General features: G+C 38.4%; 1 protein-coding gene across 1 annotated transcript; it reads left to right on the top strand.

Moving 5' to 3' along the window:
• Positions 1-24,404: 24,404 nt before the first annotated feature.
• On the top strand, positions 24,405-63,570 carry LOC124170848 (solute carrier family 41 member 1). The gene is made up of 9 exons (XM_046549846.1): positions 24,405-24,464; positions 53,022-53,308; positions 54,231-54,410; positions 55,060-55,204; positions 55,372-55,518; positions 55,701-55,848; positions 59,440-59,642; positions 60,236-60,384; positions 60,483-63,570. Exons 2-9 carry the CDS (start codon positions 53,024-53,026, stop codon positions 60,654-60,656), a joined length of 1,431 nt encoding a protein of 476 aa, XP_046405802.1. The 5' UTR covers positions 24,405-24,464; positions 53,022-53,023; the 3' UTR covers positions 60,657-63,570.
• Positions 63,571-72,089: the final 8,519 nt, after the last annotated feature.

Below are 72,089 nucleotides of genomic sequence, written 5' to 3'. Positions count from 1 at the left end.
TATCCATTCCATTTCTTCTCTGCCGTACACATCTGTCCGCTGCTATGACTGAGTAGCCACTGAACGACTGATATTCCTCCACCGAGGCAGTTCCAGAATGATTTCAACCCCTAGGGTCAACATATTATGCGTACTTCCTGCAGCCTAATACACCATTCGCTCGAATTATCTGCTCGCTCTGAAATGTGAGACTTTCACATTAAAATAAATGATGCGCGAAATTTAATCTTAGAGTTTTGGGAAATAACTTTTCTTTACGAATTTATTTGATGCTACAGGGAGAATAATAAGTATCTATTCGCAGAGCTCTCCCTCACGGTCAGACCCCGTAAACATTTGTCCCTTTGGACTCGGGTCATACTCTCTACCATTGCAAGCGCAGCACATTTCTCGTCGTCTTTATAGTTTTTCCTCTGCGTCAATGCATAATTTCACCCCATTGTATTTTAACATTATCTTTTTTGTTAGAGCGTAGGTTTCCGCGGCGATGGTTTGATCTCTGCATTTCTCCAGGGTTTTCTTCCGCGTCAGATTGTTGGTTGACAACAGTTTCGCTGGCTATCCTGCCAGCGTCTTCAGGTCGAAGGTGTCGGCTGTTGGTTTCTGCCTCGCTTATATACTGTAGGCTGGATGGGAGCTGCACTGTGATTGGCTGTCTGACTGGGTGCTTCTCTCTGGTTGGCTCTCACTTTGATCACTCTTTTCCAGGCGCTGTGAAGGAAGTATCCATCTTCTCTATTGAAATTCAAAGGTGTTTTTTGAATTTCTATTGCTTCCCTGATTTGTCTAGGGCGACCAAGAACAAGCAGTTTCAACTCTCTGCCATCGCCGAACATGCATGGTCGGAACCCGGCCATGACATTAAATTTGACGAGAAGAAACTATTAGTTAAGGAGTGCCGATATTTCCCTAGACAAATCAGGGAAGCAATAGAAATTCAAAAAACACCTTTGAATTTCAATAGAGAAGATGGATACTTCCTTCACAGCGCCTGGAAAAGAGTGATCAAAGAGAGAGCCAACCAGAGAGAAGCACCCAGTCAGACAGCCAATCACAGTGCAGCTCCCATCCAGCCTACAGTATATAAGCGAGGCAGAAACCAACAGCCGACACCTTCGACCTGAAGACGCTGGCAGGATAGCCAGCGAAACTGTTGTCAACCAACAATCTGACGCGGAAGAAAACCCTGGAGAAATGCAGAGATTATCTTTTTTGTATTTTTTCAATTTAATCAACTCGTTTTCCATGGGTACAGAGCATTGTTTTATTCGTAGATAGAATGCTATGTTTCCAACCCTGGGTCCCGGGCTCAAATCCAAGCGCTGATGGAGATTTTTCCGAGACATGCCCGACACCTCCTCCAAATTCCTTCCTGCCTAATACCTGCATTGTTTTCACGGCAATAAACTTTCTTCATGTGCATGCCGTCGCTCCATCAAGAATACTGGCCATTCATAATTATTCAAAGTACTAGATTGAAATAAACATCATTTATTTTCCAAGTTTTCCATTTTTCCCATAATGGGCGCAATTGGATTCTCCATCAATTCTAATTCAGACAACAGCCCTTAGTCAGTTCAGGTGAATAGTACTGATGGTGAGTTTTTATTTTTATAAATATTAAATTTGCAACTCCCGCTTGAAGAATTATTTATAAATTTAATTCAACAGATATTGATCGACTGTTGAAGAATTAGCTTAGCAGAAATTCATCTTAAATGATGATCATCATCATTGGTCAACAATCCTAGGATTGGTTTATAGAGACAAAAATTGTGATTTTCCACCAATTTTTATTTTTTTTCCTCGACCGATTCAACGTACTCAAAATCTAACAATAAGTATTTATTCAATTAGTTAATTTCTATGTTATTACTTTTTTCCCCATAAATTGCAGTAATTTTGTATTACCTTATCGAATGTATTGCAGACATTCTTGCAGATATATAGCGCCTGTGTGTTTTCTCCACCTAGATGCCACACTCAGCCTGATATATGTCCGTAGATACGATTTCCTCAATCTTTTCCTCTTCAGTCCTCACCTTTAAAATGTCTTCGTCGATCGCTAGACATTGTTCAATGTCGCTGCTCTCCTTCTCTAAGCTATAAATCCTCTCGAATAGCAAACAGAAACCTTTGTTCTTATTTGTTATTCTGGAGATACTACCTTCTATTTCACTTGATTTCACTTCCCGGCTATTTCACTTGATATGAATTTGCATATTAAGTGAAATAGCCGGTATGGATACTCCAATAATGTTTCGGGACGCTCAATAAGCGAGCCTAGTTCACTAGATCTAGATTCTTGTTTTGGTGAAAGGTGCGATGCTAAAAACTAAATGTTTACCCAGCCTATTATTTTATTTTTTCTCTGTTTAATTTTTGTCATTTTCTGGGGAATTATAATCATTGTAAATGTGAGGTGCCCATACAGATGGTCGATGTTTTCCCTAACTTTTTGCAGCCAAATACGACTGGTATAATTTTCAGGTATTCTGAGAAAATTTCATGATGTCCAGTTCCAGGTTACACCCAATATGTTTTTAAATTCGACCGATTCTAGCGCGATGTAGTGGAAGTTCAAAATATTAAAATGCAATGTAATTGCAGCACTGTTCCGCAATTATTTTATTGCGTATGACGCGATTCGGCTCACTGAGTCATTATCTGGAACAAGACTGAAATACAAGAGGGAGTTGCACCAGATGGTTGCTCTGTGAAGCCGAAACGCCTAATACGCAATACATTATTGTGGAAAAGTACAATTAAATTGTATTTTTAAATATCAATGTGCGTTTTGTTATGCAATGAGATACTGTCCGATAAATTTGGTTGGTTTTATATGATAGGGGTGTAATATTTATGTAGCTGCTCTTCTTCTAGTCTAGCAAGTGACTTAGTTCATGAATAGAATGTTGTCGAATTTGATTTATGGAAATTAAGAAATGCCTTTTACATATGATAAGTGCCGTAGCCCTAAATATAAATTAAACTGATTCGCAGAACCGTAAATTGTGAAATAACTACGGGAAAATATCATAAAATCGAATAGAAATTCTATTTCAAAGATTGGTGGATGCATAAAGGTTTAATTGCAATGTAAAAGCAGTCATGTAAACGTGGTTGAATTATGCAGAATCCTTCGTTTACAGTTTAATTAATGCAAGAACATAATATCGACGAAATCGTCTCGTGTTTTCAATAATCAATGAAAACTTAACGGTTTGTCGTAGACGCCTAATTGAAAAAAATCGCCTCCTTGATATAGTTACGAGTCCCTCCGATATTGATTGGCTGACAATGTAACGATCAATTGATCTAATATAATAGCAGAATATCGTCATCCCCACCTGGAGGTGTCTCCTAGGGTATTGCGTAGATGTATATATGAGGTAGAAGCAAGGTGTAGCTTACAAGGTGGTAGCTTGGTGCTGGTGCACGTTGGGTACGAATGCCCACCCTCACGGTGTCTCGAAGGGTATCATGTCGGGGCGGAGGATAGCTTGCGAAAGAAATGGGCGGCCATCTGGGCACCCTGGCATTTCCCCCCCCCCCCCCTCCCCGCCGCTCTCTCGTGAAACGGGATACATTTTTTGGCCACCCCCCGTGGCATCAGACTGCCTGTCCCTTTCCGCTCCTTCGCGTCGCCGGCGGTCGGACAAGCGAATTCTTTCGTGGGCGCCCCTCCGCACAGACAGTGAGCCGCCACCGACCGTAGACGTGGCCACCACCTGCCCTCGACCGCCTTGTGCGGAGTGAGCGGAAGAGCCAGGGACGTCCCAAACACACCGATCTCACGGTGCGCCAAGTTTCAAATCGCCGCACGGTGCGGTGGGCTGGAATCCAAAAAAGGGGCAAAATGATGTTTTTCGGGGTTGGAACTGGAAACTTTGAACAAATACTCGAAAGTTGACGATCTAAAATTGGGATACCAATTGCCATTTATATTCGCCACTGTCTAAGTGAATGCAGACATGGCTGAGGGACGGCAGTTTTCAGTTCTCTTATGAAATTAAGCTGAAGATAATGTTATTCGAATATTTTATGGCATCAAAAATAATGTCATCTATTAATATGACATTTTTTTCCATCATTTTAAATGGAGTTGAGGGATTTGAAACTGAGTTTGGTAGCTTATACGCTCACTATAGTTGACTCGTTGGAAAAATGGATATTGTAACTTAGTGTACCCGAGAACTTGCGGACAAACACAGTCACCGAGAGAGCTTGAAATCTTAAATCAATCCTAAGGCTGGTTTGATCCTATGAAAGTCCGTCCGTCCGACCAGGGAGTTACGATGACCTCGAACCACTCGTGAGGAACACATGCGATGAATATTTCTGGCATAGCCCTGAAGAAATTAGGATTCGTCAAGCGTATTGTGGGAAGATTTTCGGATGAGAAAGTAAAAGAAAGGTGCTATTTTGCACTCGTCCGACCACACCTTGAATACGCAGCGAGCACATGAAATCCGGTGCAGAAAGACTTAAACTGCGAAGTGAATAAAATACAAAGAAAGGCTGCGCGGTTCGTCAAAAACTGCTACGGATAGCGTACAGACAGCGTTACTCAGATGTTGAGCGAATTACAAAATCATGTAGGCTGGGAACCGCATGAAAGGAGGAGAGCCCTTGGAGGCTGCGCGCAAGGCTTAAATTTCTTGAACAATTGAGAATAGATATATTCACGAGCTGCACCGTCAACTTCCTTTTAGAGTCCCACTATACTTCCAGGTCCGGCAGAAGCGATAAATTAAGAGATATATTTTTCCGAGCAGATAGATATGAGAATTCGTTTTTCCCCCGAGGCGTAAAGGACTTTAATAAAGACAAATCGTAATCTTTTTGGGGCATTTTCTTTTTATATGTAGTCGGCTAATGTCCTAACACCTCCTACCACACGTATTTTTAGGCGGGGTAGTATGTAGATGTAGCATTCCAGATGCTTTATTCAGCCCGTTTCCTTACTGCCGCATCAAATTCTGCTCTAAAAATTGTGGCTCCCATGTCATCTTTATCCAAATCCCTTTCGTTTTCTATAGTTTGCGTTCTTCGGCAGTTTCTGTTGTAAAAGTCTTTCAGATATACTTACCACCTCCTCACTCTGTCTTCGTTTCCAATCATTAGTTCTCCACTTTTCCCCTTTGGCTATTACGTCTCACGCCCCTTTTAAGAATTGCCTCCTCTCTATACTGTACGCAGCTTCTACTTTTTCATGCATAAGATTTTCAGTACATCATCGCAAATATTCTTCATGACCGTTTCTCTATCTTTCCTCGCTTACCGATATATCCGTTCCTAAACCCTATTTAGGCATTCTATCCTTCCTCTGGTTTCGCATTGTTACTCTTCCTTCGTACTTCAATGATATCTAAATCTTTCTGCATGATCCATGATTTTTACTTGACGACTTTTTTTAACAAGAAATTCTCTACCCATTTCTAATATTTTTCCAGCTCTCTTCTAGTGACTTGTTGGTCACTATCTCCTCTATTTTATTCTCTGCTTCTTGAAATTCCAGTTCATTCAATTTTACAACTTAAACAAAATTTCACTGGTTTCTTCAGTTATTATTATTTTAAATTTTAAGTATTACCTCGCGATAGCTTTTGGAGCCTTACCTAGTTTCTGAATATTTTTTTCATGAGAATGTAGTTGTTTTGGAATATTCTTATGTCTCCTGGTATTTCCCACGCGTATGCTCTTCGCATTGGATTTTTGAATAATGTGTTGGCAACCACTTGTCTGTGTTGAGTGCAGAATTCAAGTAGCCTTTCTCCTCTTTCATTGACGTCCATATTTTCCGGTTATTATTCCGTCTTGACCTACCCGACGGCAGAATTCCACTCAAGTAATACCTATTGTGAGATTTTCCCCCCTTACCTGCTTGATTCCTTCCGTTATATCTCGGTAGACGTCTTCTACTACTTCATCTTCATAATCGGATGAAGGTATGTAAACCTGCACCACTACAGTTGCTACGGGTTTGGATTCTATCTTTACCATTACTATACCTTCATGATGCTGCAGGTAGCTTTTCACACGCATCTCGGCACTCTTTCTAAGCATTATCCCTACTCCAGCATTACCATTTAGCATTCGGTTGAGCATTATTTTCTGGCTTCCACTCCTAAATTCCCTGTCTTCAGGCCACTTCATTCCGCTGATTCCTAATACGCCGAGGTTCTTTTTTCGTATTTCAACTTTCAAATTCTCTAGTCTACCGCAAGCACGAATCAATATCGTACAGTATAATTGGATAATTACACACGAAGGTGCCTCTTTGTCATTTTCCCGTAAACACTTCCGATTTCCGGTCACACTATTTACCCAAAAAAAAAAAAAACATTGATCATCAAGGGGTATCTTTTAAAACATGAAAGAGTGCTCATTGAGAATTATTTGCCGTTTTATGCACATTATAATTTGTTTTTAATACCATACTTTGTTACACGGGTTCGAGCTGGATCGGGCATTTTTTGCATTACGGATTAGCCTCAACAGCTTCAGCTGAGAGCATTCGAGCTCCACGTGCATTGCCCGTATTTTGTGTGCTCAGGAATTCAATCGGATTCATTTTCAGCTGGTTAGAATAGTTTCCTCGTATTTGGGGGCCAAATTTTCCATGAAGTAACAGTTTTCGGGATTTTATAGCAATGCGGTAGAAAGGCAGAAGGCCCCGAATGAGTTACATATGAGGAGTTTATGGCGATGCGAAAGAGATAAAATACGAAGCGGTAAGTAGATAGGATATCGGAGAGGATAGCTGCGTCAAACCGATCTTCGGGTTGATAACTTCTGATGAAGATCGGACACCTCTTTGCTTACAGTACCCCGTTACCTTTTTCCTCATATGCGCTTCCATGAGACCCAACGCTGAATCCCTAAAGAAGCGGACGTTTTTTGGGTTCCTTTGGAAAGCGCGTCATGAGTAACCATCCGTTGACGCTATGCACGTGCATCTTTTGCTTCCATTGGAATTTTTACTGGGAGCAAGCCACCAGTCATATTGTTCACCACAAATCCTCTGAGTATTTATTTTCTGAGCGGAGATATAATCCACTTATTATCCATTTTTGCCTCGACAGCTGAAGTACTAAAGAACTTGTGACATCAAACTTCGCATAAGTATTTTTAAAGCCTTTAGCTGCGGCATTAACAAAGGAAATGTTTTTATCTCTGTCTGCTTTGTTGCTGCAAAGCCGTAAGTTTTATATATGCGTTTATAAACTAGAAGAATCGCTGAAATTAAGTTTATAAGGCACCAAATGTTTTTAGTAGCACTTTTTGTTTAGTAGCAGTTAAATTGTTTCCGTGCCATTATTAAAAACGGTAATTAACAAGATTTAAAAAACTTAAATGAGAGATTTTTGAAGAGTTATTGCTATTAAAACTCAGGAGATATATTTTCCATGGATAATAAGCCATTGCAAGCCACTGAGTAGAACCTCGTGGTCAATGCTGAAAAACAAAGTTTTGGACTAAAACGGTGACAGCCTTGCTCTGACAAACGGTAAAGAGAGTAGGATCTTCGATTTATATTTATCATAAATGCGATCATATTTAGGCAAAACTTCATCTACCTGCTCGAGGGGGGTGATTTCTTTTAGCCAATGACGTCAAGAGCCAAGGATATGATATGAATTGCGTAATAACAGCGATAAAATTTGTAAGGAAAAGCGAAGTCATCATTTCTCCCGTGGAAAAACAGCGGAGTTCCCTTAGATTTCAAAAGTTTGAGGAAAGAGATAAGATATTTTCTTTGTGTAGCGTAAAATTTAAATCTTTTTCTTGGCTCACAGTTCAATTTGCGGAAGTGTCTCGCGTCGATTTCCCAGCTTTGTATTGAATTTTGACAAGATCAGACACGATTTCAATCAACTGTCACTCATCGTGATTGGTTCATACATCATATTTCTGTACGTTTTGTATTTTTTTAAGTATTCAAACTCACGCGCCTCTGCTGTGAGGGCGACTATTATCCGGTACAGTTGACACGGCTTATAAGTCTGAGGATCCTCTTTAGAAATTCGGGATGAGGAATTACGGACTCCAATCGTAAACTTGATCGTAATTTGCCAGTCATTATGGAAGTAAGAAGAGATAAATTCTCTATTCAGTGCATAAAAAGCTGAAAAATGTGATATTCAAGGCTAAAGCGCACACCAGTATTCTCTTAACACTTCTCTCACTGGATACTTAGATAACGGTACTTGGCGGCAAATCCATCGTTGCTTTCCAAGTATTAAAATATTTTCTGTTGTAAATTTTGCGTGTTTTAAATTTGGCATAGATCAAAATATGCCTGAATTGGCATTACATCACCGTAGAAATCTGAGATAAAACAGGTAATCCTGGTTCAAACATTATTTTGGTATATATCCATGTTAATCGAAGAATTGCGGAAACCAGTCGTCAAACATGATAAAATTCGGTGTGGTTGGTTGATGGGTAGAACTCTTGCCTACTGAACGAAGGGTCCGACGTTCTAATCCAGAGTGAACCCTACAGACACCCCTAAAAATAAACCTTCACAGTGCGAAAGGATCCTGCCCTGCCCTGAGTTCATACCCCTGTGACTCAGTCCGGGATGAGCTCTATCCTCTCATATTCGACCTTCGGGTTAAACCACTGGTTGCGTCGGTGTATCCTAATGTCGCATTATTGCTCTGTTCTCCTGCAATTAAATGCTGTGCAATGAGTGTAAGGAGGAGGTCATTTTAGCATCAGCCTTTTTCACGGAGAGGGTAGTCACGCCCGAATGTGTGTATCAACTATGCTTGGTGTATGCTGGTTGAAGGGGGACCGGTTTACCAGTTTAGTTACGTGGTATCCTGTAATGTGAATAGATTTTTCGTGAAAATATAAAGAGGGCGATCGCCCAGCCATTCGACTCCGTGCCCAAAACCTCCGCAGAGAAGCACGAGAGCCAACAGCCAGTGATCGAGACGCAGATCCGTGGATTGTTGCGGAACCATATTTGTAACTTTAGCTTCGAATGCTTTTCTTACGATTCTATGTTCGTGAACTTTTCTTCTAGAGCCAAAAAGATCCAAATTGAACTATCAAAAATTGCTCAGCTTATCATCCCGCATAGGTACGTAAGAAATCCTCTCTCTAGTTTTCTCGGTACCTCTAATTACAGGCCACACTAAAATATGTCTGGGGACATCTCATTTGTGGTTTGACCGGGTTCCGTAAATGATCCGTTACCTAGCCCGCGGGTCAAAAACGTTTGCCTGACGGCAGGGAAATCTCCGTGCACTCTGCACTGTTTGTAAATACATGTGGCTAATTGTTTTCCATATGAGATATTTGTTGAGTGGAGTCCCGAATCCCAGAAGTATCCGCGATTCTGTAAAACTCGCTCTCCTACCGAAGAAAGTAAAAGCTCGGAAATTTCCTATCCAGCTATGGGCATATTGACCGTTAAATCCTCCACTCATCTCGTGAGGCTCTTAATTTACTCCAATTGACTTTCATTTTCTGAAGGATATATTTGCAGTCAATGCCTCGAGTACACACGAAAGTTTCCACTATGCTAGGCGTGGTAGTTATTCTTGGTCTACCGAATTCTCCCGAAAACTGCGCTCTTCACGACTCTCCCCTAAGTTTTCTCTCAAGTTCTGAATGGGACGGTCTGATGGGATAGAATACTAAGTGAAGCGACTCAATTGAATCAGAGGTGGAAAATTTTTAAAAATCTTAGCTAACTTTAAAGGTCGCGCGCCTGTTTTTCTTTAAACCTTCACTACATCTCTTAAGTGCAACCATACAACCTTTTAATTTACAAGATAGATAATGTGGTAGTTGGAGACCTTTTTTTGTTTTCCAATATTGTGCTGGTGCATGGATCACTTCCGCTTTAGCTCCAAAATTATTTGTTGTTCGATAAATTTTCCTAGTTTTTGTGCCGATAAAATTATTGTGCTTGATTTCACTGTTCGCCGTTTGGCCATTCATTGGACACCACTACTGTTCACCGAACTCAATTACTATATTTGGTTGCAAAGAATTATTGTAGCACCTCGGTGATTTCTCAGATTGTGTCGGTCATTAACGCAAGTGTTGTGTCAATGTGTTCTTTTTTGCGAAAAATAGAAAAATCGATTGAGATTCAAATTTGTTCATTTTGGTCCCTTTTAAGCCATTTTGACTTTAAATGAATGTTTTCACATCAAGGTATTGCATCCCTCGATTCAGACCCCTGCCCTTTCAAATGTATTGTGCCTGAATAATGATAATAATAAAATGGTTCGATCGAGTAAGAGATGAGGAATAGCTAAAAAGAGTGCGAGAAAAGAGAAGTCTTCTAGATCCCCTGTGGACCAGATCAAACAACTTAGTCGGCAGCATTATGAGGTCTGGCAGCCTGATGAAAATAATCACAGAAGACAAAGAGGACGGCAAGAAGGGCCAGGGAAGGATCTAAATGAGTTCGTTGGGACGGGTTATAAAAGAGAAGGATACATTTATATGAAAATACTAGTTATTAGGAGAGCGCAATTTAATATTCTGCCCAACTAATCTTAGGTTTGCTGAATTATCATGATAATGATTGCTTAGTTGTGTTTTTTCCCTGGTCAACTTCTGAAATCATTTTCCTATTGAGTATATGCTGCTTTTTTTCCCTATAAAAGATAGATAGTCCATCCATTACTTCCTATTCGTGGAGAAGGTGACAGGCTGAAGAAAATACGATTGAATCATCAATCAGACTGTTGAATACAGTTTTGTCTGTCTCCATGATTTAGATACACGTATGTGGCTTGTTCGGAGTGAGCTTTACCCTCACATATTCAAACCGCCCGACGGATCGAATTACTGAGTGAGTGATGTCAAAAATGTTTCCTGCTCCGTCAAACTGCCCTATTCGCGTCTCTCTGATTCATATCTCATTCCACTGGCACATGCGGAAAAGCTTATTTTGATAAAGCTGCTTTAGGAAGATAAGCATTTTTCATCTGAGTTGTCTCCTGGACTGGAGAATTTGGTCCTTATTCAGCATAAGCGAGGAGACTAAACAACTCTCAATCTTTGCGCATGTGTGAAATTATCTGTTGCCTCGCTCACAGGGCTGCCTCATTAACGCTGAGTACATGCGCCTCCGAAACTGACTTGACTGCAGAATAGAGTCGAGATTTGGTGGAAGCCATTCTCATCACGGATCCATGATTCGACGACCCTGCTCTCGCCGTCTAGACGACAGAATACCACTTGAAGCAGACGAAACTCATAGTGGAATGAACCGCGTAAGCAAAACGAAATCTCTATTTCAATCCGACAAATTCACTCTTTCTTCGAGTGAAATCGGAGACTGGCTAATGACTAAATTTAAATTTTCATAAAGTTCTTACCCCGAAGTTGGAATGTCTCATTGAGGGTGAATTAGAAAAAAGGTTTAATATTGAAATTCTTATGATGGCTAACCGTGAGTGGCTCCTACTCAAACGGTGAATATTTCCGTAAATCAAGAATTTTAGGAAGAATATATAAGAATATTTTGTCGGAAAAACACTCCATTACATCGTTTTCTTGTGAACCATGGCCCTGAGAAGCTATTAAAATCTACTATTTACTTTATTATTTTATTTCGCTTTGGTTGTAATTACGGTTTATGAGCGCATTCACCCTGCTTTACAACAGGGGAGCCTGGTAGCTTAGTGGGTAGAGCTCTTGACGGCTGATCCAATGGTCTTGGGTTCAAATCCTGGGTGAAGCTTTCGTCACCCCAAATATAAATGAAATGTCCATGTACTGAAGTAAAATTTCCAAATTTCACATGCAGGTAGTTGTTGGCAAGTCTCTCCACCATATTCATCGGTGTACTTCCTGTCACTCACTCAGTGATTCAACCCAAAAGATGATTTAGTTATGTGAAGGGAGAGCTCACCTCAATCTAAGCCAATGGCATGTGAATTTCAGAGGGCAGGGGGGCTAGTTCCTTGGTTCCTGGCTCACCCCGCTCGTTTCGATGTGGATTCGTTGCACTTCCTAACGAAGGCCGATGCTTCTCTCCTCCGCGTGTCGATCGCTCCCCGGATAACCAACCAACCCCCATTCAGCGTGATTAGTGAAAGTATTCAAAGTCTCAGGGTTAACGTGTTATTGCTCCTGTTTGCCAATTATAATACATATATTTCCGCTTTGTCGGCATTAGAGTTCAGCCACCGTGGAATTGTGCAATCGGGTGATTATGAGTGCGTGGATAAATTTTCCATCGCAGTGCTATGGAATGCATTCATCCGCCCTCGCATTGAGAATTGGCTCCGACCGGGGTAGTTTTTTCACGGGCCTTTGATTCCTACGGACAACTTTGCAAAGTTATTGCGCCTGATGTCCATGAACCGAATTCCTTGTGGCCGGCACTTTCCTCAAGCAAACACCGTGACTTGGTCGCTTACAGTGATAGCTCCCGAGGCAATAAGTCACGCCTACCAGCACATAATCCAATGCGTGACAAAGGTTACGTCCGGTGGGGACTAATTACGTGTACCAACTTTCGGTCTCAGATCGGAGTATAATTTTCGCAGTCGCAAGAGTTTCGTGCAAGTAATTTTTCCACCATTATCGCAAAACAGAGAATAATGATGATTTCATCTTTTTTGTTTTTATACAGTTTGTTCATATGATAGTATTTATGGGACGATTCGCTACTGTATTTACATTCAGAAACACAATTTTTAGTCTCATATTGACTCAAGTAGATAGTTGCGCTTGGGGGAGGATTTTTGATCTCTGAGATATATTTAGGGCCGATTCGGAGATTGGCTCAAATTTTGTGTATCTTTAAAGGAATGAAGTTATCCTTTTGTAAAATTTTGAAACATAATCCATACATTGGAGGAATTGATTCATAAGACGCCCAGAGACCAATGCTCTATTGGTAGACAATAAAGGTTTTGAATATAGAAAGAGAGAGCGCTTCGACCGTTCTTTTTTCGCAACGAATTTCTCGTTAAAAAGTTCTATATCATGTAAAAATTTTCAGGGTGTGATTCGCAGACCATTTTCAAAGTATGACTATATCTCAACTATAAAAATTTTATCCAATCATTTTCTCACTGGTAATATTTTTTGCAGTTGAAATGCCGATAAATTTTAGCAGTGGTCTACCCACCAAATTTCAGGATGGTAATGTACGTTTTTATGGAGTAACTCGTCGCAGAATTGGATGAATCGGATGTGCGACGTAAAATTAACGTAGCAAATTGCGTAGTGCATCATGGGAAAAAGTAACTTGTGTGTTCCACGCACATGTCGAAATAATATCCTATGCTGAGACTGCATATTTTGTGAGATATATTTATTTATTGTCTTTACCAATTAGGTCCTTACTTGCTCAATGGCTTCTTTTATTTTCCGGTTAATATGAGAAATTGGTGTAGCTTTAAGGGTATGCTAAAGATGTTGAAATTATCCTGTGGGCAGAGAAAATTTCTTGTTACGGATATTTCTTTATTGCCAATACATAGTCGGCTACTATTGGATGAATTACTTCTTCCTCTTCTTACCGATCAAAGAAATGGGGAACCATCTCAGTCATGAAGCTCGGAGTAAACATAGAAAGGGGCCGTTGTGTACGGCGCTAAGATTGAAATGACAAAACGTGAAGTGACGTGATGGGTCTTATTAGTTGACTACGACAATGACGTTTGGTATTATATCGTTTCTTTCGATACGAAATTTTATTTGCATTAAATTTAGTTCAAACGAAGAAGAAGAAGGAAGCGTCAGTATTTCAATTTACGCTAAGAATTTCATTTGATAACCTTTTCCTTTCGTTATAATATTGTTGATGCTGGAGTTTCAACAGCAATCTTGGCTCTCCGTTACTCCGCAGCCATCTTATCCGCTCTCACATAATTTTACTCTTCGGTTCTAATGCTGGCTTTAAATGTTTCTCTGTTTTTGAAGAGCATGTACACGTTTAAATTGGTAGAAACTTTAATTACGACAGGGAATGGGTCCCATTAATAGGACGCATTACCCTGAATAAAGCCAACGAATCGTACCGTATATTTGCCCGTGAGTGTCCCTTTTTGTGTGTCTGTTTTTATAGCCTTCTCAATTTTCATTATGTTCTATCATAACGCTGATAAGTGTATTTTCAACGAATGTGTGGTGCGTGATGTACACCTCGTTACCTCACGTCACAAAAAAGGCTAAATCGACCGGTCGAAGGGGAAGGAGTGATGCGTCCTCTTAAACAAAATGCTTTCGCTTTCAAGATCGAGCTGAGAGATGCCGCTGTCCGAAATGCAGTGATACAGTTGGCGTCCAAAGTGTCTTCACGCCCCCGTGCACTCCTTACTTTCCCCCCGCCAGTTCTCGCCTCCTCCTCCCCGCGCTGGCTTTCTCCGCTTGCCCGCTCCTCCGTGAAATTCCGCCCGCCGTGCCATCGGCGACGCGAAATTTCGTGCAACACTTTGTGGCGCTCGGCTGTTTTTTTCCTCGCCGCAGCTCATCCGGCTCCAGATCCCTCCAGCGATCACCTTCGTCTGCGAAAGACCGGACGCGTCTCCACACACACCACGGCTTAGAAAGTGGTCAGGCATTTTTGCAACTTTTTCTTGACTGAGGGAGTGATAAAGGCCGTTTTACACGGGGCACGTCATTGCGCAATCTGACATACGTATGAAGGCGCAATCAAAATTGCGTCGTGTAAAGCGGTGAATTGCTCGAACGCATGCGAGAATGCGCGGATGCGAGACGGCAAAATAGCCCCTGCTCTTATCCCGAGCTTGCATTCTCGCAATTTCAACAATGTTTTTCCGATGGATGTCGCAGTGGTAACCATGAATATTATTCAGAATATTCTCATGAACTGAGCAAAAATGCCCCTAATTTCTACTTATAAATAAGTATTGGATGTGAAAATGGCAAGTTGTGTGCGAATATAAGTCTGAGTACCTAAATGAATTATTTGCTTCGCTAACATTGAGTGATTTGCCGACCGTTCGGTGTCTTGAATAATGTCTCGCGATACTCCAGCGGTAGATAAGCAAATGCAGGGAAATATCATTAGAATATCATTTTTCGCGCATTTATATATACGTGTTACTTAATGTATTGAACTATATGAAGGTTTGCGACGCATAAACTTTCTTGTTCTGCCATACCGGTTTAATGAGTGAATGATTCATTGATTCATCTCGAGTGTACGTTCTATGAACATGCATATTAATTTAAGTTTATGGTACGTACATTCCCGAGAGATATGAAATTCCCATGTTACAATATTCATATCCATATATTACAATATTCTAGAGGATTCCATGAATTTGATAGAAGTGAAAAATTTGTAATTTTCGATTATGATTTCCGTTCTATTACGATTAGTGCGCGTCGCAGAAAAGTATAAATTCCAGGTAGTGGCAAAGAAATCTTAACTATTCGTGGGATCTTCGTCTCCCTTTTCACTGTTTTATCTTATTAATTGTACGCATATTATCGTCTGCTTACGTTTCAGGATAATCGCCTTTGTGTCAGTGAATTTACACAAAACAGACCAGTATGTCAACAACGTTGCGCAGTGAATATCTTTTGTTCCTTGTTCTAGTAAGTGACACGCTTCAACAGACGAAAAAATTTCGTGAATGAATGCTTGATTTCAAGTACCGTGTAAAGCGGTAACGCATTCGTATGCGCAATAATTATTGCACGCAAGATTGAGAAATGAATGCAGTGCTAACCTGCGCAATGACGTGCCCCATGTAAAACGGCCTTAAGACTTGCAAAATTTAAAGCGGTGACGAACTATGCTTTTTCTGTTCACAATGCGCTCCCAGTGTAAGACGCAAGTGAGGAATGTTGCGTTAGTGACACCGAAATGATCAATTGCATAATTAATAATTGGATATTTTCACCGACTTGCCATAAAAACTTCGGCCGTACGGCCAGACAGCACACCGGATGCCCGGATATCACGACACCTTGGGTTCCTAACACATAAGTCACAGAGCAAGTGGCACTTGAAATGCGATACACCACAAGGAACAGCTGAAAACCAAGGAGGTTGTAAATACACTGGAGGCGCTGTAGTCGAGTTTTAAACGTGGTCAGAATTCCGCCATCTTGGTTTGACCATTTTCGGACTTGGTCCCAAAAGTGGACGTATATTGTCAACTATTCTATTCCTTATATCGCCTCTGATTTATAAAATAAAAATTCAACAGTTACTTCTTGATTGTCGTAGGAGTTTTCCGATCGTTCGTCATACTACTGTGTATATTAAACTGTCCATATAGCCATATAGTGGTGATAATATATCGTCGTGAACATGCTTTCATACTATTATTGCGACCGGTCCGCTACCATAAGATTTCCATTGGCTGTAAACTTATTAATTACCATGAGAAGTGTAGGGGAATGGATGTTTTACACTTGTAAAATGCTATTTTCAGCGAAGCTAGTTGCACTGCCGAACCGTGGTGATTGACAATAATGTTTCCTGGGAAAATATATTTGAGGCATATTTTCACGAAGCATAATGATAGAAAAAAGGTTTACTTTGTTCGTTTGCGATAATTTATTTTAACGTAACAACGACTATGACCGAATATTTCACCAAATAGTTAGCATTGACTCTTATGGGATCATCAATGTTTTGGTCGAAGTATGGCCGGGCCGGGAATTTGGCCGGGAAAGCAAATACTGTACTGCAAATACATATTGGGAAAAATGGATCTCTCTACACTCACCTCCGGGCTACCGACATTTTTGAAAAGTGATTATCAAGCGCGATATAGTGGTAGCATGGATCTAGCTTATATGGGACGGCCTGGGCCTTCGCTGTATTTATCTCTCATGGACTTACCTATGGCACTATGACCTTCCTGAGAACCTATAGTATAATCTTCCAAAATCCGTCCTCACTCCTACCTCCGATTTAAACACCTATAAGCCATGGGAATCCCGTTATTAGTTTATTTCCAGAAATCTAGCTTGGAGGATTACGGGATATGCAGCGCGTGCGTCCATCTTTGTAGACAACAGTTTCGCCAGAATTAAAGCTGGCTTCCCCAGGTCGATTAGTCGCAGAGAAATTGTTTCGACCGTCTTTTTGAGAAGTCTCCAATGAGACGACGCCTGACTCGACACATCGTGTGTGAATGACGATCGATACCACCTCGCTGCACTTCGTCGATCTGAAGAAGCCGACTGCAATATCGGCGAAACTGTTGTCTACACAAATGGGCTCACGCGGTGCACCTCTCCGCTGATTCTTCACCACTCCGCGAAATCCGACACGCGGATTTTATTTCTAGAAGTCACCTTAAAAGCGAAACACAGAGGAGACATTCATTTGGCTGGGAGCTTGAGCTGAAACAAGTACGAGACATTGACTCCCTTGATTTCTTAAGAGCACGATGGGAGAATTCCCATCTCCACATGTATGATACGCATCTCGTTTGGAGCGGCCAGCATTTGCTCACGTCATCCGCCGTCCAACGGCCACGGTGGGACGTGGGGGGGGGGGGGGGGCGTGAATGGCCTTACGCACTTTCGCACCTCCGCGGAGCTCCGTGACGTTCGATTCTAGCGAGGATATTGGCATCCAAGGCTAATGTGATTGATAGACCCTCTAGGGAAACATTTAGTTGTCATTATGATGCGTCATATGTAAACGGCAATCAAATAAATGTTAGTTATTTATGGGCATGTTTGCAAAACGCATTTCGTTGCTTCAAGGATGCCCGCGGGGAAACGTGGATGAGGTGAGCTCAGTTTTAACCACGAATAACAAGCTCCCAAATTTTTGAGGAATTTTTTCGCCGAAAATGCGTACTATGTACAGAAAATTACTTTACGTTACCTATTTTATATTTTTGATACGGTGATGATATTTTTTCAAGTGAATTATTTAGGTACATTGGACTCGTTTGAATTCTTTAAAAGTGACGGAGTATGTGCTGGTACTTTTAATCTCTGATGATTGGAGTAAAGAAGGAACGGCCATTGTACTTTCGTGGACACACCTGAAACATAAATCATACGTAGAGTGAATTTATTCGGTGGTAATTTGCGAAAATTTTCCATATGAGAGAAATAAATAAAACTCATTTGTCTCCATCGTAATTCATTAATTATGTTTCGCGAACTAAGAACTCATAATGCTCAATCCGATTAAGCTATTGCACTCAGTTATCCACAAATGGCAATACTAGGGTATTGCACTGTTTTCCTTACGCCCTATTGGCCCACCTGTGAAGAAATATTTTATATTTTGCAAATTAAAAGTGTCAAGATTTTATATCTGATTGAAAAAATTGCTCTCCAGTTTCAAGTGAAAATTCTCGTGATATTAAATCTGATTGATAACATTTCTCTCTGAAAAAAATTTCTCGTCATATTGCTAATATTTTACGATAAATATTAAGTATAATGGAAACTCATTGTGAACTCACGTCTGTGAATATCTTCTTTAAAGATGGAGCACTGCCACAAATTACTTTTAACGTTTTTGAGATTGTTATTCGACGTTCTTAATTTATCGTGTTCGTTGGTAACGCCTCTCATTAAATTGGTTAGATTCTTCAACAAATGGCTTATTGAATTTTTGCCTCCTCTATGGGCAAAATGCAATGAATACATATCCTTGCGTTTTGCCTGGAAGAGTTCTCTTTACAATGAGATTACCGACTTTATAGTTAACTTGCATCGAAGGAGGTTTAATCAAATAGTTCAGTCTAATTTCAATTTTTGCTGTTTCGACAAAGTAATGCATTGCCGAGTAGATTGTGCGAGTGATTTGGCTCACTTGGTAGAGCGCTGAGCTGCTCATTGAGTGGTTCCGGGTAACGATCTCTGGTGAAGCATCTAGACACCCCCCAAATAAAAATCCTCTCATTGCGAGATGCCCCAGGGAACTGACCACAATACCCGACACCTGTACTATCACATACCTACTTAGTCTGCTACCTGCCCAAACCTAACCTCAGGTTGACTCGTTGAATGACTGAGAGAATAGATATGTTGTATTATATTTGACGTGAGGTATGGCTGAGAGGTCGGAAGACGAGGGAAGCTCGTGCATCACTTCGTCCGGCGGAAGGCACGTCAACCGTTAGAGTGCCGGGGAGCGTCATCGCGCTATCTTTCGCTAAAACTGCCAGGAGCGCGATGGCGCTCCTCCTGAAACTATTTTTTTAATTATAAAAATTAACTCATATTACCAAAAATTCGTCAAATACTACATTAAAAAGGTGAAACCACATACAATAAATATTTCCTAGAGCTCTTGAATATATACCTTTAGTTGTTTTTGAGACCTCATTTTTTCCTAACCTACTGCAAAAATCATCAACAGTGCCTCGGCACTTTAAGCGTAGTACCTAGGAAACAGGTTGACACTCAAAGGGTTTAGCAGTGGTCGCATTTGCGCCTCTAGGCAGGTTGACGGCCACTCAAGTTAATCACCACTTTTCCCCGAGAGCCCTTCTAGCAACCTGCGCTCCCATCATCAGCGTCTGAGATGGCCACAGCCGTTGGCATTCTTCCTGAATGAGCAAGTAACTATCTCTGCGCGAGCAGGAGTTCCGAAACCGCTTGTAATCAAATAAAAAGCGAAACACAAGTAAGCGCATTTTCATGGAAACGCAGTGTTGACAATAGTTTGATGGCTGGGAGGGTGGTTGAAGTCCATGCAAGGGCGATGTGATGGCCCCTCTTAATCACTCGGCAAGCGGGCATTGATTTTCGAAACGATTCTAATCAGCCTTATGAGCGTCCTAATGAAGTTCACGTGAAGATGATATTCGAGGAACACACGTTTCCACGGCGCGGAAAGAAAATACATTCCGAGTAATGACGCGGTGTGCTTGTTTTTGCGTTCTCGGATCTCCTTACTGTGAGAGGCTTCTTCCTTACTCTACGAGAGGATTATAAATTCCCATGCAACGATTTAAGTTTCATAGCATGTATACATACGTTTTCAATACTTTGTACAATTTTCTGGCGGAAAATGTTTATCCGGGGCTACCAAGTTTCATTATGTTAGCACCTATGTAGTTACTGTCATTATTCTGATGAAACCCCTCGATTCACAATCACACAAAGAGAGAAAATGTATTTATTGAGATGAAGGAAATTTATTTATTTTATTTCTTTATTTATTTACATTCATTTCCTCGGTAACAGCCCTATTTGGCCTTTACATCGGGGGGCTGCAACAAATAATAATGGACTTTAATTTCCATCCACTGCCCTGGCGGGACTCGAACACGCGACCTCCGGGTTGGATGGCGAGGACTTTACCCCTCCACAACCGAGAGCAGAGAAACTTGAGATGCGAGGGCTGCCGGAGAGACAATTATAAAAATGTACCAATGAGAAAGATACTATTAGTCGTGGCTTTATGGGAGAGATCCTTTCGATTTGATTGGTTCAGGAACTGCGCTACGTCTGCAAACACCATTCCACTAGTAGCAGCATTCACACGACAGCACGACCTTTGGCCTCAGTATACGCCTTGCCCCATTTAATTCGCGACGACTATTCTTTCTATCACTCGCTCCAGAAATTCCCGGCTATCAGCCATTGCGGAATCTTGTCGGAGGTAGGTACAGCACTTGAATGGGTATTTTTCGTCTCATTGAAATATTTCAAACGTCAAGTGGCAATTCTAGACAATACAATGTAGATACATTTAGATTACGCATATCACGATTCTCATTGCTCCCTAAGGTTTTTGAGCATGTCTTTTCATAATCGATAATCTTTTATTGGTCATTAGATTTACTTTTTGCGCGTGCTATGTTTTTTTAATTAAAGCTACTTCTGTCATTCGGTTTATTGAAATAACAGAATAAATTGCTGAATTTTCGCACTAAAACTGTTTCTACTCGTAATGGCTACTCTCTATTCCATGAGTTAACCGTCTTAATGAAATGTTTCGCGTAAGTACTTGAGTCTTTGTTGAGACGAATCATTTCACCGGATGGTAATTATTTCTATTTTTTATATTGTAAGTTCGTCTCAAGAATACAAGCGGTGGGATTGAATAAAATGTTGGATTTTACCTGATTTATCATTCATTAGATTGTTCAACGAAGCTTTATCCTTGCCGTGCGCTTCGTGCCTCGTATAATATTTCTCAGCGGGCGATGACAATATGCACCCTTCTTGAGACTCCATTCCGGTTTAGCGCTAAAGGAATCGGCCGTATGATCGCACTTAATCAAATACGTATGTCAAAATATATATCCTGAAACAACAAACAATTGCTTTTTTCCCCAATAAAGAGGTTTTGATTTGATTCGTCCGATCAGAATTGATTTTTATTCAGAATGATGCACCTGGAATATTGCAGAATGCCTACCGAGATTTGCATGGATACACGTTCATTTGGGCCATGCGAAATGGTGGCATGCAACTCTTGTTGTAGCTACGATGCTGGAAGCTTCTTAGGTATCTATCTAGCTGAAAAAACAACAAATATAGTTAAATAAACCAATAAAATTGATAATTAATATTGTAAATCTTGTCTACTCTTCTCGCATCTGCTCTTGATAACAATTCCGAGGCCGTGGACTTTTTGAAAATGGGTGCGAAGTGTGTTTAGAAAAGATGGGAACTTTATTTTTTTTAAATTAATATTTATTCATTCGCCTATATTAATGTTGTCGCCTTCATAACAGCCCCCCCTAGATATTATGCCCTTGTTCCAGCGCTTAATTTAATTGTCAGCATAATAAAAAATGTCTATTGGACTCTCCAAAATCGCAAGCCGTTTGAAAATTTAGTTCCCGTTATTTTCTGAGTGTATATCGCAAGCATTGCCTTATGTCACAGTTCCGTTTAGTTCCTCCAGTAATGAAAGATGATGATTGGCATGGACTAAATTGAGCCAGGGTGTCTGATCAGCGTTAGTAGTGGCTAATAAATGGTGGTGCTACCTAACCGCGGGTTGCCGCAGGGTACCACTCCTAAACGATCTCGGCAAAATGTACGTTTCACGCCGGTAAATTGGTGGATGTTTTATTATTTTTATTTATTCCTTTTACTTGAGCATGAGTCTTGGTTGATATTGACAGCAAGCAAATTTCGTCTGGAAAAGCCGCCTTGATGGACCATTCGACAGCTTGCTTGCATGTTAATCATCAATCGCGTTGTAATTATATCAGGACTGTATTTCTATCGTCCCTTCACACATTTCTGTATTTTGGCTTAAATTTTTGGGTTGTAATTTATTGCTTCCGTTTTCTAGATATTTTAAGATGAATGTTTTTGAAAGAGCCAGCCGATGACAGAAATTTGTATTACTATTTATCCAGCGATAAATAAAATTTTGTAGGCGTATGCTACGTCATCTTCGCCTTTCAATTTTTCGGCTCCTCAGGAGTAGATTAGGTGTATTAATGCGAACCAAGAGATGCTAATGTTGTTAGAATATTCTTCACTAGCGGGCCAACCGGCGTTGTTCAAGAAGAGTAGTACCTAGAGAAGTGGGAAATATGAAACTTGGAATTCATGGTCACGTGGCAGAATTTATAGGTTCGCTCAACAGCTTACACCGGAAAAAATATTTTTTTATACCACGCACGGGATCAGCTTATACCCCGCTCCACAACATCGATCGTCATGTGCGTCAGTTCGTGCGTAAGTAAAAAAGGTCATGTGAACGCATATCCCACCAAAAAGGTTTGCACCGAGAGGATTAATAGTGAACTGAACAACCCTTTAAGTTATGTTTTCCCTTTGAGCGTGTTCACAGGTGTGCCTACTCGGCATGATTACCAACCAAAGAAGTTGTATGACATGACGTAACAAAGGGTAATAAGAAATCGACGCAAAGGATGCGTCGAAAACTACCAAAAGTAGCACTACGGGCTTTGGGAGCATAATATGCATCTGCATACGAACTTTGGTTGCAATCCGTGTAGCCGTATGGAAAACAGCGGACAGACAAACAGATATACTCTTTTACATAAGTAGATATCGGGATGACCCTTAATTGCTTAAAAATGAAATATAACAATTCAACCTATCGCAAACTGACTTTTTTCAAATTATTCCATAGAGTGAAATCGTCTTACCATTGGTTTCTTTAAGAATATATAGAGTAAAAATATATAGAGTTTCTGTAAGAATACATATACGTAGAGCACTTTCATTTATGTACAAGCGAAGGATCTAATTCACAAGAGAATTATCGAATTAACATTCAATCATTCGGCAAATAGGTGATGAATCAGGGAGGGCCGGACTTACCATAAAAGAGAAAAATCTCCGTCATGGTTGTGAAAAGGACTGGAAATGAGCCTTCGGCACATGTCGCTTTTGGTGGAAACCGATTTTCTGGAGCATTTAGAAAACCGAATACGGTCTTTTTTTACTGTTAAGAGGGTTATCATGGCGCGAAGTATAATCTGAAGTGTTCAAAGAAAGGATTTGAAACCTATTTTTTATACAAAGACTTAATTGCTTACCACCGAATTTTGCTAGTTTTGGCATCAATTGTAACTTACTATTACGCTTATGAAGCTGTAAACTTGTGTGGAAATGTAAAAAAAATCGTGTTGTTGATCAATATAATTACTATTCCAAAATTTCTTCAGTATTTATTTCATTGGGTCGCGTCAATGTAGCAAACTCGCGTATGTTTAAGCTTAGAAAGTTGATGTCGTGAGATTAGTCTCGAAGCTATCCAGGTGATGTATATCGTGAGAATTTGTACTTTGAGAAGTACCTAGAATTTTATTTTGAATGTCATATCTTTGCTGTGGCGAATTGGGTAAATAAGAATCCCATTATGTAACGCCAGAGCCTTCGTTATCTTCGACTGGACGATATTTATTCCAATTTCGTGCAAATAATCGTGGTCTCCTACACATTTTGACCGCTCTACGAAATTGTTTGCCGTTGTACGGGTAGTAAATAAGTTTACTGCGAGCTTAGAAGCGCAGTTGTATGTCCTCTAGGACGTCTGAAATAGTGCAAAGATTCAATAGTAACGCCTTGACTCCAATTTCCTCGTCATCTTGCGAATAATACAGATAGTATACCTTTTTCTTCAGCCTTGCCTCTTTTTAGTGAGATAAAGAAAAAATGACGCACGTGCATAGCAACTGTCATGGCGTCCACATATCTCTGTCGTTCAATCTGATATTTACGTTATCATCCCAGAATGCCTCGATCAAGGTTTAAGTCTTTTGTTAAGGCCTTTAACAGGAGATAAAATTCACAATCGGCGAACGACATCTAGAGTTTCAGAAAAATATATTCTAAACTGTTTTTTTCCTGCCTTATTCTCATGCTTGAGAGATTAGGTTTTTTCATTGTTTCCCTAAAGCTCTCTTCCTCGAGATAAAAGAGTTCAAACGATGACATGGGGTGATATCGATAAAAATTGACATCTCAGCCATCCTTTCAACCTCCCTTTATGTTATTGATATCAAAGCTTTATTATCCATCAGTTGAAAATTTTCCAGCTTCGCAATTTGTTCTGAACGCCGCAGAATGTAAGTACCTCTCATAACCTCCTATTCAACGCTCATAGATAAGTTCTGTGATTGTGATTACCTTGTGGATACCATTTCCAAAGTTTGTGTTCGCTGGAAACTACGAATAGCATTTGCATATGGGCTCATTCCTATGGATAGTTGCTTCTTTTGGCCAGTATTCGATCTGCGAGCCATTTTGATTCATGGAAATATTTCACTTGTTTCAATTTTCCGGCAAGCTAAGATTAGAGTAGGCGGTTTTCATCGTGATGACGTATTAACTCATTGTTTTGGATTTCGAGTCTGAAGTCTATTGGGCAACCGTATGTTTGACACGACACCTATGTTCTGAAACCACGTACAAGGTTGAGTTTCACAGATCTACTCAGTGGGCTCGATAGCAGTGGGGTAGCCAGGAATTTCGTTCGGGAGGGGGTTCAAAACCAGGGGGGGAAATTTTTGAAAAGCGGAGTGCTAAGTGGAGGGTTTTAAATTAATTTTAACACTTTTCTTAATCAAAAAAAACTTCTCTTTTCAAAGAAATCTATTGTAAAACCATTATTTTTCAATATTTTGTTTTCTTTAATGAAGCAAAGTAATTAAATTTTAATAGTTCATAGGTTCCACCCGGAACATTCCCCCTCGCTACGCCACTGCTCCATAACAAGGAACTAACAAGGAACAAGGAAAGGGAGGATAACAATGAACAGGAAGGAACCAATGTACACTATTGATATTAATAAACTAAAAACTTTATGCAAATTTTCAGTTATAGTTGACTTTAGTTTGAAATAATTTTGTCATCTACATTGTAATGTTTTTTAATGTTATTTCTGCGATTGTTTTTGCCAAAATCAATTCACTCTTTTGCAAATACTTACTTCTAACGCTTTATCTCCAGCCAATTTATTTTGGATCAATAGAATTCTTTGGAGGACGTAGTATTTCGTGGATAGGTTAGTTTGCTACTCATTGAAGAGTTCTGGTTTCATATTCGTGCGCGCTCATTGAACACCTTCGGCAAAAATCCTCGCGAACCGACGTGACCCAGGAGAAGGTCGCTTTGCGTTGAATGTGTGACATTCGTTCTGTCCTATTCCATGATGAAATTCACTTGTCTCCCTTCAAAGCAACACTCGAGTTGAAACGCAGAGGCCATAACTTCTTCAATCGAAATTTTGATTCTCCGATGAGTTGATTTGAGGATAATACCTAGTTTTTGAGAGCCCACACTTTTTGCGAATACCTAGCAAATATTCTTTCGCCTATGGCTAGGAATTCGGATCAATTGCCTGAAAACAATGGTGAACTTTAAGGCAAGTTCACAGGTGGTCATAATTATCGTGGTAACCAGCACTGACAATGAGTTATATGCCATTTATCTGGATTTAAGATAAGGTAGACTATCTCCTTTAACTCGGCTGTGTGTGAATATCGGCGAAACAAAGAAACACATTTTACTAGAGGAAAGATTCAGGATTAAGTCCTCGATCTTCGCACTTCATCATTCAAAGTGGATGTCTCTCCATGGAGTGCGTTTCATAAGAGCATAAGCGTATATCAGCAGTTTTCTGCGTAGAGCACTAGCTACCTTACCTCATCCACCAGCTTACATAAACCAGTAAATTGCGAAGGATAAGATGATCGATGTGAACATGTACTTTTCTCTATTTAATCGCGTATACTATCTTTTTCAACCTATTGTAAAACTAAGTTCTTAAATTATCTAACTGGGATACTAAAAATCTATTTCCTCGAGATATTTATTTACTGGCAGTGACTTTCGCGCAAACTAAGCGCTCTAGATATTAAGGAGACGCATCTTACCTGTTATATTGATCTGTTTTTATCAAATTACTTCTTTGAAACCAATGCTATCGTCTTGGAGTTTTTTGAGTGAATTATAGTCAACATTTACCATTATCTCAAATATTTTTGAAATTTTCAAATTTGAGGAATTTTGATAATTCCTGATTTTATATTTACATGGTCTGAAATTTTCAAGATCACCACGGAAATTTTAGCCAAGTGGTCACCATCAAAATTCACAGTCTACTGGCCGGTTAGGGCATCATCTTTTGCATACTGTAGTCATTTCTTCCTGGTCTCTCATTAGGAATTAATCCGTCCATTCTTTCGAATACCATGTTTTTCACAAGGCCCAGCCATAACAGCCGTCGTGGCCACCGGAATCTAACAAGATGCGTTCTTCTCCTCCTGAACATCACCTATCCCGCTTCTCTCTCCTTCTTTAATTGGGCCATAGATCGTTTTGATTCTTCCTAATTTACAAAAGATTTTGAACAAGTAGGAGGTTTGGAAAAGAAGACGAAACCGGCCTTTCAGGTTCTCCATTTTTCATTTCTTTGAAGGGATTGCCTTTTAAACCCAGCCGGAGTTTATTTCCACTCGTGGTAAAGCATGGGGAACTCAGGTAGTCACATAAATTTAGGCCCAGATCGACGCTGGTGTGCGGAAACTTTTATCTTTGTCTAGCAGTCTCAGAGGCTGGCGTTCATCGATGATGCCTGCAGAACGTTTAGTTTCCGAATACTGAGTTTCACGCCACCCCGTGCAGAACGTCGAATACATGGTTTCAAGCCATTTTGCTTCCGATTGCAATTGTTCTAGTGTATTTTCAATCGATTTGAAAGCCTGTTTACGAGAATTCCCCAAATTTATCCCCAAAAAATGAATGAATATACATGATATTACATTATGTCCCTTGGTCATGTTTTTCCATTAAATATTTATGGTGAATTAGAAGGCTTGGATTTGAGTTTCGGGCCAGGAAAGCAACCTCAACCCTCTGCAATCATTGCAGTGGCTGTTTAACAAACCTTGGATTGGAAACTTTGGAGAACAAACTCTTTAAGTGTGAACTTGTGCTACTTTGACAAAGGCAGTTGTGCCTCAATTGACCTTCGCAATGAAAAATACCGAATGAGTGCGCTTAGCGCTTTGAACCATTTGAACAAACTAGCATCGTAAAAGGTCACTTTCAACTGCCCATTTTTTATTTTTTAAGTGGCTCCTAGAAAGGTTGCACTTAGTATATCAGTTGAGGAATCGAAACAGGACAAGCATCGGGCGCATGTCTTTGTGCGGCACAAATGGTTAAATGAAGGCACTCGATAATGGCGGATAGACGATGCCCAATCAAGCTCAAAAACGATATCATTTCTTTTTTTTCATATTCAACGATACTGTCCCGTTTACAGCTGCGCAGGTAATGTGTCAAGTTTTCAGAGATATTGTGTTTTTCAACCAGCAAAGACAGTCGTGTTTTCGAAGATAGAACTACATAAATATCTCGTAAAATGCAAACTAATCTTACCTTGATTTTAGCGTAGCATGGTATGGAAGATTGATATAGTACACAATAGACGAAGCCGTGTGCAGCCTGAAAAAATTAGGGCGAAGGTGGCAATTACACTTTTTTCCAAGGCTATAAGGTCCCAAAGCATGTGACATTGTGCAAATAGGACTCCTTTGAAGAATTTATTGGATGGTTTCAATGAGGTATATGATGTTATTAGTAATATAAGTTAATGTTGCTATAATAACTAGTACAAATCTGGCAAAAAATCATAACTGTTGTAATTCACTTTAGCGCATGGTTCGTTGTGAAGAAGTTTCCAGTGTTCCTGAAGTTTTGAAAGAATTTTATCATTAATCATTTAATCAAAGGACAATGAATCTTATTCAAATATAATATAATTGATTTCGCTTCTGAGGTAATGTCGTTGACTGTAACATGTTCTTTAATGCTTGTATGTATCAGTGTAAAGAGAGGCACTGCATTCATTAGTATTATAGACAAATATACGAATTTTTATCCACAACAAGAATGAGAAAACTTTCCTCTTGGTGATATCGATTTGTATTAATTCGTTGGGATGACATTGGTAAGATATTGAACCAAGGATTGCATGCAACAATATGGAATAATTGGAGAGGCCTACCACTTTACATTATCGGTTGGAAAGTTGGATTGGAAGAAGCTTGCACCAAACTGCTCTTATCCAAATTACCACTTCATTTATGACATAATTTGCATGGATTTCACATCCAGCTTACGTTTTTTGCAGACCAGATCATGATCCCAGTTACTCAAATTGCGTCACTGCAAGCGATTTCTCTCCCAATGATATCCCTGGGATTCATACGATAGCGAAATATCACTTTTTCTGGTGTTATAATTTCTTATAGCAGTCTATTCGCCTGCAATCACCGATAAGTGAATATCTTGACCACCGCCTCACAGAGCATCAGTTACAAGTTTTACGGCACGAGTCATGAAGATAAGAGGGAATTGGTCGGCGAAAAACGAACTAAAATGGGAAGTTATATTGGCATAATGTTATGCCTGTAGTTTTTTATCTCCTTGGGTGAAACTTTTGCTCATCATTTCTAAAATAAGAAACTAAATTTCTAAAGAAAAGGCATCCATTCTTAGAGTTACCAGAATCAGCGATTGCTCGGGATCGGAAATGGATCGATTCATACGTGGCACTCACCGGCGCATTGACGCTTCACGAGAAATTCGATGATTTCAGTTGACGGTATCAGAGTTTTCATTAGTCTTTCAATATTAAGCCATCATATATTCCACGTTTTGTTTATTTAACATTGATTTTAGGTGGAAGTATTAACTTCCAGCCCTTCCATTGAGCATTGAATCCTTCACATTATGCCACTTCCGTCAGTTTTGGATTTTTGAAGCAAGTTTTAAGTGAAATTTTCAACCTACAACTTAAGTGTCATTCAAATTTGGAATGGTTTCATAAAGTGGCCATAGCTCTAAGGTAACCTAGCCTCCATTAGTGTTTCCTTGCTTTCAACCCAGCTCCTCCATCATCTAAGAAGCGTTCTTTGCTTTCTCGTGGTTGTTCCCCTACCGTGAAACTGGCTTGATCTGAATTCATCTCGTCTGATCTTGGGGTAATCTCATTTCGGAAAGTGTGCCTCGAGTCTCGTGCGCACTCCACTGGATTCCTTCTCTAGTCTAGTCGCTGTCCTCGCTCACTTCACCTTCAGCAAAAGCAAACCAAAGCCGCCTCAATTTCGAGTATTATGCGCATCTCCACTCACCGCAGAGTTGAACCGTTTCGGGTAAGATGAGTTATAACGACATTTGAATAAAAAATTATACTATTTTTTTATTTTCTAACTGCTTTTATCTCGATAATTCTGACAACCAAGCATTTCGACGCATGGAGTTTTCGTCAAGTGAATTTTCGACATCGAGCCCCATTACATTTATGTAGCCTCCGGGTTTGGCATGTAAAGGGATGATTAGGCGTAAAATATAACTGAAAATACAGAAGCAGATGTATATTTTTGATGCCGCAGAGGGTTAAAACGTGCTTGCTTAAAATAAATCATAATATCCAAGTACTTCACTTCGGAATGCGTACATTTTCGTTTAGTATCATCTCCCTTTTGGTGTACAAATCCTTACTGCTGATTACTTCTCACGATCAGTAATACACGATAAGTAATTTCCTTGGGAATTGGAGTTTAGTGACAAGCGGAAAGACATTAGGAGGTAAACTTATGGAATGGCCAATTCCTTATCGATTGCGTGTTTTCACAAGGCTTTAACCGCTTAAAAAACGACTATTACTTACACATATCGGGGAACATACATATATTGGCCAATCAGGGAACGTCCTCATACTTGAGGAGAGGACCACTAAGCTTCTTGCCATCTTTCGCCTAAGTGCGCCAGCAGGACAGCTGAGGAAACTGTTGTGAATCCATGTCATCATGTCTATCTATGCTATGGACGGAATTATAAAATTCTGAATTCATGAAGCTCACCTCAGACTAACTCACAGGCGTGTGATTTTTCACAAATTCAGGGTAAGGGGGTAAGATCCTTTCCCTAGGCTACCTCTAACTTCCAGATGTTTTCCTTGGGGCCGTCTAAAGGCTTCAGCTGATATTTGAAACCAGGACTTAGTCGAGCACTTTAGCCCACCGATAGTAGGATTATTGCTGGATAGGACCTATTGCATTTTTAATTTCGGATTTGTTTTTTTCTGAAGTTTTTCTAGTGAAAATTAAGTACTTAAAATGCTTGAATAAAAGCTAATGTGGCTGTTAATAAGCATATTATTTATTTGATATCTCCATTTTCAGCGTGCATAGTTTGTTTTTGTATTGCCTAAATAGCCTATAATTATTCTAGTAGGCTCCTTCACTCACTCAAGTTGAAATAAGAAATTTCTTATTCCCTAAAGATACCTCCTGCAGCTCTATACCTCCCTGCAATGCTTTTCGTGTCCATTAACATCACTGGGTCTCTTTTTTAAAGTGACTCCTGCTCGAATGGTCTTTTTACAACCGCTTACTTTATTGAGACCAACGCTATCATCTTGAAAACTGCACGATATATTGAGTGGACATTTGTCAACGTTTTCCTCCATCTCAAATTATAAAATTTTACCTTGATATTTTCTTAGGAATGAAATTTTTACGTTTGTGGTGTAGGATACTATTGATAAGAGCGTATGCTATGCATTACGAAATGTTCAAGATGAGAGCGCATGTTTGAAACGAGTTATTGCTCAGAGAAAAGGCAAAATGCGACCAGTTGAGATGGAGTGCTGCGCCCTCTTAAAATGTTAATCTAAAAGTAATTTCCACTTCCGCCGCTGTCTTCCAATACTCTCCGTGGTCTCCGGATTTCTTTCATGGCAGAATGCACGTCAAAAGGAACGAATGCAGTGCGCAATCACAATTATCGCGCATCGCTTCTTCTCTGTTTCCCAAGCATCACTTAATCGTTTTCCCTCGAGGGCCTTTTCCTCTTCTCTGGATCTGGCGAAGCGACAGGCTTCTATGGCGGGAAATGAATGTCATCCGGAGACGGGAGTGCATACTTACTAAACTCTACATTGCGCCACATTGGCAATTTCTCGCTCTTCCAAAATATTTTAATAGCATTCCATTATTATTTTTCCTGGTGCCTTTCCCGAGAATATCATGCTTTTGTTTTGCGATTTAAATGCAAATGTAACGCCAAACAGACATGACCATCGACTCGAAGTTAGTCGTTGAATAGCTGCTACTTAAAGCATATCGTCTGTTAGATTGAAACAAAATTAAATGAGCTATAAATTCAATTAAAGTCATACCTTTTTTTTAAAAAAAGGCATAGATTTTTTTAGAGAACATGATGGTGTCTCAGCTAAATGAAATAATCTTTGCGCTCATTGTTTTCATCAATATTTCCTCACATTCACAATATCTGAAATTAAATCCTCTTATAAATCAAGGGTGAAAGTGGCAATCATTGAAACATATGGACAATGATATCACTTAATATTAGGTTGGTCAAGATGAAATGGAGCGAGAAATGAGGAGGTGAGCCGGAGATAAGGAGATGAAGGGGAACTGAGTGGCATCATACGCCAGGGTAAGAGCCGAAGGTGGAGAGGTCTTAAGGCAGAGTAATTACGAGAGGAGTGTAATGGAGGGAAAAGCTGATACGTCGAGAAAGAACAAATGGTGAGATCTTCGGGCAGATTAAGAGGGACGCAAGGAAGAAGTTTAAAGACACCAGTCGGATGGAAACTCGGGAGATTTAGATTTGAAATGCATTTTTACGTGTAAGTCATGCGTCAGTAAATAATAATCTACCTCTGGAATAAAATTAAAATTGAAATTTTATGCAATATAGAAACGAGATTTACTTAGGGAAGTACAGGTCAGGAGAAGGTTGAACACGTATTCGTTTGGGTTAAAATGAGTAAATTTACATGAGATACTTTACTTGAGATAATACTTCCTTTTTGATAATGCCACCTTTCTTTTCGATAGGTGGCATTATCAAAAAGGAAGTATTATTATAAACTGCATTTAAGAGACATTTTCCTTGCCACGAAATCATAATTTCCAACGACTTTTATAGATTTGCAAATATTCATCCCCTTTGAAATTGGCCCCTTACCTTAATGCATGTTTTTTAATGCATAATAGTTTATACAAAAACCAAGTAGCCGTGATAAAAGCAGGGCCCAGCTGTGAAGAAGCAAGAATTAAGAAAGGAGTGCGACAAGGCTGTACATTGTCACCCGTAATTTTCAACGTTTACATTGAGAAAGCCATTAATGAAATCAAAGAAAAGGAATTGGGAGTGAATATCCATGGAGAAAAAATTAGCATGCTAAGATTTGCCGATGACATAGTCGTTATAGCAGAAACAGAGAAGGATTTGAAAAATATTTTGGCTAATATGGGTAGGGTAATGAGTAGATATCAACTGAAAATAAGCACGAAGAAAACCAAGATCTTAGTATGCAGCAGAAGAGAAGAAGTCAAGACCAACATTAAAATAGGGAGGCAAAACTGATAGAGGTGGATGAATTCTGTGATTTGGGAAGCAAGATAACTAGTGACGGGAGAAGCAAGAAAGAAATTATCAGCAGAATAGCCCAGGCGAAGAGAGCATTCCACCAAAAGAGAGACCTGCTTACAGCGGGAAACTTAAATATGGAAGTAAAGAAACAATTTATAAGAACCTACATTTGGAGTATGCTCCTATACGGAAGTGAGGCATGGACAATGGCCGCAGCGGAGAAAGCAAGGATAGAGGCCTTTGAAATGTGGTGCTACAGAAGAATGATGAAAATCAAATGGATCGACCGAGTTAGTAACGAGGAAGTGCTAAGAAGGGTAGGAGAGAAGAGAAGCCTCATGAAAACCTTAATAAGAAGACGGAACAACCTTATAGGCCACATCTTGAGACATGATGGCGTGATGAAGACAATCGTCGAAGGACAGGTGGAAGGCAAGAATGGAAAAGGAAGACCTCGAACAAAATATATGGAACAAGTAAAGAGAGATGTGAAAGAGAAGAATTACGTAGGTGTGAAAAGATTAGCTGATAGGAGAACTGAGTGGAGAGCTGCGTCAAACCAATCCTAGGATTGTTGACCAGTGATGATGATGACCTTAATGCCAAATAATTGCCAATCTGAATCACCAGTGCGAATGAACTTAGCCACTGAAGCATCAGGGAAGGGAAGGACCTGGCTTGGTTTGGGTAGAAATCGAGGTCTGCCGTAAACCTGTCCTAAGGATTGCAGTACTATGAATGAAATTAATCATGTCACATATTTTTTCTACTATTTGTAGTTTCTAACGAAATATTTATCTGGTAACGCTGAAATTAGCAAACTGTAATCTTCTTCTGCTCTGTGCTCAATTTTCCCATTCTTCAGGTTTCGCCACTTCGCGCACAGTCTCTCGAGTCACCTTGTGTCTCGTGCGTTTACGACTGCGCCATCCCAGGCAAATACGTTTCACGCGTGTTGTCGTAAAAACGTTTTTCATCAAAGACGACAAGTATCGACGTTAAAAAGCAAAATTGGACTACCCAGAATGAGAATAATCCAATCATTATGCTTAAAATTTACGCTTTTTCCAGCTATATCAAGTGACTGTTGCGCCACTTTTACGTCACTAACGTGATTCCAATTTTATTACGGCATTTACTTGGTAATAATATGTGCCTACATTTTACTTTAATCACAATTCTCAAGATATGATGAGATATTTTTATATATACTTTATATATACTTTTTCGCCAAGGCTTATTTTCTAGCAGTAATCAACGTTTTTCCTACGCTTAGAGGAATATTTCAATAAGTGGTATAAAAATGTGGATTTTCAAATGCGATTTCCAATAATTATTGCTTGGAGAGGCCGTTTCATGCGGCCGTCCGTCCATTGCAAGAACGTTGAAGTTTTCATGAAAAGGGCAAATACTTTGCTTCTCCCACCAATCCTTAAATATAAATGTGTCTATTCACGAGGAATGTTATCCATTCATGAGTATGTACTTTAGTCCTTATTTGTCCTATTCTTGCGCTTAATTAAAAAATACGTATGGAACCATTGAGGACGTCGCAATCTTCAATCCAGCCTCCTTATCCTAAACAAGAGCTAAAAGTTGGCACGCATTGGCATGGCGTTTTGTATTTGAAGCATGTCCATCATTCCCCCAGGTGGATTCGAGAATAATTTTTCTTTTCTTTACGGAAACCAGGAGAGGTGAACCGTAGGTGTGATGACATTGTATGCCAAGTTCAAAAGTGTAAAGAAGCAATTAGGTTTTGAATGCTTCCATTGCTAATATTCTTTGTATTGCCGCTTAAGTTTAACAATTATTTGGCATTCAATTTACGAGCCAATTAGGAGATACATAGGTAAAAAGAGGGAAGTCGGTGGAATTAACGATTTCGTGGCGAGGAAAATGCCCAATAAGCTATTTTTGATGATACTACCTTTTTTGTTAGCTACCTTTCTTTTATTTACACACCTCCATCCAAACTGGATACCTGTGGATGAAATTCACGAGAGGAGGAATTCGTATGTCTATATGCTCTTGTGGATATCGTTTTTGAGGAATCCAATAGAAATAGCCTGGTAAATATCGAGCAAAAACTGTCATATTGAAATGCTAAAATCAGGAATGAAGTTCACGGCTTCTGCGAGAGAGTAACAGCTCAAATGTTACTTATTTTTCAGATGTGAATGCATGAGCGGAGTCATTGAGCAATAAAAATACGAAGAAATTCATTTCCTTTATACTTCGGTACTAACTTATATTGTTAATGTAAATAAATAGTTTGTATTTCATTATAATTACTAAGTTACGTTACGATGGTAAAATTCTAAAGCAAGAAACTGCTACGGCAGTGCTGATGATTCAAGGAGTGAGATTGCGTAGTGCACAGTCTTTGACCTTCTGCTCATGATTTTTTAAAATATTAAATGGGAAAAATTGCGTGATACAGGTATAAGTGCAATGCAAGTAATGCAATCTTATATTCTCAGTTATTCACAATGATTTGGTTTTAGACGGTGATTATAGTTGATTGTATCAAGTGTCTGTTTGTAATTGAGTTCCTCGAGTCATTCTTAAGCTCACTATCAAGGTTTTTGTTGTCTATTTTGAGATGCATCTTCTATTCTCCGTGAAGAAAAATATCAATGGTGCCATTATACGAATAAAATTCTCTGTGTAAAGTATGCTTTTATCCAAAGGTAGGCAGAATTTATTGTGAGCTGAGTCAGATCAAATACTATATGCTAGTTAAGCTTTGAGGATTTTCTTTCCTTCTTAAAATTATAGCACAGTAAAAACCAATGCTATTGCAAATATAATATTTCCTCTTTTAAAAGATAGTAAGTAACTTTTATCCAGAAAAATTGACGATAGTATCAATATGATTTAAATACCCTTAACATTTAACGCATGGCAAGATTGCAGTTATAGCTATCAGTTTATTAATTAGAGATATGTAAAATAAGGTACCTAAGAGGCTTTATTAAATAGATTAAAATACATAATGCAATTCAGGCTGCTTAAACTGTTATTTCACTATTATTTTGAAAGTAAATAGTTTGATTTACCCCAATATACTTTTGTTTTTAGATTATTTCGTTTTTGATACATCTGAATAATGTTTGTTTAGAAATATACTTAGCTTATCACTTATTCTGCGGCTCCTTTTAGCATTGTTTATCTTCTTAGCGTCGATTTTCATCCCACTGATCGAAAATCAAATAAATAAATATCTCGAGCAATCGTTATAACTGTAGCGATTGCAATAAAAAAAAACGTTTACGAACGTCAGTGCGTATCCAAATTTCTAATTATTATTTTTTTGCTAGATTATAAGTTATGTGCACATATTTGTGTAAGTGCCTGTAGTTTTCTTTCTGTAGACGAGTATTAAAAAATGAGGATGGCTATGACTTGGTTGCTGATTTCTTAAGGCTTCCTGCTTTCCGTCAGTCCCTACTGTTATGTTTTAAATATGGATTACTACTGGTTGAACGTTTATGAGCATGAATTCTCTTGACGCTCAGCAATATTGCCTCACGGCCAAGCTCATTCCCGTTCACGCTTATCGCATCTTGCTTGGTTAATTGTAAGAAATCCCCGAGTAAATTGATGGCCAACGAATGAACTTCCTCTTGAGCAACATCGCACACTTCTCTGTGGAATCTGAAATTTTCCAAACGTCGGATGCTCCCTTGTTAATCGCTGCAAGCCTTTTCTTCTCCTACGAAACCCCCCACCCACATCCCGGAAGAGCTGCAGACATTATTTTCTATCAATTATTTTCCATACAAATGAGCCTGCCCTAGAATTCTTCTGCATTCTTCGAGGGAAGCATAACGAACGTGTATTTGTATGCCTGCCAGAGAGACGTTTTCAAGCCTACTTTCAGTTTTCAACTGGAAGATGTAGTTCAACAGATACTTCAAATGTTGCATAAGATTCTTTCATGCCAAGTTCATATTTGCTTGAGCAACTCACAATTGAGGATTTCCTTTTCAATGTCATGGAAATTCCGTCTTTCCTTTGTAATCTTGGCGGATGTTGTGCTTCGCGAACCGAGCTAATGTCCACGCTTAAACGGTTTGAAAGTATTTTGTGGAGACGTAATCAGAAATACCAAGAGGAAGACGTACTAGCGTGGATAAATCCCAGTGCACGACGTTTATATCCTGCTGTTATTTTTTGCAGAAAGTCACTATTGTAGCAAATCAGCTACCATAGTTCGGAGGGGTATTTCTTTAGTCTTCTTATACGTAAATTGTGAGCTCATGAATTACTTTTGCTTAATTTGTTCAGAGAATAATGCAATCAACAATAAACATTGTGGGTTGATGAAAGCTTTTCAAAACTATTAAAGTCAATTTTTACATCTAATTTATGCTCAAGTTCAAAAAGGTTTATTTCTATACTGCAGTGCACATGAACATATTTACTTAGTAAGGTAGAGTTACAGTTATTTACAGCAGATCCCCGTTATAGGAAATATTTCCTCTTCAGGGCATGTCACATTGTTATTATTTATACATTGTTTGTGAGCTTGTAGCAGATATGGTAAAAGTCAAAAATGCTGGAAGAACTTGAACTCTAATTTATGCTGCAATAGGCAAACTATCTTTCGTTTACGATAACAATATTTATTTATTGATTTATTTGGAATAAAATCCATTTAAAATAAATGTATCGATAGATATCAATTTCCAATCGTATTGCATAAAAACTACCAGCGAAAAGTACATTTTACTGGGAAATAGAGAAAAGAGTGGTAATTTTATGAAAGGGGTACATGAAAATTGACATAGTCAGGAACAGTGCAAGGTGTAATACGACAGTGACTCGGGAGTTAATGGTCAAAATAGCTAAAGATAGACCGATTAGTCTTTTAAGCTCTTAAAGAGTTTTTTCTTGAATATATGTAGTTGTGCATTTCCGGATACTTAGTCGATAACGAAAAACTATCGCTAAAATCACTGGTGATAACGTAATAAATTCAGTGCATAACATTTACATTACCTAAAAGAATGTATTAGTTTTTTTTAGACTCGCCTATTAGTGTAATAATTTGAGCAACATTATTACGAGGGCCAAATGAAAAGCAGGCTAGGCATGTTTGAAATATTCAGCATCGAGCACAGACGTGAAATGTTTATAATACTCCATTGTCGAATTTCTTTAAAAGATTCAATTAAAACGTAAAAGATCCTGATATTGTGAAATCAATACTATGACATTTTTGAGTGCCTGGTGTAATTATCGTCAATAACACCTGTTAGAAACATTGTTTATTTTATTAATATTGTCGAATGGCAGTCATTACTTTTTGATTATTTTTTCCACCCATTTCATGAAATCCTTGCGCTTGGCCAATGGCCATGCGTTGAAGCTGCCGCCGAGGATCTCAGCACCTCAAAAAATTTCATTTTTGACAATAATTCAATAAATTATAACAAACTTCTGTCCTTTGTACTGCAGAATCGTTGATGCATTCTTTTTCTTCATTACTATGTCAGCTATTCGATAAATTTTCGGTTGCATATTTACGCTTCAAGTACCTACTCGTAGTTTGATAGAGCCCTTCCATTGGAATTGCAGTATTTTGAGGACCTCCAAGAGTACTGTCGGCGCAATAATTGATCAGCTATATTAGCTCTAATGTTTAAAATTAGCTGAGTAAAAATTGTACGACATTGCCTAGGAATGTTTGATTCTGTTACTATGTTACTGTTACGTTACAATATGCCAATGTTATTGATATCTAATTCACGTCTCAGATTTTCTAGTCATATAAGAATTCTGTTTAAGATTATTAGCTCAACCTCAGCGCCTTAATATTATTTTGTTTATTTTTAACTGAATAAAGTAAAAAGGAAAAATGATCATGTTGTCATTAAGTGTTCAATGTTGAGGTACGTTTCCCGTTGTATAGAATGACAACAAATTTGGAGACCCACATTTTCGACCATTGAGGGATTGAAACCCCATAATTTCCGAGATTAGTAGTCTTTTCACGGGTCTGAACTTGCTGATGATGTCTTCCTTAGAGTACTTTTCCAGTCAGCTTCTTCCGCCTCATTCATTTGCCATTCTCTTTTGTATGACATTTGGCACGATGAGGAAGAAGTTAAATAAGGCATTGCCATATTTGCACTAAATTAATTTTACCAGGACGCGTTTCGTTGTCACAACAAGTGCAATATGCTCCTGACAATTGTATTGTAACAACGAAACGCGTCGCGCAAAAATAAAAACGGCGGAAATATTGCAATGTCTACTTTAAATAAAATTGCCATTTTATATATATGAAGTGACCCTACCCATTTTCGTTTCTTTATAGAGGAAATAAATAGTTTTCTAATAGAGGAAATAAATTTCAGCGAAATGCAACGGAGGTTTTCCGCGGTGGGTACCGGGGAAAAAAGCTTTTGTGAACTCAAAAGGTCTTTTTTTCGACTTAGGTTTCGACATGATGCAGATTTCACCAGTTTTTATTCAGTTATCCATTCTTATACCAATTAGTTCTGCTCTACCAAATACATCCAAATGATTTCCTTTGCAGATTTTTTAACTGTTATTAACTAAAGCTGTTATTCCGTTCGGTAAAATTCCCTTTATCCCGAGTGAAAACCTCTTGTTATTACGGAAAGACTTCTCCCTGCTCAAGGATCCTTCTGAGTATTCCTAGCGTGATCTCTCGATTGAACGGGGAATTGCGGGTTAGCGGGTTTCTCTACTGGTACTTTTCTTTTCCTTGGACATCTTCTTGAGAGCTGTTTAGCTTCAATCGGCTCCTGCGCCATAATTACCGCGAGGATGTGTCACTCACAGGTATTTAGAGCTATTCAGCGTTTCATTCCTCGCTGAGAAACCATTTCCCGTCGTGCTTCCGATGATTTCATAAATCAAGGAACGTAATTCTGATAATAATTCAAATTTTGAAGTAAAATATTCTTTTACACTTGAGCGTAGTAAGTATAACATGGATAAGAGTACATATTAATTTATTATCTCATAGCCATTGTAAACCAGCATTTCCCCATACATGGTCGCCTTCTGCCATTATTTCCTTCGAAGCAGCCCTTTATTAAATCCTAAATAAAATATTAGTCAATTCGCTTGCCATTCTCTGTAGTTTCTTATTAAGAGGACTTCCATTTGCATTCCCTGAATTATTCCCCGTTTTATGCTCGCAGTTTCATTTTTAAATTTCCTAGATTACGATAATGGCCCCTTGCGAACATTTTCCAGTATCTAAAATTTAAAAATCCTTTAGTATTCCTTCGAATGTTAAGTTTTTAAGCGTGAAGAACAGAAAAATATTTGGCAATTATTTACATTTTACGTATAAGCCGACAAATTTAAGACTATACCATATTTTTCATGCCGTGAAACTTAAAAGAAGAAGACGAAATGCCGTAGATCGGAAGGAAGTGATAATGCAATCCTCCTTATATAGTCTTTTAATATTTTTTTTTGTAAAATCATAATTCTTTTAAGCATAGGCGATGTCTGAAAGGAGGGATGGTAACATCTCCTTTGCACGTTTTTTTATGCCTTCAGAGCGACTCCTATTTTTCTCCGCAGTGCGCTGCTCCGAACTTCCTTTGAACTCTCTCTCTCTCTCCCTCGGCGGAAGCAAATATTCTGTGCTCATCATTGATGTCTTCCGGTGAGTGATCCTTGGTCTCCTTGAACCTGGCTACACGGTTTTTTCTTCCGGATCGATTTTGTGAAAAAGTACATTTCCAAATCGTAGGAAGCTTGTCCTACGGACCGCCTGAACTTCTTAAACGGACTCTTCATTCCTTTCAAGGATCCGCATCAAGGTCACCTTTTTAGGCAGTTGTCTACGGATTCAATTTCAATGGCCCCCGTTGGCGTTCCCCGTGCGGTCTATGGCAGCACCCATTCACGTGTCGGTCACTTTTCGCAGGTCTTATTTTACCTTCTTAGTCCTATCCTAAGACTTGTTCTGCGCGCACTCAGAAGATCAGAATGGAAATAAAAGATGAAAGAAATAGGATTGATTCTCCTGCATGTGTAATTGAAAATTTTCGCGTCTGTATTCCTTTGAATATTATGTTTTAAAGAATGAAAGACAGGAAAATGTTAAATCCGTACGTCTGCACAGAAAAATGCAAGGCAAAAACGTAATTTGTAATTGAGTAATACCCTAAAGAAGAAGACGAAGTATGACCAATCGAAAGGAAGTGATGCGCCCTTTTAATACAGATTTTTCGTAACTTGAAAGTTTCATACTTTTTAATTGGTACTGCCCAAAGCTGTGGGAATTTTATGAGTATTTATGCTCGTATACAATTAAAGGTAACCCACTGAAATCACGAAGCAAAATTACTCATATACAATTGAATTTCTTGTATTGATCTCCAATTTATTTAGCTAATACGCGAACACAAAAATTGAAGGCTACATTGATTGAGTAACATACGAGCTTCTTCAAAATTGTGCGTTAAACTGACAAGCCGAATTTTTTTACGCTGACGGCTTGGACTTGAAAATTGTAAGGAGATTTCAATAGTAAAGCCCTGCCATTTAGAATTTAAAGCGAGTATCATACGTTTCGTGCGCATATGCTTTTAAATTTTGCGAGAAATTTGTGAAAAAATATTCTCATTAGTACTTCAAAGCATCATTTATCCATTTCATGTGCGGAAACACGTATGATTCGCACAGTATCAATTTAAATCTCTCTGAAATTAACCAACCATTATGACTTCATAAAGTATATTTTGACATTTCAAAGGCAGTTTAAAAACTCCCAAATACCTGATTCACAAATATAAACTGGCTTGTACGAGTATTTACTAGATTATCTCGGACTTTTTTCAAAATACTTGCAACTTTTTAGGCGATTTTCCCCCAAAATTAAGGACAATTATTCTGAGCTGCGGCGATGATCCACCATCTCGTTGCAGTGATTTACATGGGACAGATCATATTAAGCAGAATACGACGGCAAAGCGCGCTTTTATACATTGAATATCGAACCATAAGTCTTTTGTAAATTCGGCACGAGAAAGACGAAAATAATCGATAATCATCACAAATCAGTCGGTGATTGCCTTCCAATCAGGGTTTATTGTATTCGTTCACCGAGTTACGGGAATTCTTCATTGCTTTCTAAAAGGGGATAAAGATACTATTTTTTGATTTCCCTCTTCCATTTCTAATATATTCACGTATTTCTCCTCACCTGCGCGTCCTAAATTCCCTCGAACTCCTTCGATACGATGCTCATGAGTTACAGGCGTTGAAAGGTTTCTATCACTTCCAGTTCAAAATTCACTTTTCCAAGTGTCTAGTTTACTGCTTTTTTTACCGAATGTCGTTCGATGATCAAACGAAGAATCGCGGTTTATTCACATCTTTCCGCTGCCAGGGTAACCCATTCTTCTTTCTTCTTGGGCAACTTTTTTGTCGCAATAGATTTCCAACTCTTGCGGCAGTCCGTTTCTATCCGACTGGGTTTTTCACCATCTCTTCACTTCATGACTGAAGTTCGGCGTCGCTGAGTTTCGTGGCTCTACAGCTCGTGCCGTGTTAGTACTTCAATCTGCTAGCGATAGAATGTAAGAGCAAAAGGACCTGGGCCGTGTAATTACAGACTTTTAATCATCAATTAACGCGTATTGATTTGAGTGCCTGAATGAATGTATGGGTATTCGGTGAATGCATGAGCATTTCAAGGAGTATACGAAAATTTGGAGGAGTAGATATTTGCTCGAGTGAATGGCCCCGCTTAACGTCAATTAAAATTGCAATTAACTGTTGTTCGCTGTATTTCGTTGATTCATTATGTAATGATGTTAAGTATAAATTAAGTGTTTAGTGGAATATGCGCCCAACATTTTTCGTTGTATATGAAACAATTTATTTAAAGTATCTGTAAGCCCCATAGAAAATTTGTTGTATTATTTTTTGTTCGCGATAAAACGTTGATTTTTGTAAAAATTTATTTGTATTTTGTATTATTTTTATTATTATTTCAGTGTTCTATCCTCTCTAGGTACGTGAATAGGGGCATTTTGCTCACTACCCCAGCCTGTCCCCCCTCCCCTATAGGACTTCTCTCTTCAGTGGACAATAAGGCCTGCTCAAAATCACTCTATCAACGAACCCTAATCTCTCCTTTCCCCTCCATCGCTTACACTACATTATTCCCTCAAAGCATTCCCTTTTTAGCATTCCCTTCCCGCTTCGTACTCGCTCCATCCACAACCTCTCTCTCCTCCGTATCTCATCCTCAAGCTTCCTCTCTTCGCCCACCATCTCCAGCACTTCTTCGTTCCTCTAACTCTCGTCCCACTTCAACTTCCCCATTCTCCTCCGCACCCCCAAATCTCGAACGCCTCCACTTTTCTCTCATCCGCCTTCCTCAACGTCCATCGTTCGACATTTTCAAATAACACCCGTTTCCTTTGCAGACGAATTTCGTTAAAAATCCTCAATGTCTTCGAATGTTAACCTAATTTGAAAGTTAATTAATGTTTTTGAATGTGAGGTGTTGCCTTCATATAGTTTCGCGATGGTCGGCCCCTGGTCAGTGGCGCCGACTCCATGGGGCTTGAGGGGGCCCGAGCCCCCTCAAAAATTCGCTATGGGTGTGAGGAAAAAATGTGTTAGGCTTGTCGATTTTCCCCGGAGTGTCCAGATATAGAGATTCGAGTTATCAGGGCTCTAATGCTGATCGTATGACCCTTCTAAAATACTTAAAAAACTTAAAACTCACTACTTATAAAATTTCCCGGGGAAAGATCACCGGTTTGGGCCCCCCCAATATTTTTTGTAAGTCGGCGTCCCTGCCCCTGGTTCATCACAAGTGATTTCTCCGTGTCCTGTCGGATTCGACGGGGCCATTAACTGACCCCAAATGCCCTGGCTCATTGTCATTCCTCCTCTGCCTTCGCCTGAGTTTCCGCTCATCCGGGTCACCGCATTCCTTTGCACCCCATCGCTGTTCCACATTCCGCGTCCACCAAAACATTCGCTCAGCTATTTGGTTTGTAGCGAAATATTGAATTTGTGTGGGCGATAGTGGCGACGAGTTGAAAGTATACAATGAGGCGTGACATCGAAGTTGGTGGTCCTTCAAAATCATAACTCCTTGGACCACCTTGAACTTGAGACGCTTTGCTAATGCCAGAGGCCGCATTTAAACCCACAAACTTATGATTTTTATGGTAATTTGGCCTCCTTTAAGGCTGACAGGGGAAGCGTTTTAAAATATCGAATGAAATATAGACGTCATTATCATAAAAAACGTTTTAAAAACATTTTTCATTATTTGTGTTTCATTTTTATTTGAAAAGGCATTTGCCTTTTCATACATCTTAAACACACTGTGATGACAATGTTCATCCTGGAAACATTTTTTCAAAGCATGGCATTTTAGGCAAATATATCCGTATAAAATTATTTTTTTAAATTAACGATTTCTTTTCAGGGAGTAATGGGAATTATTTCCCTTGCAAGGATCATTGAGGCATTTATGAAGGGATAATGTTTGAAAAAATAGTTGATCAACCATTAACTTGGCTTCCAAAAGGCAAAATGTCACGTGATGCCGCACGCAGCCAGAAATTTTGGGTTATATGCGGGTCGCCTACTCTCAAAATGTGTGCATCATCCTCACGCATCGCAAGATCACAAAATCCTTTCGATAAACTTTACACTTCCCAAATGCCGATAGTTATACTCATAATTTGTTATTGCCGAAAGGAGCTTTGTTGCAGTCATTTCATCTACATAGATATTTGTCTCCATATTTAGCCTGATTTTGGGAAAATTTTATTCTTTAGGACTTGGGCGGAAGTGGTTAATATCATCCATTTTGAAAAAAATTGGAATTGAGACCCGGATGTAGGCGGACAGTTTTCTTGCATAGGGCAAATTCGATCCCGAAAAAAAGTAATTTTTCAACCCATTATAGTTTTCAACGTAACCAAGGCAACGTATTCCCTCCTGAGGTTTCTCTGTAAGGCGTACAGAATTCTTGAGGAATGGACCCACATAACTAGATACTTGAAAAAGTTCACTAACCAAAGTTCAGATTTTCTCCAGGGTCACTATTAGGAGTTATCTTCTTCCTTCTTATATTTTCTTGCTTACAGTTATTGCATGATTAATGGAAATTAAAAAAAAGTTGCATCTGGTGAATGTTGGATTGGCATCGATATCGATATTCAAATCTGCTGATTTGAATTCGAGAATAGTTTCCTTGTTTTCTATCCAGATATGTTGCTCGTAGAAAACCTAGTTGTATACCGTGATGACATGGTTATCTTGTAGATGTAATTGGCAAATGGCATGAAAGATGACCAAAATGGGTGAAAGTAGTGAACTATAAATGGGTGAGGGATGTTGAAACTGGTGTATTGGCAGAGCAATTGATTAAGCGAAACTGATTACTGTCACACACCTCACCTATTACGGTAGTGTTATTCCCAGGAAATACCGTCCCGTCAAAATTGGTCTGGAAAGTATTTGATTTGTTTGATATGTTGCCCTTTTTTTGGGCTCTGACTTAATCACGGGTTGGTTCATGAAATATGGTGTCACAAAATAGCAAAAAATGGAAAATACTTGTAACTTTTTCAGCTATTAGTCTACAAATCTTAATTTATTATACTGGAAGGCATGTTTCAACGATAGGGAATTGAAAAAAAATCAGAAGTACCAAAAAATGTCGTCCGTTAAGTTTTTCCGACGAACCGTTTGGATTCCAGTGCCTTTTGAACATTGGCATTTTCGTTCGTCTCCACTAAAACCTGTATCCACGATTGATGTGTTTTTTTGGTCTTTGAAAAAGTTGCATCCCATGTATTTTTCAGTACTAAATAAAAAATGACCATTTTCTGTCCTCATATTTCGGTAAAAAATGCAGAAATCATCAGTTATGGAACACAAACTTTAAGGAAATAATCGTGCTTCTTCGAACGTGGGTATTACCATCTACCCGAATACTACCGTATTGAGTAGATTCACCCTCAAAGCGACATCATGGACAGTGCTGCTCATCCAGTTTCACCCAAAGTTGAGTCCGCGCTCCTCTAAAGCACCGCGGAAACGAAAAAATCATCGGCATTTTGTGAATCAAGGTGTGAATTTGAAACCGCTTAAATTAAAATCAGCTTTTGATGAAGTTCCTGAGTGTATAATAAATAGAATGATAAATAGAATCTTCAAGTAACCGCACGAATTAGAGGTTACCCAATGATTATCTGATCTCAGCCATTTCATTCACGCTCTACTCCCCGTTTTGTCTTAGGAGAATCGATATTACATCTATGTCTCCAATAAAAACTACCCAACAAGTCACCTCAATAGGCGTGTGGCGGGGATTTAGGACACCGGCCGTTCGCAAATAAAAAGGGAATGCTCCAACGAAGTTCCGCATAGCATTCATGAAAGTCTTTAATTGTTCGGCGGAGAAATGAATTGCCATACCTCTCATCTAGCGATTTGATCGTTGGATTATTCTTCCTCTAAAATCGTTGGCATAGTAATGCTTTTTCCTGGTTTCGCTAGTGGTAGGACCCGCCCGCCTTTGTGACGGTGCGGGATTCCTCGTCCCATCCCTTCCTTCCCTATCCCATCCCAGGAGGCGTCGGGCACCTATCGCGGCGGCGCCTCCTTCCTTTTTACTTCCTGTCCTCCCCCTTCTGTGGTGCAGAGGGGATAAGGTTATAGCTTCAGACTTCGGCCCAGTAGGGGCTTTCTCTAACTCGATAGCAAGTCTTATCGACGTTGCTACGTCGTTAGCTTATCGAAAATCTTAACTAACGACAATAGGGTGTTTCCTATTATTTTTTATTGCCTAAATCGGAAGACGATTACTCCTGGAGTACGTATTTCACGATTTTAGATTTTTAAATGACGATATCTATTTTTCGCGATTAAATGAAAAGTGAAAATTTTCTAGCGCGCGAAAACGCGACGCGTAAGTATGAATGTCGGGAAATCTCTCCGTGTGGCGTATTTCTGGTTCCCGCTGCCGCCTTGTGAGGTGACCTTGAGGCGAGTTGAGCGCTGATACGACGCAGGCTGCTAGCGGGTAGCTGAGTACCCTGCTGGCTGGTAGCGCTTGGCTTAAATAAGGATTATTCATACCTTATCAAATGAAGAAAACTTTCCGGCCTTAGCCAGTTTTAATAAGTGATTATTAAGACATGTTTCCCTGAGCTCTGCGCCTCATGCATGCATTGGTAATCTCAGACGACGTATGACTCCTATCTTCTCGTATAGAAACTAGGTCCCTGTGACGTCACGTGGAGTGGAATCGCATGGGCGCCAATCTGGCCCTTTTCAAATGAGGATAAAAATGGACCATTGCCATTCGTCTAAACCAGTATTTCTAAAACGAAATAATTTGTATATTATGAATACAGTAATGGTGGGCAACGAATCGAAATCAATGACTTTCGTTTTCTTTGATGAAGGAAACTACCCTATTGGTTTTCTCTACGCTCGCTTAACGATATTTTCTCGATAACACTAACGAAAAATGTCGATGGCTTATTCGGGTGCTTGAGAGCACGTCTTAAGCTTATCGACGCCCGCCATAATGTTTTTTGTTATCGGTTGTAAAGTTTTAACTCTGCTTCAACAAAGCGATGAAGGTATTTTTACTTAAAAAATTATAGGAACACTTTTGCAAAGGAGGTGGAAAGCATTAAAACGTTTTGCAGTAATCAACCATTATAAAAAGTGGCAACAGACATTATTTTTTGCGGGGGAGTAAACATGCTGTTTGAAGAAGATTTAAGATAGATATTTACCTTGTGAAAATTTGTGTGAAAATAATATTTACACATTCCAATTATGGTGCTTCGATTATTTTTAGTCGGTAGTTTCTTTCGGCTCGATTGATGGGTCTTCGCTTTTTAGGGAGGGAGCTAATCACTCTTGAGGAGGGAGCAAATGTAACCAAGCATCTAGTGCAGAGAAGACGACTTATGAATGTTCAGAATCCAAATTTTCGCCGTATTTTTAATTCAGAACAACCCACACTGGGCTAGAGTCGAAAAAAGCTGGTCAATACCTCAAAAACGATTTTTTTGAGCTAGGAAGTTGAAACTTCGCATACATATTCATTCTCAAATAAATTGTACATAACTTTCCAGATTATTTCTTTCCTGTGTTTTCACTTTAACAATATATGTCAGGTCAAATACTTGAATATTACGATACATAATGAACCAAAAGTTGCCGATATTCTTCCATCGACGACTGTTGAATCCTTGAAATTACACGCTTATTTACACTAATTTCCCCTTTATTTTATTTTATGGATCGTTCTTCATGGAAATATATTACGACACATCATAAAAACAGTAAATAAATCCACTGCTAAAATAATACTCTTCAGTTTTCTCCATCATCTATTATTCTTTTCCAAATCGACCGGTGCGTTCTTTAGCAGCTTCTTATTTATTTATGGTGACTATTTACTGTTCATTAGTGACCGTAGTTAGGTACTGCTTCTTGATGCTACCGAACGAATAAATCTAGGCATTGTGATTGCTTGAAATTCTAGCCTCACTCGCAGGCGCCGACGGTGTATTGTTTGCTATCGACGAGCCGTGGTCTTTTTTTGCAACGACGAGCTGTCGTTAAGGTGAGATACAGCAACTCACTTTCGATAAGAGGGTGTCGTTGCAAGAGAGGACTTTCGTTAACAACCCGTTAAAAATAATTCGTTAACGAGTTAGAGGAAGCCCCCACAGGAGAGTAACCCCGCGAGCCCGACCAAGGGTTTCGAATCCACCGCCATACCTATCATCTAGCGATTTCATCGTTGAATTATTCTTCCTCTAAAATCGCTGGCACAGTAATGGTTTTCCAGGTTTCGCTAGTGGTAGGACCCGCCCGCCTTTGTGACGGAGCGGGATTTCTCGTCCCTTCCTTTCCCTCCCTACCCTGTCCCAGGAGGCGTCGTCGGACTCCTATCGCGGTGGCGCCTCCATCCTTTCTCCTTCCTGTCCTCCCCCTTCTGCTGTGCAGAGGTGATAAGCTAACGCTTCCAGGCCTCGGCCCAGGAGAGTAACCTAGCGAGCCCGCCCTAGGGTTTCGTACCCACTGCCATACCTATCCTCTGTTATTCGTTCATAGGGTCGGTGAAATATCCCTTTTTATTCATCGTTTTTGTCGGACCAAGAAATATTGTGGATTTCTGATGTGATGGTTTCCGTTTTGATGTATTATTTTCAAATTGCCGCACATAATTGATTAATAAGTTTCTCTCTACATATAAAAATAGCCGAAAATCGTGTTAGTTACTCGAGAATGGCTGTACCGATTTAAATGATATTTTATATTTTGGATTCATCTCAGCCTCGGATAACAGAATAAGCTTTAAAAAAATAGTGAAAGGTCACGAAAAAATTATCTTGATCTTAGGGGTATTTTTAAGGAATTGGTAACACTGCAAAAGCCGTCAAGTCGGTCAAAAGTAGATGTCTTGTTTTGCTTTTACCAATGTGAAGAATGAGCTTCGTAACGATATTTTAATGTTTTAACAATGAAACATTTTAATAGTTAAAAGATATTAAAAATTTAAAAATAATTAAAAAATCATATAATTTGAGCAAAGCTAAGCTCGAGTTGAGTCGTCGACAAATATGCCACTACCGTACGTGAAAAAAAATCTCCAAGCAATTTTTGACTATCGGTGATGTTCCTATCGACTAATCAAGTAGATTGATTTCATTACCTCGGAAATTTTGTAAATTCGTTTCATCGAAAGCTGATCTCATCAACAAGTTGTTCGCGAACATGATTCATAACCATGAAAAAAACAAATGGTAGAGTGAGCGAGCAATTTTGGCGGAAGAGATTTTAACTTCATAATTTACTCAGTGATTTTTAAAATCAAGCAATTCATTTTTTAATGGAGCAATTAACTAATTAAATCATTAATTTAATCAGTTAAAAGATACTATTAAAAGGCGCACTAGAATAATAATTTAACTAAATTTTTGTAAATGTTATCATTAATGATGGGGTCAATACATAAACTTGAATATGTAATTAAAATATAATCATTTTTGAGTGGGTAATTGTTGATGAAACATATTTTAGCAATGCAGCGATTTTTAGCGTATTTTTATTTTGCAAAAAATTTGGCATAACGGAAGGAAATTTCCTCATTTTCGGATTAAGAGCTGAACAAATAGTATTCTATTTTCATGAACAAAAAAACATAGCTACTGCAGGCTTGTTTCGTTAGTCTGGAGAAAGTGGGTTTTCCGGAGATGGGCTTAAAATATCAATTTTCTCATGGAGCCCAATAGTTGGTCGGAAAAAGAAACACAAGGGACTAAATTTGTTGGTAATGTCATTTTCGTAAATTTTCTATGGAGACGATGTATATTTAACTTCATTAATGATTCCGTTAACGTATACAGATAACGTTAATGTATGGTATAAAAAATGCAATATATAACTAGTTATGTGTGTCACGAATCCACCCAGATTCGGATTAATCGCTCCAAAATACTGACGAAAGAAACAAAACTTTCCTAACCTAATTGGCCTTTTTTGAGGAAATATTTACTGGACTAGTAATGCAGTGTTTAGCCAACGATATCGATACTGGGAGTAGATGTAATACGGGCAGTATTTCTTTTAACTCAGTAACTACAAGTGATATATTAAAAATATTTTAAGCAATTGAAATCATCCCAAGTACACATCACATAATATTGATATGCTAGTTATTTTCTTCTTTTTATATAATAGTGGTTTGCATGATTTTTTATTTATCTTTTATGAAATTCACTCAATCTTGATTTACTTTGTGGTATTCCATTATAAGTCTTATTCCACTTATTTTAAAATAAGTGGTATAAGTAATTGTCAGATATCCAGGAAAACTTTTTATGACATTATTTCCAGTTGGAAGACTATTTCCTTTTAAAAGGCGATATCAGCATAAATAGGCATGAACCGGTAAAATCGGCATTTTAGGCAGTAAAAAAAGTCCTCAATTTCCCAAAAATGAACGTAAATGAACTTATGACGTTATAAAGTACAAGATAAAATAGAATTTTTTTTGGGAAAAATGTACACAATACACACTCCATGGGAAAAACCAATCTGCTGAGTAATGTCTTGCCAGTTTTATTGTTTACGTCACTCCTAGAAATAGTCTTGTGCCTAAATTATATCTTCTCTATCACAATCTGTCTTCTAAATTACTTATGCAATATGTCATTAGCGTGCGTGACTTTTCACACCTCTACCGGCTCTCAAATTAATCCCTTGGAAATCATGAAACTCTCGTTATTACCTTTTCACTTAGTGTTCGCGAAATAAACAGATTTCTTCAGTGTTTTCAATATACTTTTTTGTTCAAGTATTTTTTCCAAGATTTTCAGTATACTTTTGAGTGCAAATAAATTTCTCTAGTAGAAACCATTTAACCCAAAAATTTGTCCTCATTGTCCGTTTGAAACATTCACTGCTTCGTCACTGACCTAGATTCAGACGGCAGACATCGCAGTCCTAATGGCGAGGCTTGTGACTCATGTCAAAATTAGACAGACGCTCGCAAAATTGAGGGCAAGAATGCTCATGCAGTTCTGAGCGAATAAAAAGCGCGTATCAATCGATTAGTATTTTGATGGATCTACTTATTCCTCCCAATCCCGATCCCTCGTCGTTACACTGGTCGTATTTATCGGGAAATAGATAAGAAATTGATCATTATTGAGACTAGGATATAGCCTATTATGGATACCTCCAAATACAGTTACGGATACATCACCAAAAGAGTTGAATATATTTTTCCTTGGTTGGTAAATACGGCTAGGAGAATACAATGATTTCTTTCAACCATATGGAACCCTGAGAGAAAGAAATCTTCGTAAAAAATTATAACAACCAGGAAAGAATTTTTCCGCGTATTTCCTGTTTCCCATATTTGAATATATATATTCAGAAGAAGGTTTTGGTGATCATAAGAAGTATTTTGACAGATAATTTGCGGCATTAATATTTTCCTGCTATATTTCAACTTGGATAAATTTCGGAAATTGTCTAATTTCGAATGTACGATGTTTTAAATGAAACATTTAAGTGTAATAAACCTATTCCAAATTCAATTTAATAATAAAATTACAAAAATGACTGATGAGATATTTTTCATGCACTCAATAAAACTATCCTTTGATAAGGATTATTCATCATTTATGTCATTTATGGGCATTTCCACCTCGGTAAAGCTGCGGACGCGTGTTGGAATAGTACCGATCAGTAGTGATTTTGGAGGTGAGAATATTTACATTCGAGGTACGGTTAGAAGTTTTAGCCCCACACATTCTACGTATTTAAATTTGATGTTGGTATTGAATTTATCATATGCATGTCCAATAAATAAGGAGCATGATAATGTCTATATTTCTGAATTATTATTCCTAAATGTCCTAATTGTTTTTAATGAGAAAGTTAGTGAAAAACTCAAATAATATTCGGTTAATAATAATCGCTTAGATTTTAAATAGGAATACTAAAATACCTCTCTCAATTTTGTATAACTGTACCTGTGCAGTTTACCGGTTATATTACTATCTTGATGATGATATCGTCGCAAACATTTTCGCCGATTGAATTTATTACCTAAACCGGAGGAATATCATAAGCGTGACTCACGTTGCGTTTTTCGACTAAATAAGGCCAAATACTACGGCTTACGTTTCAGTGATTTTTCAGGCTTTTCCGGCAAATAATGTTCTCTTGTCTGGTTTGGCATTGGCTAAGAGTAATGAAAGCCAACGTTTCGATGAGAAAATTCACAATTGTCATTGTCAACTTTTGGTCTCTGAATTGGTGTTCGTATGGTGAAAGCCATCTTATTATTATATATCCTACAGCTTCAGATATTGCGTCGCTTCCTAGGAGTAAAAAAACGCTCATTTAAGAATGTATTTTTTAATATTATGCCGCTAAAAATATCATGAAATACTCTGATGATATCATAAGTTTTTTACTAACGTCGGAAAATTAAAATAAATTGTAGTAAGCATCAAAATATATTCCAAGATGTTTGGCATGTCATAGAAGAATAGGGAAATGATATCATACTCTTATTTTTTCATTTTGTATGATTAAAATAAATGAAAAATTTACAACGACATAATAATAATAATAATAATAAATGTATCAAAATAAGAACAAAATTTCTCGTTCCTTTGTAGATATGGTTGCATTCATAGACGCCACATCAGGGAGAACGATGGACCACAGCCCTGTTGTGTTGGACGTTGCCCTGGTCGAAGAAGACACGAAGAAGGGCATTGGTTCGACGCTGAGCAGCGGTGGGAGCCTGGCGACCATCGCGAGCCTCGCCACCACCACCTCCACTATGGACTCGACGATCCACAACAAGGAGAAGTGGTGGAGCACCGCCGCCCAGGTGGCTCTGCCCTTCTTCATCGCTGGCATTGGAACCATCGGAGCGGGCATCGTGCTCGGGACCGTCCAGGTACATTTCTTCTCGACACACATGCTCCCCACCCTTCGCTAGAAAGATGATTGAAGCAATCCAAACGATGTGATCGCACAGGAATGATTTAATCCGTCTAGATTAAAGTGGACACAACCAGTGGCGCAGCGAAGGGGGGGTTTTGGGGGATAAAATCTCCCCAGAGCTCAGAGAAATTTTTAAGTTTAATCCATTTTACTTAATTGGATTGATATTACTAATAGAATATTGTAAGTATTAAAATAATATCCCTCAGAAAGCCGTAAAACCAATTTTTGCCATTTTAACCAATTATCTTAAAATTCAGCAATTTTGTTAATCTCGCACCTACCGCTTATCCTGGTGGGTATTCCATACCCCCAAACACACCGGTATTAGTTGCACCTAAACCCCCCCAGCCTTAATTCCTAGCTGCGCCCCTGGACACAACAGCAAGGATGTTAGAAATACAATGGCCTGCGCAGAGCAGGTGTTTAGGAATAGGAAAGAGTAAATGAGAGGATCCTTATGTAAGAGTATTCGGAAAATTAGTTGCTCGCCTCGGCGTCGAGGGTTAAAGTCCTCGCCTGCCAATCTGAAGGTTGAGGGTTCAAGTAATATACATGTGGGCTCATAAAATATTTTCGCGACATTAATGATAACCCCGATGCAAAGGCCAATTGCAGTGCTGCTTTCGGTGGAATGGTATTGCGTAGAACAAACAAATTAATAATTATTTGCTTCTAACCTCGTTTGCAGAATTTCATCTGAAGCTTCTATAATTCTGTGGAATATCTTCGGTTTCACATTATTAATTTTTTAGTGGAAATAATAATGGATCTTTAATTTTTACTATTGCTTGCAAAATACGAGAACAGTCATAATTATTAGCCTTGGTAATTTTCATGAATAAAGTACTCATTCACCAATTTCCCATTTTCAGCATTGGCCAGTCTTTCTAGAAGTTCCTGAACTCTTCATTTTAGTTCCTGCATTACTTGGGCTCAAAGGAAACCTCGATATGTGCCTCGCATCCCGTCTTTCAACCCAAACAAATCTTGGAAATATGGAAACAGTGAAGCAAATTTGGAGTATGATAGTCGGGAATATTGCTCTGGTCCAGGTATGAAGAGTACATATAAGTGCATGATGAATGTTTTTCTATGTATGATAATTTTCATTCCAAATTTTCCCGTATTCGGGACATACTTATTAGACTTCCTTTAAAGATGCATTTCTTTTGATTTGCATCAATTCTTTGAGGCCGCCCGGAGTAGGCCGCTATCTCCAGTTCTGAAGCGCCATCTTTTCGTAACACTGATGACAGCTTTCTTCTGTCGAAGATATGAAATACACACCAAAAACTATATTTAACGGCTGATTAAGTGTGGCCTTGATATTTTTTAAAGTTATGAAATACCAAAATCGGATCTCAACTAGTTAGTATTAAAAAAAATCGGTACCTTATTCAATAAACGTGAAGTAAAAAATGTATAAATACACATGATTAACTTTAAATGACATTATTTATGGCATAGTAAAATGAGGGTAATAACTGTTACGTTGGATTGTTCACTATTTTCTCTTAATTTACCGCTGAGATATTTCGGGGCCGTTGGACAGTCTTTTCTTTCACTCACGTCCTCCCGGTCTTAATCTGGTCCGAGAGGATTTTTTCGGAACCACTGCGCATTTTATAACAATTTCCTTGTTAATAAAGCTATATATAGTCTCGAAAGAAAAAATGCAACACGTTTCTTATGTCATCTCAGGTGCAAGCAATTGTTGCGGCCCTGTTGGTGTCACTGTTTGCTGTGTCTGTCGGGGCTGTCATGGATGGACTGTTTGACTTCAAGCATGCCATTCTTCTGGCTGCATCGAGCATGGTGACTGCCACAAGTTCCTGCTTTATTTTAGGTAAACTCTAACGTAGGCACTCTTAAATTTCCTCAATTTCATTCATTAAATCCTAATTTTCTGTGATGTAACGTCCACACTAAGTATAAGTGTATAAGTGCACCAATAAAATGCTCATAATGGATTAAATATTGGTATATATGAGCTATGTTTTACTTTTTCCGCAGATTTTGTGATGATTGCTGTGATAGTCGTGTCCCATAAAATTAAAGTGAATCCAGACAATGTGGCAACACCATTAGCTGCTAGCTTTGGCGATGTGGTGTCAATTTCTCTACTGTCCAATGTTGCTTCATTTCTACATAGTTTCCATGGTAAGCGTCAGTCTACAAACCCCTTTATGTTACCAAAGTACTGGCTTCTGTTGTAAATGTTATCCTGCGTATTACTTTTGTTGTAAATGTACACGAATAGCTTTATTTTTAACCTACTTTGAACTATGGTTCCTATTATTTCATGAATTGAACGTTGACTTAATATATGTTTTTTTTTCCAGAAACCAATTACTACATTCTGTTCATAATCTTGGCCGTCTACCTGCTCCTCCTTCCATTTTGGATCTGGATCACCCACTCCAATCAGTTTACCAGGCCTGTTCTCAAAACGGGATGGGTACCGGTACTTTCAGCACTCATGATCAGCGGGTGAGCTCAACTTTGGTTCAAACACATGTTGTGAAATAGGAAATCACTCCCTCGTCATGATATTTATCTTCATCCGTATTTGACGCTTAAGTCACACTAAAATTACGTTCAAGGGATGTTAGCTAACTAGGCATCGAAAGGAAGGCCGTCGAGAAAAAAAGTGGTGGTGATGCTTAATTAATTTAGACCGTTATGTAATATTGCCTTGGTATTCTGCCCTTGGCTTTAGTCGGATTGTTTATTGTTCCGAGATAAAAAATGTATCAATTATTAAATACCTTGTTTCGTTGATGAACATCCTGTATATCTCACTAAAAAGCGACAATTCATGAATTACTTTTGGGTTTCAATTTGGATAAGAATATGGGTTAGAAAAAAACAGAATTTCGCTATCCAACTCTGCCATGATTTCCAAGACTTTCTGTAACGTATAATAGACCAAAAAAACCGTCGTGGTGTTTGCGGCAGAGAGTGCCGTAGAATCGTTGGTAGCGGCCGTAAATATGACTGATTGGCAAAACTGGTACGTGTTCAGTCATTTCACCTTTTGATTTGAAAGCAATCTGACTCTCAGGTGAATATTTGACAGCAGAACTAAAGGAAAATACAAAGGTCAAAGCAAGACACGCATTTTTACAGTGAAAAAATTGCATTCGTCCCGGGTGAAATATATAAATTTACCCCCTTCCACCGTGAGTAACGAAATTGTAAGACGTACCGAAGTAATGATGAGTATAGTAAAAGTGATATCAACCTTTTATGATATTCACGTAGGATATTTCCTATTGTGTCAGTCGTTTACTTAATTTTAGGTGGATAAGCTTCCTTCTGGACGCTGGAGTTATCTTTTTCGTTCCTCTTGTCTTCCATCTTCGTTTTTATGACACGTAACATACCTATGTATTACCACGGAAAAGCTAAAGCAATGTCATTGATAGCTCCAAAGATGTCCAATCGATATGGCTCGGGCTATTCTTGTAGTGAATATCTTTACTGCGCACGCTAGCTCAAACACACGAAGACGCAGACGCCACTCGGAACAGAGAAAGCGGTGATTTCAACGCTTGAATCCGTTTCTGACACTCCGTTCGGCGCGAGAGGAGAGGAGAGGGCGATAATGGGCGCATGCCACACGCAGAAAGAAACAAATGAATCCTTCAGCTCACGCACTTTTGTTCGAATGCAAAATTTTACATTTTGCCCTTAACTTTGCAGCATGAAAATAAACTTCGCTTCACACGTTCCACTGTTTATTATTTTTTCCTAGAAGATGATAATGGCATAGTGTTGAAGCCATGGTTGGACATAATTAAGAGTGAAATCCAAGAAGTGAAATTTTTCTATTCCAACAATTCTACAAATACAGCGGGGAACCTATAACTGTGTGTTTGAACCAGTGGCGGATGCATGTGGAGGACGCAGGGGGCGCGCGCCCCCCCCTTCCGGGACTGCCCGCAATGCCGAACATTGCAGAACCACAATTGTTAACTCTTTCACATCATAAGATAGCATCGTCTCGTATATTTCTATAATCAGTTTAAATAAAACTATCACAAATTTTGCATATAACTTGATTACTTTTGATCGCGATAAAAATACAGGTGGCGCAAAATATCTTTTGCGCCCCTCCCTTGAGTTTTTTCTGTATCCGCTACGTGTTTGAACAGCCAATTTGATGACTTAAACTCAAAACATAGAGTAGGCAGCAAACTATCTGAGGGAGGAACTCCTGCGTGGATGTCGCTCGGTTTCAGGGAGATCAATCACAAAGAAGTACTTTTTCTCTCGGATTCGATTTCCTCTGCCAATACTCCCCTCGGCGAAAAGGTGTCCCATGATTATTTTCTTCTTTCCCAAATAATTCGAAGCATTGAATGTATTTTTTGGCCGGCCAGGGGCGCAGCTAAGACTTAAGGCTAGGGGGGGTTGTAGGCGCAACTAATACTTACGGGTGTGGGGGTATTGCATACCCATCAGGGTAAGCAGGAGTTGCGGGGGCCCTCCTCCAGAAATATTTTAAGAATAATGGTTCAAAATGGCGAGTTTTACGGCTTTCTGAGGGATATTTGATTAATCCTAACAGTATTCTATGAGTAACACGGAACCCCCCCTCGCTGTGCCACTGAGGCCGGCAGAAACTTGTCATATACAACAAAAGGCTACGAATGTGATTATAATTGACATTCTGGGTCACGTGAATTTATGTTTATACCGTTTATTTCCGGGCCAAAGGGTACAATTTAATAGTTCATGAATTTTAAATATGGAGAGACGCATACGAAGAGAAAAATTCGAAAATTTTGCACAAGTAATTATAATACTGTGTAAATTTTTAACAACAGATAACCATTATTTTGTGAACGGCACCGTATATTGAGCTTAGTGACTTGATTGGAATTTGCTAAACAAAATTAGAGAGAGTGTATCACTCACTCAGCAATTCAACTCGAGAGTTGGTATGGATAAATGAAGGCAGAGCTCACCTCGAACTAGGCCACAGGAAAGTTAGGGTAAGGATCCAATTCCTTTCCGTAGGCCACCACGCACTTTAAGGATCTTGTTTGTTTGTTGGAAAGACACACGTGAGATTTGAATCCGGGACCCCTCGATCAGCGGCCATGTAATCTACTACCAGGCCACCACGCTCCTCGAAAATTGTATATAAATTGCATTTCAAAATCTCATTTTTTATGAAAATGATGAAAATACTGTGAGAAAGAATGCTTTGGAATACAGTGTGCAGTCTGGGCGGAGGTGTGAGGAATCTGCCGAGGGGAAAAGTAAGGAGGGATGCATGTTACACTCGCAGCAAGTATTTATTTAATGTAAGGAATTTCCATCATTCAATCGTTCAATATGCTTGATTCTAACAAGAATATGCATAAACACCTAATTAATATTTGTGATTCATGATGATGATTTAAGCAAAAAAATTAAATATTTGGATTGTATTTAAAAATACACAAAAGCTCTGTTTTGTGTGTGCTGAGTTATTACTATCATTAGTCTACTCTTGAAATCACAAGGAAGTAGTTTTCTGCACAATTAATATTATAACATGAAAAAATGCCTATTACCTGGACTGCTTTTTGCAAGACAGATACAAAAATATATTTTGTTTCTATGAAGACTGAATGATCTCAGCAGAATATAATTATGTAACCTGGAAAACATTGACCATTCAATGTTTACATAGGGAATTGGCTATGAGGATAGGATATGAGTTCATATGTAAAAATGGAAAAATTGCAGAACCAAAATCCCCATTCATTTAAGTCGTTCAAGATCTATGCACATGCATAAGTGTGGGGATTTGACACCCTAGGCAGCAGTAGAGTGCTTTTGCAGACCAATTGAGCCATTTCTTTTCCCATTGCAGTCCTCAAGGGACTATTCAACCATTGCTCATTAATTGTACCCATTTATGTCCACTGAGGAATGGCAAATCCTAATCAGTTTTTAATGAGGCGTTTTCACAGGGTGGTGCTGTTATAGAAGGATTTTTTGGGACTGTTGGTCTATAGTTAAAATAGCAAAAATACCCAAAAGTACTAATCTGAAATAATTATTCATGAGGAGTGTTGTTTACAGGTTTGGCGGTCTTGTTCTGGATGCTGTAGTAGGCCTTTTTGATGGATTCGTCATTTTCCAACCGATTATCAATGGAATTGGAGGAAATTTAGTATCAGTCCAAGCAAGCAGGATTTCCACTATGTTGCATCAGTCATCATTGATTGGAATCCTGCCTCCTCACGCTCAAATGTGTATCCCTCCTTGGAGAGCTCTCTTCACATGTAAGTAATTTGATCAGTCTCTTCTTGACCCAGTAAAATATCTACCATCCATCCTACTTGCATTGATTACCCCGTAGCTGGAAGACATTTTTTCAGAGTATAGTGTTCATTTGGAGGGGGCATGTACGAGACTTCAAACATATCTTTATGCTTGATTGCAATGATTCCCCCAGCCATGACGTACAACAATGTATTTTTGATGATACAAATGTTTTCCATTCCCCATAATTGCAAAAGCCTTAGGCTTCTTGATGGTCATATAATCCTTATGTCTGTGGGATCAGTGAGTCAAGAATCAGCCCACGTAGTGAGTGTTATGAATGCCAATGGCTGATTTGTTTACCGGGAATTTTTAACTGCAGTATCTATTAAATTTGTGCCAAGATGTGTAGAAGAGAGAAAATCATTCATGAATCCTTTTGTGCTGGGGAAGTTGAAATAGCTTTAGCAAATAAATGATTATTAGCCATGCTTGCAGATAATTGCAAGTAATCCTAAATGTACAGAACCCTAACCCTACTAGTAAATCCTACTGATAAAGAACCCAATTTTGGTATACATGTTATTGATTCTTGCTCATGTATTTATTTCAGCTGCACAGGCACGTACTGCCAGAATCTTGTTACTCATGTCATTGCCTGGACAGCTGGTATTTATTTTTGCTGCTGACTACATATCTACTGGGGCTGTATCCATATCTGCAGCATTTGTCTTCTCTTATTTGACCGTCAGTTGCTTGCAGGTAAAAGGAACTGCTCTCTTAGCCTTAAAATGTTGGTTTTTAATGATAGACTCCTCCAAATGAGTTTTTATTCATGTGAATTTTTCTTTTTTTTTCAGCTCATGTTGCTTCTTTACATTGCACATGTAATGATTCATTTCATGTGGAAAAAGAAAATTGATCCTGACAACAATGCCATTCCTTACCTTACTTCAATTGGTGACTTACTGGGAACCAGTTTTCTGGCTGTTGCTTTCATTTTCCTACAAGCAATAGGTGCACATGTGGGCTGAATTGTATGGAATTTTTAACTTGGTCAGAGCATGAGGATGTATTAAGATTTTTGTGGAAAAATTTATTGATACCTTAGGTAAGGACAAGAGAAGCTTCCTCTGATCTCATAATTTATGATGAAGCTTCAACTGTGTGTGTTTTATAAGGCTGTGTGAGTAGGAGTTGTCTTGTGAATTATGTGTTTGTTGATGAGTCTCCAATTACGATAAGGCATATAAATGTTTATTACCACTGGACAATTATGAAGCATGTAAAATGCTCATGCAGTTGTTCCTAATTTATCATAATAAGAAGTGTTGAAGTTCTCTTTGTCCTTCACCCAACAACAAAGAAATGAGAGTGGGTATTGATGCATCATAGAGCACATTTGAAGTGGTATGCACTGCATCAAAAATTTTCATTCAGGTTAATATTCCAGTAATTACTATCAAATTTCAAATAAGGTGGCAATATCTTTAAAGAATGGTTGAGTTTACAATGCTATGGGCTAAATTTTGTTACACCTTCGAGAAGTTGTTGAGTCTTCTAACTAGAGAAATGTATTTAGTATCAATAGTAATGGTAATGAAACTTGATATTATACTCTAAGCACATGCTAATTTTAACAAAAGATGCAAGCATTCTACTTTTAGTGTGTTTTTTCTCTTTTCAGAGCCATAATAAAATAAAGTCATCCAAGTAAACTAGAAAAAGCAATAGTGTCCAAACTATTCAAATCATGCATAAGGTATACTCTTGGACAATCTGGAATTTTGGTTTTCCTATTTTTCTAATAATGGATAGGCTGTCTTGAATTTTGATGATTATTTCAACTTAAGAATAGCATCTTTTGACATAAAATATTTTCTTAAGCCCAGAGTAAATTTTATAATTGAGTATATTCTAACTATGGCATTTAAATGTTGAAAGCCAGAAAAATATCTTCATAACTATGCCTCTGTGATTACCTGTGCATTAACTGGGTCCTGATAATATTTACGAAGCTCAATTATCATGGTTCTATTTATTGAGGCAATGGAATAATAATTAAAATGTTAAGGTAAAATTGCTAGGCTCTGCTAGATTATTGGAAAAGCTCATAAATTGTCCTCTAATTTAATTGAAAACTGCATTTATTGTCATGGAGTAAGAGAGGCATGGTTATATTTTTTCATGTTAGGAGTATTCGATAAAAAACTTTTTGCTCCATGTCCTGACATTTGTTTTGTTAGAAATGGTATGTTCCATACCATACTTTTATAAAAAAGTTGAGCTGGTAACATTGATGCTTAGAGCTTGGTCAGTATTGCATGACTTTTGCTTACTTATGTATTCATTTTTTTCTGGCTAGAGTATCAATTTAAAAAAATGATATTAGGCTAATGAAATTTTAGCAATTTCATGTACATTTATTCACATATTGAAAAGTTTAATTTTTTGTATGGTGATGCCCTATGCTAAGTAACAGGAATTCCCTGTTCACAAGGCTAGTAAAGATGAAATATGCCTTACTATGGACTCTTCCAAATGTAAAACTGTTGGTCATTATTGAGTTAGTAGGGACTTTCGTGTGTGAAATGATTGAGCAAAGTGAATGTAGGTTATTCTAATTTGCAAGACCTCAATTATGCAAGAGACTGTAGGAAATAAAAATCGATGTTGCCTCCTTCAAATTTCAAAATGAAAGGTTTTGGGACAATTTGGCCCAGCTTATGCCTATAGGTTTAATATTCAAGCAAAAATATGAATTTGGGAATATTAGGCTCATGAATCAAAATAACAGAGTATGCCTGATAAGGATACTCACTTTTTATGGAGAGGGATACCCCATTCTAAAATACTCATTTTTTTTATAGCAATCAATAATTCAGATCAATTCCAAATCGCTAGTGGTAAAAGGTACATCCTGTCACTTGATGAAGTACAAATTCAGCTTGCCACAAAGCCATCCCCTCAATTTCACTCTGTTACTGATGCAAAATTGGTTTTGGTGTAGAAGTATAAGATGGCATGTGACGAGAAAGTTGTTGGTGGGTGGCTTTAAAAGAATGGCACCTTTAAAGTATGGTGAGGAAAATGTTGATGTTCATTATATAGGGTAAGATGTAGCGTAATGAATTGATGAGTGATATCAAGCCAAATATATTATATGTCACTGACATTTTTATTGTGTAGGAGAGAAAGCATCACGTCATATAGTATGCTTTTTTTTTTTGTAACTTTCTATTCTTAGTTAGATAAAATTTCCATTATGGTGATGTTTCCAGCTTGATTTAAGTCCCAATATTTTAACTGTCCATCATTATGGTAGATAGCAAACTTAGAAGATTTTTACAAATTATTTATGGACTGTTTTTAGAGTTCCATAGGGTGTTAAATATTGTAACAGCAGTTACTATTTTAAGAGTCATGACCTGTGGATGACATAGCTTTACTCATAGTATTTTGTCAAGCAAGCACAATTTATGGGTCTCGTATCTCAAGGCCAGCTAGTGATTCAACATGTGGGGAGAGCATAATAATAATTTACGAAAGTTACTGCCTGCATATGGTCAAACTTAGACAGTATAAGCTGTAGTCAGTAATTTTTTAAGGAAGTAAAAATTTTCCATAATTAAGGCAATATAGGGTCTTCCTACCATGTTCTGCATGAATATGGATAATGCTAGATTACTCTGTTGATGTCTATGCAGGATGTTACTACAATATATGAACTTAAAATTAAGAGTACTACCTACACTATTTCATAAAAACTTCCCCATCCAGGCTTTTAATTTTCTAAAGGTACTTCCTCAATCTTTTTAACCAATTTTTATTGGTGAATAGATATATTAACTATTTTTATGTGCATACCATGATTGTTAACCAAAATTTTTATCTTTTTTATGATGTACTTATTTTCATGGTTAAATAAAGTTTCACTGTTGAACTGCTTGACAAACCTATACTTTAATCGGGGAATGTGCATTAAAATATGTCTCCAAAAATCAGTCCTTGATTACATTCCAAGACTTTCACTTTCCCTAAATAAACAAAGTGACCTTATTGAATGCAATCACAATTCTTCAGATATGCATAGCAACTCAATAGATGGAGGAGGTGCTGAAAATAAGATTCATATAATCCTGATGTGGCTGCAGAGGAGCTGCCTGATATTGATTGTGTGATCATTGGTTGGTTGGCACATGGATAAGTCATCTTGATTCCACCGTCCAGAGCATGGGTATATACAGTGGGTACATACCCAATAGGAGATGGGGGGTGGCAACTGACCCCCCTAGGAGTGAAAATAAATTTAGTTCAAAACAAAAGTTTGAACAAATTTTCCTTTTGAAGGAAAATGATATTAGTATAAGACATGGGACTAGAATAGAAATAACTATTTTTTCAAATAAATTATTGTAAAAAATACTAATAAATTGCTGTCATAATTTCCTTAATATTTTGGCTTCTTTAACCTTTTCTGTACAAAAAGGTTACAACTTGAACAACCATGGCTAGTTCCCCCCCCCCCCCACTAGTTTTGATTCTAGGTATGCCCATGGTCCAGGGTACATATATTGATACGAGCAAATAATTATGAAGAGAATAATCATTAAGAAGTATTTATTTGATAAATGACAGGAAAAATAAGAGAAATACCAATGCAAAATTAATTGTTGCCACTACTGATTTATTGGTACAGAAAGTTTTAGAAGACAGTGGTACACTTTTATGATGATATTCATCCTTATCAGTATCGACTCTATTCCTGGATCACTATTGGGGTGGCTCATGCCCCATAATTCCTGGGAAGATAGAAAAGATGGTAGTGTTATATGTTATCAATCGCATGCAAACAGGTGGTTATTATAATTTAAAAACACAATATTAATGGAGACTTGTAGGACTTTATTTGTGACGGACACCGTTACAATATGGACATATCACCAGCTACATTTGCAGGGCCAACCAGAAATAGGAATCATTCAGTGGTACCAACTCACTGGCTGTGAAAGGGGCACCACCCTATGAGTACACTACAACAGGTAGTCATTAAGATGTCTCTCCCATGTAATGCTCACCATCACATTTTTATTTATATCTTAACCCTAGGTAAAGTAAATATGTAGTGCCATCCATGCATGCCACCAAATGGAAACTTTGTTTCCTTGATGAAACAATTGCATTTCTGGACTTTTTTGCATTTTTCAATCACTACCTCATCCCCCCTTACCTTCGAAAATAAGCTGTGAGCACTTCGTAATTGCAATGAATGAAGAACATTTCCCCATGTGAGTGGACCAAATTTAGTTTCCTGAAACTCATCAAAAAAGCATGAGAGAAGTAAAAAGTATGTGATTCCTTAGGATTCTTAGCTAAGAGTTAAAAAAAATGGTCTTTCCTGGATTGTGAAATGAATGGAATGGATATCTCCCTCAGCAGCTGCAGGGAGGTACTAGAGATACCTCCCAGAATCTTCTCACCAGAGTTTTCTTTCCCTTGTTCACTTGCTCAAATTCAAAGTCCATACCTTTCAGCCGTGATTTGTTCATTTTACAGTGATCAGAAGTCTGAATCTGTCAAACCTATGGATGATGCGGACTAGCATGTGTTGTTAACATTTGCAGCTTCTCTCTTAGTCTGTCACTTAAGCCCTTTCTGAGCAATGTTGCCTGGTAGTGACATTCAGCATGAACTCAGGAATCTCCTTTCGTGATGCACCCATTACAATATGAGGAAACTCCTCTTATGCTGAGCCACAGCACCATTGGAAAAGTAAATTATTTCACTTAAATTTAAGGAATTTACTTACCCACTGAAGGTATGTTACATACATATTTAATTACCCTTAAAATGGATGAAGTGCACTAAGTTTTGTACAGTATGAAATGGCATATCTAAGGATTTTTTGCTGATATAAAATAATGGATGCTTGCAAGAAGCTGCTGTGCTTTGACTGCATCAGGACATAAGAAAAGAAATTTTTTTTTTTAATTGTCTCTTTTATTAAAATAATATGCTGTTTGCATGCGAGTTATGTAGACATGTATTTATTGTTGCTGTGGTGGTATTATTAGCATAGGTCTCACAGAAACAATATATGCTCAATGCGCTCACTCTCGGTGCGATATCTCAGGAACCAACAGGCAGAAATGAAAGAAATTTGAGGTGATACTCTATAAATGTCAAATGAGTCCTTATAGAAGACAAAAAAGTGATAGAATGGTCCGAGAGTGACATCTTCTTCAGCTATATCCGAAAAACACCCAAAAATACCAAAATTTCAAAACTTCAAGTACGATGCGGCATGTTTTCACGGTATCCGATTGCAAAAATAATTTATATGATTTATTTTCTCACCAAATGGAACAAAACTGGGGGGCGTCCCAAAAGAAATTCGAAAACTTTAAAAATAAGGACCACCCTAATGCTCATCTTAGACCTAAGTGATTGATGTAAATTGATATGTCTCAGTCCAATGTTTAAAATGATCAATCCATACAGTTTCCCTCAAAGCAATCCACATTGATTGTTTTTAATTCTGTCTGTATTCCCTCATTTCCATCCTCTTCTCGTGACAATGTTTTTGCGCATTCATCTATGATGCATATTTCTTATCGAGGGTGAAAGAGTGGAAAGTTTTGAATGCTTCTTCTCCATTATCAGATATTATTTGCTCTAATCCAGTTCCAAAGTTTGCAACTTGAAATGTTGTGCAAGCAGATGCAATGGATTGGGTGCCGGGCACACCAGCCAATGCAAACTCTGGATGGCTGAAGGGGTTAATTTGGAGATACCACTCTTATAATTAGGATTTCTTTGTTTTTAGGCTTAATAGGAATCCTTCATATGTCAATCAATTAATATATTCTGTAATACTAAGTGTCCATTTCCCTCCCTTGAGGGAACTACCCTTAGGCTGCATAATCACTTCCTTGTGGGTAGTTGAAAGTGATCATACTATTCAGAAATATCTTCTTTATTCCGATTACTTACCCAAAAGTGACCTTATGGCTTCTCCAGTACCTACACTGCAAGCTGTAGGACCCACATGCGCAGGACCCTGATGATTTGGTAACGGATGATTGATAAGAGGTGATGGGATTAGAGAAGCCATTTAGGGTTCATCGCCAATGGGGAGTACACACATTGTAGGTCATCTTCCTAACTTAAGAAACAAATGCTGTGGAACAGGGAACTGCTTTGGATGGCAGTGAAATGAATATTACATTCAATGCAAATCTACTGTAACTGGCAAAACCTGAGATAGTTACAACATTTTCAATTAATGCTTTTCCTGTTCCATTCCTCTGTCCCATATTGTGTTCCAATAGTGAAATTAACTTTATACATTTTTCTGCTGATGGCATGTGAATCTTTCTTTAATTTTGACCTGGTATTGAAATATGTACATACTTACTCTTTGCCACTGCTTCAGCAAATTTATTTTGTTAGAAATTACTGAGCTGTATTTCTTTGTCTTCTCTCTCATAAAAGTTTTGAATTTTGAAATTATTTATACAATCATTTTTTGTCTTACCTAAGTTCTTTTTCCTTGATGTCCCCCAAAAAAGAATGTTAGACAAAGTAACTCCTTAAAGGCCATTTTAGTCTTAGCTCATGGTGTTTGTATCTCATTAAATCCTACCATTTTGCATAACTTTGTTGTATTTTGATGAGGTGATCTTCTTCTTCAATGTCTGAAACAATTTAAAAGAATTTAACTAATTTTATATTTCTTTCTATTCTTTTTTAATTAGGAGTTAATGAAGAACTTATTCAAGAAATATTTTATAATTTTGCTAATTTATGTTATACTTATAAAAGACTGTGCTGGTTCCCAATAAATAAAATTGTTTCTCATTCACATTTGCTTTACTTTACAAGCATCTACTTATAGTAACGGCATTGTCTACTGTCCTAAGACCCTGCTGGGTCTTCTCTCCGAGCATCAAACCAAAGTACCCTATAAAGGGTTGGGCAAAATCAGGGACTTTTTAAGTCTCAACCTCGCCCGAATAAAGGCATCTATAAATCCTCAGAATCAGTTATTTGGTGCTTAACAGTTCCCAAAAGAGACCTAAGGGATGTTTACATCGTGCTATTACTGTGAAAGAGCGAAAATAATAGACTTAAAAAAAGAATGGAATCAAAAGAGAGCATGTGGTAGTGATTTGAATTTGGCGGCAATTGCTGAGCAGCCGACGCTAATGCCCCTTGAACATAGGCAAAACTCTTTCCCAGCAATGACGTTTACGGTGGAGTGGCAATCAAAACATCGTTGAATCTCAGCGCAAGGGCGTACCCAGGATCATAACTAGGGAGGGGGGGCATGCCGTGGTCTAGGGGGGGGGCAAGCCAAGTTGTAATATTTTAGCATGGAAAAGGTGAATGAAAGCAACATTTTAAGAAAATTATAACAGCGTTTTATTAGTTTATGAGATTATTTCCTTGAAAAAACAGTTTTATTTTAGTTACATATCTTAGACTAATACACATCATTTGTCGTGGGTTTAAATAAAATTTGTTGAATACTTTCGTTTCAATTCAGTGCTGATTTTGTTTAAAGACTTTCGCGATTTTCGCTTCTACTTGTAGCGGGGGCAGCTGCCCCCCACCCCTGGCCCTCGCTGGGTACGCCCATGTCACAGCGAAAGATGGTCATTTTCATATGCACCATTTGGTCATTTGGCAGTCCAATCGCAGCCAGCTCACAAGCTTCCTGAGGCTCAGAAACACCACATCACAATGCGCATAATAGGTTTTATAAAAGCTTAAACACAGTGTTCTCTCCCCGGTAAATTAGACCATGAGGAATCTGTTTTGCTTGAAGCTGAAGGATCTTGTCTTTCTCGAATTAAATCCTTTTTTGGCAATTGATTTTTTATGGAAAATTAAAGAATAAATATTGTAAGATTCACTAATGGATCCCCTTCCGTAATTGAACGAAATACCTTAATGAGGTTGGACCGCGACTAAACATTTCAATGCAACTATTTTTGATAAATAAGCTAAAAGAAACTGCTTCGTACTTTCCACGCACCTTTTTTTCCCCAGATTGAATTCAACAGCATTATGTCACTTTCAAGAAGAAAGAGGCAACCATTTTAAATTATTTTTTGCATATATCGTCGTTTTGCTGGCTTTGATTACAAAAATACTAATTTTTTTTATTAATTCATATTATTGCTAACTTTCTACAAGAGCGCTATCTACAAGAACCATATTGAAAAGAAAATATTTTAAAACCTAGCAATTTAAAATAAATTCCCTCTCTACTGAAGCGGTCCGATTAGTCGAATTTTGGGTTTTTTCAGTCTCCGCGAATTTGTTTAAAAAACTCCCCGGATCAATTTTTCGGCAATATGGCATTCGATTCATGTTATATAGCCTGAAAAAAGTAGTTGGAAAGATTTTATCGAGCTGATTAAAAAATATGGAAGATATTTAAGGTATTTAATTTAAGAGATTTTTTGACATCTATTTTTCGATATCAGCCCACTGTGCGGCGTGTGGCTACGATGCGGCCACATAATTTTGGATTGAGCAGTCCTGTCCTTTTTTCCGCGGATTTCCCCATGTCCCAGAAGATTTTTGAAGCTTTTCTGCTGTCTGCTGGTCGATCGCATATAGTTTTTATGCGCTTCTATAGAAATGAACAATTGTATGATGAATGCGGCGATACTAGCGGTACGACTATATTTTTTAGGGTGGTATATACGACAAATTTATGGTAATGCTTCATATCGAAGCCCATATCAATGATTATTAAGCATTTAGTATGCAAAAACTGGAGAGTTACTACTTCTTTGATTACAACTGTTTAGGTATTTATCACTTGTGTATATGCATTCCTTCGCTTATATATTAAATCGAAACCCAACGCTCTCATAATGCAGGAATTATGTTAAATATGCTATGGTTCCACGAGGATGATGCAAAAAATTTAGAGCTCAATTTAGCAACAACACCCATAAACGACAGTGGTTGCTTTTAGGAAATGTTTATGTCTTGATCGCTTTCGCTTGGCTATCGTTAAATTGGTTGTTTTTACGTCATCACGCTTTATTTGTTTAAATTTTCAATTGAAATTTTCTTGAAATTTTCAAGGTGCACAGAAGAGACTCCTGCACAATTTATCTTACCATCGCCTATTTTACAATGGATATACACGAAAACGTTTTGGTATTATTTCACATCATTACGTGCCATAACATCTCGCCTAATTCCGTTGATTTCGTTTCGATGTCAACACACATGTCATCAGGAGACATCTCGGCCTAGTGATGGCTAAAAAGTCAATTCAGTGTATATTAGCTTACAATCAATCATAATTGAGAAGTTCTTTACCATCAATAATGGATCCGTTCTGTTATTCCATCGTAATATAGCGGAAGGGAAGAAAGAATACTAGCCACCACAATGCTATCTTGGGAGAGTACCTTGACGAGGAGCTGAATCATTCACGTGAAACAAAAGAAAATCAATAATCAAAACAATAAAAGAAGACGACACCGTTGAAATTTAATCGTTAAAAACATCGCTAATTTTTCTCATGTATTCAGATCATTCGTGACTATTCTTCAGTTCAAGAGCATGACATTCCTGTCACTGAATTCTGGCTCATGACTTTACTACGCGGTAGTAATAAAATCAAATCCTCTTCATTGCCCGTGGAGTTTGTCAATCTGTACATAGAGGACGCAGACTTCCCTCAACAAGTGAATTTGTCAATGCTCGTCATACTCGATTACCCACTCATTCATTCCAATTTCTGCCCACCGAGGACTCGAAAGGTCAAGTGCGACGCGATGTAATCAGTAGAAGAATCTTCCGATCGAATCGGAATCAGCTGAAACATGTGGACTGGAGAGAGATAGCTCTATTCTACCGCTATTATCTCATCGATACCCATGGTATTTTTCTCGAAATGGGCCTGTCCAGTGGCGAGGGGGGAGGGGGGGGAGGTTTGGGGGATAAAACCCCTCCAGAGCTCAGAGAAATTTTAAAGTTTAATCCATTTTACTTATTTGAATCCGTATTACTGATAGAATAGTGTAAGGATTAATAAAATATCCTCAGAAAGCCGTAAAACTCACCATTTGGAACCATTTATCTTAAAATTCCGCAATTTATTAATCTCGCACCTACCGCTTATCCTGGTGGGTATTCCATACCCCCACACACTCTGGTATTAGTTGCACCTAAATCCCCCCAGCCTTAATCCCTAGCTGCGCCCCTGGGCCTGTCCACCATTGTGTTCTCATTTTCTATCGTGATAGAGTTCGAAATATATACCTACAGACCCGAATTATTTCCATTTTTATATTCGACGTCCTCTCCTTGAGCTAATCTCGATGTACTATCGACAGCTTTGACCATTTCGCAGGTGAGTTGATGACGTCATGCGCAACTGTTGAGCGGGTCATCACTTCTCAACAAATACTCTTTTTATTGGTTCACATGATTTGGTCCTGTTTACGGAATTCAGAGCGATTCACTCTCTCAATGGGCAGTTCTTTGTGAGCGACCTAATCAACTGGAACTCAAATTTCGTCACCAACTAATGAAAAGTGGGCGGAAATTTTCAATTTTTTAAACATTAAACCTAATTTTTTCGTTACATATTTTCTCTATGGCGTGGACGTGTTTTCAAATTTCCTCTCATATTTTTTTAGCTAATTTTACATCATACTTTTCTCCTACTTAAAAATTAGTGGTTACTAACGTATTTCGTATTAGCTAAAGCAGGTTCGCGAAAGAACTACTTCCTTGGAAGCAAATCTAGCTTTATTTACAATGTGATAATGAAGTGTTCGATGATTAGCCTAATGATGGCATTTTTTGAAGACTATAGATTGCTCAGAAGACCTTCACTCCGTTCGTTCGTTCCGGATAGAAGGAATGGAGCTACTGAGGGATGCCCAAGGAGACGAAAAGTTCTAGGAAGTACTCAGATAGCCCCTAGAAAGCCCGAGAAGATGGGCGGTTGGAAGAAATGAGGATAGTGCGGTGGCTGCCTTGTCACAAGCTCCTGAAATTGAAGAAAATAATAGGGCGAAACTCTTCGATGTGAAGTGAGAAAAATGGTGCACAGAGAATTAAGAAAATCTATTGATACCACTTTAGTCAATATAGCAAAATACAATAATCATAATGGGGCTATCAATGATTTATCAGTAACTAAAAGTATATATTGATCTACTTGAACATTGAACATATAGACTGCTTCAGAACAAGTTTTCAAGACTGATTCAAACCGAATTAAACATTTATAAAAATGTCTGGCTCTACAGAACAGTACGAAATGTTAGCAAAGAGAGAAAAAGTGAATATGATGAAGGGGAAGACAGTGCCCACCAGTAAACGAGGAAAAATGATGGGAAATAAGTGTTTTTCCTGGAGTGCTCATCGAACTAGCGTTTCCAAACTTTCCTACCGTGTCAGCCCTCCGCTTCACTGCCCAAGCA

The sequence above is a fragment of the Ischnura elegans genome, chromosome X, assembly GCF_921293095.1.
Source record: "Ischnura elegans chromosome X, ioIscEleg1.1, whole genome shotgun sequence".
Lineage (NCBI taxonomy): Eukaryota > Metazoa > Arthropoda > Insecta > Odonata > Coenagrionidae > Ischnura > Ischnura elegans.
This window is presented reverse-complemented; position numbering and strand designations above follow the sequence as displayed.

What these genes read in the sequence shown, in the direction of transcription:
- LOC124170848 (XM_046549846.1), top strand. Translation starts at nt 53,024, where the DNA reads ATGGTTGCATTCATAGACGCCACATCAGGGAGAACGATGGACCACAGC. An exon ending in TCGTGCTCGGGACCGTCCAG is followed by an intron (nt 53,309 to 54,230) that starts GTACATTTCTTC and finishes TCCCATTTTCAG; the next exon opens with CATTGGCCAGTCTTTCTAGA. An exon ending in ATTTCTACATAGTTTCCATG is followed by an intron (nt 55,519 to 55,700) that starts GTAAGCGTCAGT and finishes TTTTTTTTCCAG; the next exon opens with AAACCAATTACTACATTCTG.